General features: G+C 43.8%; 2 protein-coding genes and 1 pseudogene across 2 annotated transcripts; 1 reads left to right on the top strand and 2 right to left on the bottom strand.

Moving 5' to 3' along the window:
• Window positions 1-2,708: 2,708 nt before the first annotated feature.
• Window positions 2,709-27,223, top strand: SLC36A3 (solute carrier family 36 member 3). Its single transcript, XM_055324846.1, has 10 exons — window positions 2,709-2,848; window positions 5,960-6,050; window positions 8,461-8,549; window positions 11,608-11,703; window positions 17,553-17,637; window positions 18,735-18,953; window positions 21,112-21,210; window positions 21,587-21,753; window positions 23,937-24,106; window positions 26,955-27,223. The coding sequence occupies exons 1-10, from the start codon at window positions 2,709-2,711 to the stop codon at window positions 27,221-27,223; spliced, it is 1,425 nt and encodes a 474-aa protein (XP_055180821.1).
• LOC129509674 (rab9 effector protein with kelch motifs-like) lies at window positions 12,100-14,874 on the bottom strand (annotated as a pseudogene).
• A 9,937-nt stretch (window positions 27,224-37,160) lies between the features above and the next one.
• GM2A (ganglioside GM2 activator) lies at window positions 37,161-49,764 on the bottom strand. The gene is made up of 4 exons (XM_055325242.1): window positions 49,415-49,764; window positions 45,015-45,176; window positions 39,204-39,386; window positions 37,161-38,837 (listed from the first exon to the last, which is right to left on the bottom strand). The coding sequence occupies exons 1-4, from the start codon at window positions 49,502-49,504 to the stop codon at window positions 38,682-38,684; spliced, it is 591 nt and encodes a 196-aa protein (XP_055181217.1). The 5' UTR covers window positions 49,505-49,764; the 3' UTR covers window positions 37,161-38,681.
• Between the last annotated feature and the right edge of the window lie 12,525 nt (window positions 49,765-62,289).

Here is a 62,289-nt window from a genome sequence, read left to right as displayed (position 1 = left end):
GCAAAAAAGAGGAAAAACGTGTCCAGTGAAATAAGTCAGTCACGAAAAGACAAATAATGTTATTATCCCAGTTTTATGAGGTACCTGGAGGAGTCAGACTCTTAAAAATATAGAATGATGGGGGCAGGCTGGTGAGGGGAACACACAGCTGCTTAATGGGGACAGAGGTTCAGTTTTGCGAGAAGAAAAGAGGGCTGAAGACTGGTTACACAACGTTGGGGATTATTTTTTTTAAAGATTTTATTTATTCATGAGAGACATAGAGAGATAGGCAGAGACACAGGCAGAGGGAGAAGCAGGGGTCTCCAGGCTCACGCCCTGGGCAGAAGGTGGCGCTAAACTGCTGTGCCACCCAGGCTGCTCTGTTGGGATTATTTAACGTTACTGAACTGCACATTTAAAAATGGTTAAGATGCTAGATTTGATGTTATGTGGAACACAATTATTTTCCTTACACAGGAAGTTGGTAGTGGGATGTGTACAAGTGATGAAGCACATCCAAATGTTCACAGTCGTTTTCCCTAGATGGTGGTGACTCTCACCCTCTTGAGTTTTGTGTTGCTTTGCTTTAGAATGAGCGTGGCCTTGACTATAATCTCTCACTATCTAGTTTATTTGTTTTGTGTCATCTTCCTGCTTCCCACTAAAGTGTGGACTCCTTGAAAGTGTTCACTGCGAAGCCTGCAGTGCCTGATGTGGAGAGACAATCACTAGACAGTACTAAAGTGGTAAATAAATGCAGTGGTGGTGGGGGCAGGGGGATTCTTTTCAACTTGAGAAAAAAACCTTTGGGGCATCAGAGGAAGGAGAGGTCTCATTTGATGACATTCAGAGGAAGGAAGAGGCGCTTGGAGCAGATTTGACAGCAGTACTGAGTTGACGTGGGCAGCCTGTGGCTCCCATAATCTTCTTAAGTAGCCTATCTAAGACCATCCCAACTGAACGTGCAAGCCAAGATTGGTGTGCCCAGGCTTGCTCTGCAAAGGCATCTCCAAGACAAGGCTTGTGCACACTAACTCCATCCTTCCCATTATGTCAAAATTCTTGACGTTATCTTGATCCCTCCCCTTCCTCTATACCCCACACCACGTCCGTCCTTCAGCACATCCTCTTGGCTTTACTTTTTAAAAGTACCCAGACTTTGTGTGCTTCTCACCATCTCTTTAGCTACTGTGCTGGTCTAAACCACTGTTGACTGGCACCCAACTCATCACAGTGATGAGTTGCCTAATTATCTCCCCGCTTTGACCCTTGCCCTCCTTGAATTCGCTCCCAACCAAATGGCCCTGAGAGATCCTGTTAAAATTCAAGTCATGTCACTTCTCTTCTCAAACCCTTCACAATTTCCCATCCCAGAGTAAAAATTAAAGGCATTACAGTGGCCTATAAGATCCTGCCTATCCCGTTCCATCCCTCTTCCATTACTTCCACTTTCATTAACTGCACCACTAGGGTCACCATGTAATTTATCATTGAAACAAGGACACTTTTTGATAAGGAAAAGAGGCACTATTGGTGATTATGCCAGAGCAATAAAAACACACCAGCACAGTCCTGGGCAAACCAGACATGTGTCAACTCTGCTCATCTCCCCTCTCCTTTGTGCATGCTGAGCCAGCCACATGGCCTTATTGCCATTCCCAAAATACCCAGGCCCTCTTCTGCCTCAGGACCTTTGCACATACTGTTCCTTTGCTTTAAGTTTCTTACTCAAAACATACACGAGGCATGCTCCCTCATCCCAGTCAGCCCTTTACTCGGATGACAATTTCTCAGCGAGGCTCTCTCTGACCACCTCATCCAGGATTGCAACCCTTCCCCCACCAGCCAACACTTCCCATTCCCCTTTATTCCTTTATTTTTCTCTATAGTACTTATTACCAACTAACATAACTTGACATATCTGTTTATTATCTGTCTCCTCACCAGACTGTAATTCCATGAGTATAGAGATTACAGTAAGTTTCTACCCTAACGTATTCCCAGCAGGGAGAACTGTGCCTAGTATACTCAGGTACTCAAGAGATATTTCTTGAATAAATGATTTTTTAAAAAAGTTTACTTGCACTCACTTCCAAATAGGTACAGAACACATACCCTTCCTGTACCGGAATCCTGAGCAGATAACATTTGAACTGGGCCTTAAAAGGGCCTCTCTTCACTCCCACCCAGTGAGGGTGGTGGCTGGATCCACTATCGATTGGGCCACCCTGCATCCTGGGATTCTGCAGCACCTTATTGGCTGGGAAGCCTCCATTGTGAGGTAGCTGTGGCTTCCTCCTCGCGGAGGTAGGTGAGCACTGAGCCTGGTCCCACATCCAGGCACCAGGACCTGCAATCCCAGGGTGACTTCCTCCTCCCAGTCACACTGTTCACTTTGCCCTGTAGCACTTAGGGCTGAACTGGGAGGGACTGGAAGCCCAGGTAAGTCCTGGCTTATGGCCAACCAAATATAAGGGGCCCTGAGTGTCATGCTGAGACTCTCCTAAGTCCCCCAAAGCCAGGTGAGGCATAGCCAACATCAGCTTCCCCTGCCTCCAGCGCTTCACTGATTCGCACATCCGGGCTTCATTCTGGGTCAGGCATCGTTGGGAAACAGGAACCAGCATCTTGTGCCTGCAGCCCTGGTTTCTCTGGAGAAAAACCCATGGGAGGCTGGTTCAAGGTGGTTACAGGCCTTCACCCTGAGCTGCCACCAGCTACCCACCATGTTGAAGACGTCACTGCTTGGAAGAGACTTCAACAGTGAGCCCAGCCCCTTGGACAACAGGTCCAAGTCACTCTCGGAGAGTAGAGGCAGTGTTGCTTCAGAGAATGTCCATCCTACTGAAGAAGCCAACAGATTATCGTAAGTGGCCTCACTGCCCTTCCAGATCTGAGGTCAAGCGATGCTGCCCTCACAGCTCAGGCCACATCTGCCTACTTCTCTCTCCCTAACACTCTTAGGCCAACTGAACACATGTGTGGAGGAAAGATGAAAGCAGAATCTAAGAAGGTTGATCCGTGTGGCTCTGGGTATGACCCTTGTCTCCCAGTTTTTGCAGAGAATCCAAGCAGAGTAAGCCACCCAATGTTAGCTTGATTCTAGGATCAGTTTATTTTTTTTTTTTTTTTATAAATTAATTTTTATTGGTGTTTCGATTTACCAACTCAGAATAACACCCAGTGCTCATCCTGCTCAAGTGTACCTCAGTTGCCCTGTCACCATTCACCCCCCCCCCCAGCCTCCTCCCCCTCCACACCCTAGTTCATTTCCAGAAGTTTGAAGGATTTATGTTCTGTCTCCCTTTCTGTTATTTCTCACACGTTCTTCTCACTTCCCTTATATTCCCTTTCGCTATTATTCATATTCCCAAATGATGAGAATCATACACTGGTTTGTCCTTCTCCGGTTACTGTGGCCAAGTTCAAAAAGGGTGTTGCGAGTTCTTCTTGGGTTTTGATGGTATATTGTCTCACATTTAGATTCTTTCATCTGTTATGAGTTTATCTTGTGTATGGTGCAATGAGAGTGGTCAGTTTCATGCTTTCTGATGTGGATGTCCAATTTTCCAGCACCATTTATTGAAGAGACTGTCTTTCTTCTAGTGGATCGGTCTTTCCTCCTTTATCGGTATATTAGTTGAGATAAAGTTCAGGGTCCACTTCTGGGTTCTATGTCTGTTCATTTGATCTATTGTTCTGTTTTTGTGCCAGTACCACACTGTCTTGATGGAACACAGCTTTGTTGTACAACCTGAAATCTGCATTGTGATGCCCCCAGATATGTTTTCTTTTTTTAAAATTTCTGGCTGTTTGGGGTCTTTTCTGATTCCACACAAATCTTAAAAATAATTGTTCTAAGTCTTCTGAAGAAAGTGTGGTATTTTGATAGGATTGGCATTATCGTGTAAATTGCCTGGGTAACATTGACATTTTCACAATATTAATTCTGCCAATCATGAGCATGGAATATTTTTCCATTCTCTTTGTGTCTTCCTCAATTTCTTTCCAGAAGTTGTTCTGTAGTTTTTAGGGTATATTTGAGACCATTTGAATGGGAATGTTCATCCAACTTTTGATTTTCAGGTTGTAGGTGTCCTTGTTGTCTAAATTGAGTCTCTTGTAGGGGACAGCAAATAGATGGGTCTAGGAACAGTTTCTGATATTTATGTTGTTCTTCCATGGTTTCAGGCTCTTTCCACATCTGCTATTATTCATTCTCTCTCCCTCTCTCCCTCCTACAAACCCACCCAGGACACAGAAGGTCACCTCCTAGCCCCTTGACCCTACTTTAAACTCAGACACACAGAACTTTTTCTTAGAGCTTTACTGGCAATTTAACTATTATTTAGTAATCAGACCAAATAACATCCTTGGTCATAATGAGATTGTAAATGACAATACCCAGTGTGGATAAGGGTGTCAGGAAATGCTCTTGCTCGTCCTTCTAGGAAGAATTAAACTGGTACCTTTCCAGATGGCAATGTTGTATGTCAAATCCTAACACCTACTTATATAAAACATACAAATACTTACTTGGCATATGCTTCCTTTGAAAGTACACACACACACACACACACACACGCACTCATACACACACACACACACAGCTGGCAGCAGTGGCTGCTTTGGGGTAAGAGGATTGGGAGACAGAGAGGCAGGGAGGTTTATATTCACTACATAAGGGGTTTTGGTTCTTGTTTTTGTTTTACCTTTTGAATTTCATACTGTGTGTTACTTAGGTACTTTTTAAGTACAGATAAAAATAAATATATCCTTTGATCAATAAATACCACTTCTAGGAATTCTTCCTAATGAGCTATTAACACACATATTTGTGATAATTTTATTGAAGCACCAGTTATAATATGGATCATTTGGAAATAAGAAGATACTATCTGAATAAAGTATGGTACACACATACAGTAGAATATAATACAGCCATTACAAGTGGTGAAGGAAATCTGTTTGTGGAAAATGTGTGGGACACACCATTCATGAAGAAAATTAATTTAGGAAACAGTATAATAATGGTTCTGCATATGTGAAAGTGTGCACCTTTAAAAACAAACAGAAATGCCCAGAGGAATGCTAGTTCAAATGCTAACTATGGTTATTTCCAATTAGTAGAATTTTGGTATTTCATCTTACAATGGCAATGTATCATTTCTCAAGGAAAAATAATTTTAAAAAAAATCCCAACGTGTGTTTTACTATCCAAGGCCCTGATGTATAATGCTGTTATCTAGGGCACCTAGTTTCTCCAAAAGTTGGTCTCACCTTTTCAGATCAGAAAAGAGATCTGATTCAGCTTGGATAAGATGATGCTATAGGAAAGAACTAAGGAATGGAAGGACAGAGGGCAGGAAGGGGGGAGAAAGAGCATTATCTGTTGGAGAAATTACTAAGAAATTTGACAAAACATAAAACATAGTGTTTTGTTTTGTTTTGCTTTGACGTGTTTTCCAATAATTGCAATTATCAAGAAATGAAAGTTATAAAAATGGCCTCCTGTAAGTGAAGGGACAACAGGTACCCTCCTCCATCCTCAAATTAATGAAGATGTGAAGAGTCAGGGGGATGCCAAGGGCCTACCCTGTTGTCTCAGCAATTGTCTCAGTAATTTTTTTTCATTGTCCCTAAAATGCCAGGCAGTTAGTAGTCTCAATAAATATTATTTGAGTGAATTGGCTGTGAAAAAAAATCACTGGATGTGTTAATGCATAAACTGTTGGCAGGGAGTTATCCAGAATGGGAGGAATTGTTAATCTTTTCTTTAGAGCCTGTTGTGTGTTAAATATTTGTTGAGTCACCTAAACTAGCACCAGCCCTGGATCAGATGTTCCAGAGTCCACTTCACCTGGTTTTGTCCCTCTTCCCAAAAGACAGTGCTGGAGATGCTGGAAGGAACCTGAATTTTGGGTCACATTTCCCATCCACTAAGATACCCTCTTGTCTCCCTACTCTCCCCCTACAGGATCATGCAAACATTGGTCCATTTACTGAAATGCAACATTGGCACAGGACTCCTGGGACTTCCCTTGGCCATGAAAAATGCTGGCTTATTGGTAAGAGGGACCTGTGCAATGGAAACTAGGTATACCAATTTGGGGGAAAGCGGTAGTGGGCCCCTAAAGACTCTGCACTTTTATCAATGGACAACTGGGGTTACCCTCTGCGATAGGAAATGTGCCTCTTGGCATCAATCCCCTGGAGTCAGCCTGGAGTCCAATGGAGTGTTCCCAGAGGGGATAGGCCATTATTCTTTTCTCCCCCCAGTTTTATTGAGATATAAATGACATACAGTACCATATAAGTTTAAGGTGTACCACATAATGACTTGGTATTCATATATTGCAAAAGGATTACCACAGTAAGTTTGGTTAACATCCATCTCTTCGTGTACACATATAGATGTTATATATCATATAATTTGCAACGTCTAGGCGCATTATACAGCAGTATTAACTATGGTTCATCATGTTGTGTATTACCTCCCCAGTACCTGTTTATCTCATAACTGGAAGTTGGTACCTTTTGAACCCCTTCATCGAATGCCCCCCCACACTATACTTAAAGACCCACCATCCTCACACACTGGTACGTACCATCATCCTCCACACACCCAGACCATTTCATTCATGTACCTTCGCAGCCTACTCCCTGCAGACATATGCACACTGGCTCTTGTTTCAAACCAGGAGGTTGGCCGTGAGAAAGCAGCTGGAAAGAGGAAGATAGCAAACGCCTTGCCAGTCCACTGACACCTTGCATCATCCCACCTCTATCTCTTCGCATCTGCCATTTCTTCTCCCTTATTTCTTGTCTTTTGAAATCTGCCTCCTCCGTGAAACTTTACTGTTTCCTGCTAAAATCAATGCCATCTTCCCCTTGTGTTTTTCTAGAACTTATATCTACCTCACCTGGAATTCTTACAAAGAGAAGACATAATTTTTTAGTATACCTACTTTCCTCACTTACCTGAAAGCCCTGAGGGCAGGAACTCACTGATGTAGTCTTACATCTCCTCACAATAACTGCTATAGAGACTGACACACAGGAAGTTCCAATTCATGGCTATTGAATTGGTTGGATGCCAAATATATTATTTCCATTTAGGTGATGCTAATTTCTCCCTTTCTCCAGGCCTGGTAAGTGGGTTGCATGTCAAAGGAAGGCATATAAAGACTCTGGCTTCTTTTGACATGACTTCCAGCCTGTAACAGTTCCAACCTACAGATGAGACTCTCCCCCTTGAAATCATCAGAGTTCTAGAACTTCTGAAGAGTATTATTACCACATGGCCCTTAGCCAAACTGTCTATACCAGTGTGGTATATGCTATTGAAGATAAGCTCTGTTATCTTCTTATTTTTGCTTCTGAAGAGTCATTAGTGATTCCTCTGCCTTCCATCTCCCAGAGCTTCTGACCATGATTCATTTGAGAAATACATACCAGCACCTACTATGTGGATTCTTAGGTACTGGGAATATAGAAGTAAAGAAGATCAAAAGAAGTCTCTGTTAGATGGAGGCTATGTTCTAGTGAAATCTACAGGTGCTCTTCATCTCTCATTTGTTACATCAGGGCACATCTATAAAGGCACAAGTGTCCAGCACAGGAGAGGTGAGAGAGTCTCTCTTTATTCTATTCCCCCATGATCATATCTGAGATATTAGGATTACTAATGACCTCAGTTTTTTAATCTCATCACACAAATTAAAAAATGGAAACTATGTGAGGATAAGGTAGTTCTATTAACTTGACTGCAGTAGTCATTTCACTATGTATATGTGTGTCAAATTGTCATGTTTTACACCTTAAATATATGCAATCCTTAAATAGAAGGGTTAATGATGAATTAGATATACTAGAGCAATGATTTTCAACTGGGGACAATGTTGCACACATACCTCCCAGACATGAACAGTGTCTAGAGACGTGTCTAGAGATGAGCTGTCAGACTCATAGAGGGAGTGCCACTCACCTTGAGCAGAGATCAAGGAACATGCTAAACATCCTACAAGGCACAGGAAGGCCTCCACAATAAAGAAGCATCTGGTCCAAAATATCACTGATGCCCCCATTGGCAATTCTATGCTAGAGGAAGAGAAGTCCTAAAAGAAACCTTGGTCTTCGAGTATCTTGGAGGAGGTAAGGGCTAGGGTATGAGAAAAGGAACAAGGGATCTAGACGGCAGAACTCCAGGCAGATAAGGAAAAGCATGGATTATCTGTGGAGGTGGTGGGGTAGTCACAGGAAGTGTGCCAGCAGAGATTAGACAGCTGATTTGCAGTGATGCTAACTCCAAAGGCATTCAAACTAGAGTGTCTACGGCCACAAGGACATTCAGGCAAGGACCTCTATCCCAAAGGCAGCTTTATGATGAAAGGGACCATTGCACCCAGACGGGAAGAGGGCCAGTTATGGGAATGATCAGTGTATGGCTCACTGTCCCCACCTCTCTTTCCCCTCCAGGTGGGTCCTATCAGCCTGCTAGCCATTGGGATCCTCACTGTGCACTGCATGGTCATCCTGTTGAACTGTGCCCACCACCTCAGTCAGAGGTGAGAATCCTGCTTTCCTCTCTCCTCAGGGCCAGACCCCATCTGTGTTGAGTTTCCTTTGACCACTGACCCAATTAACCAGCCACTTCAACCCCCCCACACCTACTGCTCTAGATTCTACAGAGGTGGTAGAGAGGGTTAGACAATCCCAACTGGAAACTCCTATGTCTGGGCCTAACTCTGCTAACCTGCTGGATGACTTTGCCAAGTTCCTGCACCCTCTGCCTTAAATATCTGTACCTGGAAAGGTTAAAAGTGATAAAAGGGGGCAGCTCCAGTGGCCCGGCGGTTTAGCGCCGCCTTCAGCCCAGGGAGTGATCCTGGAGACCCGGGATCAAGTCCCATGTCAGGTTCCCTGCATGGAGCCTGCTTCTACCTCTGCCTGTGTCTCTGCCTCTCTCTGTGTGTCTCATGAATAAATAAATAAAATCTTTAAAAAAAAAAAAGGTGATAAAAGACGCAAGCATGCTTTATAAACTACCGAGAACATACAAGATATTTAGGATGTCCTTCCTTCCCTCTCATCTCCCCACACCCTCCCTCCCCCAACTCCAAAACACACACACCTTGTAGGGGTAATTTGTCCCAGGCAAATTCTTTCTGGGGCAAATTTAGTAAAAGCAAAAAAACATAGTTGAAATGAATAGTTCACAATGGCTCTAGTCATTAATAAAGCATCCATACAATACTTGGTGTTTACATATTTGAAACTGCCATGCAAAAAAAAAAAAATCCTGAAAGAGAAGACAAATGCAGTGAAGACAAACTTGTTGCGAGTTTCGTATTTATAAACCAACCAATTCGTGGGTGATTAGTAATTCCTTCTAGCCAACTGCCTGGTGGCTCTCTATCTGTAACACTTAGCTGCTCCAGAGGCATGCAAATCCAAAGGGGTCTTACAGATATGCATAAACTCCCCATTGGTCAAAGTAGAGACAGTAGCTGAAACTTCTCATAAAGCCAAATTATCAAACAGGTGGATCTGGAGTATCTCAGTCACACCCAACTTGCAGCACACTTTCCAGCTCGCAAAACTCTTTTAAGAGCATTTACTTATCCAACTATTAAATTTATCACACAATTACATGTGCCAGATACCTGGCCAGAGCTTTACAAGTGTTTAAGTAACAAGAGTTTACTCCTTACAGTAAACTTTTATGGCAGGTACTATTATTATCCCCAGCTTACACATGAGTAAACGGGGACCTGGGTGAATTAAATGCCTTGCTCAGGGTCACACTCTAGGAAGTGGCAGAGCCAGTATTCAAAGGCCTGTGGCACCCACTCCAACCATTCTGCAAATCCTGTTTCCCCTTAAGCCTACTGGGACAATTATATCACTTGTAGGTTTCTGATACCTAAGCCATTCATGATAAGTCTTTTCCTGATTTTTTAAAAGACTTTATTTACCTGAGAGAGAGAGAGAGAGCATGAGCAAGGGGGCAGGGGGACAGAGGGAGAAGCAGACTCCCCACAGAGCACAGAGCCTGATGCAAAGCTTGAACCCAGGACCTCAAGATCACAACCTGAGCCAAAGGCACTTAACCGACTGAGCCACTCGGGCACCCTTGATTTTTTTTTTTTTTGATGACTTGTTTTTCATTTTTTTCTAATATAGATGTTACAGACTGATGGTCTAAGAGCTTCACAGTTTTGTTTTGTTTTAAAGTTTTTTATTTATTTATCCACGAGAGACACAGAGAGAGAGAGAGAGAGAGGCAGAGGCCGAGGGAGAAGCAGGCTCCATGCAGGGAGCCCCACGTGGGACTCGATCCCCGGTCTTCAGGATCACGCCCTGGGCCGAAGGTGGCACTAAACCGCTGAGCCACCCGGGCTGCCCCAGTGTTTTTGTTTTGTTTTGTTTTATTCCATGTTTAAAAACCTAGAGATGTCACATTGGGAAAATAAACAACCAAACACCACCTTCTCCTTGCCAATTAGACTACCTGGCACCTCTATAGTGTCATTCCTTCATGGCTCTGGGAGAACCAAGTCCCAGTTGATCCCTTTTAGAATAGGATGTGCTCCAGGGGCCTGGCGCAGTCTTCACTCTCCTGCTTCTGTGGTATACCAGCCCTTCTCCCCAGGTTACTGATACCCGCCTGGCCCCACAGCTTTTGAATTTATAACCTTCAGACTAATAAATATGCCCCTCCTATGCAATGTGACCTCATTTATTTGGGAATACCAAGCACAATGAACCATAATAAAAATAGAAGGATTACGCCATGTTTCCAGCGCGTCTCTACATTCATTGGTCACTGTCTCCTCCCCTAAACCCAGACTGTAAAAAATAAATAAATAAGTAAAATAAATAACCCCAGACGTGTGTGAAAAACACTGGGACTCAGAAACCTAAAGAGACTTGTTCATGGCCTCTCAGCCATCTAAGGGGGAGGGGTGTTGGTTTTAAACCCAAGACCCAAGTCTGAATCTCCTTCTCTCTCCCAGCTACTCCCCTTAGTGGGGATCCATCCCCCGACTACCTGCTGCTGCTCCACTGCTCACAAGTGGTTCCTCTTCAGGCCCTTCCTGGTCCTTAGGAAGGGCCATCTAGGGCAGAGGCTGTGACTGGGATGTCACATCCTACACGGGTGCTGGGCAGAAACCTCAGTACCACATTTGCATGGGATCTGGTCTGAAGCAGGGATCTCAAATGTTCCAACACCCTCAGCAGTTGATCACTGGCTTGGCCATACCCACACCCCCTCTTCTCCTACTTCCTCCTCCCCCTGACTAGGTTTACACATCTCACACCTTTCATGACCCCGTTTTCCTGGTCTGCATGACCTAAGTCAATGCAAAGCTACTGTTTCCTTAAAAAACTTTTTTCACTTAAATAATAATGTTTAAGAAGACCACCACAAAAAAAGGGGGGAAAGGCAGTCTCCTCAAACTTTTAAAAGTGTATTTTAAGATAGCTTGCCAATACCATTGCTAGAAAATTTCTAGAATGCTTCATGTTAACACACAAATATATAATAATTACTCACTTTGGGAGTAAATTGTGCCTTTAACAAAAATGTTTTAAGTTACATGTTGCTTGTCCTTTCCCTAGATTGCAAAAGACTTTTGTGAACTATGGAGAGGCCATGATGTACAGCCTGGAAACCTGCCCAAATGCCTGGCTGAGGACCCACTCGGTGTGGGGCAGGTAGTATTTACTCATAGATGTCATAGTAGTAGTGGCAGGAGTAGTAAGATCAATAATAATCCTCACCTGATCCTCCTTTGTTCCGAGTTATGCAGGGTTAAGTGAATATGTTGTCATTACAAACTGTAGAGCAGTACAGAGAACCTCCTCTGATAGCTCCATCCCCACTTCATCCAATAAGTAACCAGTGATACCTAGTTAGTAAATATTCTTCTAGACTTTGTCTCTGCATATTCATGATAATGTGTGTGAGTGGAAATTTAGATTTCATTTTGCATTTTCCTGAACACTGGTTAGAATTTTTTCTGGAAATTTGCTCTTTCATCTAACAATGTGTCTAGTTTCCTTCCACACTTTCCAAAATTCCATGCCTGATTTTTTTTTCATTTGACAAAAATGTGCAATTTATTAGTTAGCTAGAGTCAAAATGCAATCACTAGATTTCCCCTTCTCTATTCATCTTACCAAGCACAATACAGAACAGCATGTTAGCCTGACTTTCTTCATGTGAGTCACTGTTTTGGCTTGGGTCAAAAAAAAAAAAACAGCTTGGGTCACTGTTTTGCCCGTAGAAGCCCCTTTCTTCATATCACAGTTCAGAGTGACAGAATTGGAATCTTTTTTCTCAGAATTACACATCACTGGCCATGGAATGACACATAGAATGATCCAACTGGTCCAGGTGGTAGAAAAGTTTCAAATTTATGCAAGGTCCCCCCCCCCATGCTGCTTTTCTATGTGAGATTGGTACATTGTATCCAGTGCTCCTGTGGGAGTCACCCCTCCAAAGATGATACATGTGTTTCCCCAAAGCCACAGGACAGTGCAGCCTGTGGGAGGTGCCCCAGTGAGACTTAGTTTCTGCTACTTCCGGTCACTTATGTCAGTGCAATCACATCGTCATAGAATCTGTCCCCTGCCAAGCCTCCATGGATGAAGAGCTTTGTCCCTGCTGCCACCACCACATGACCATGCCCGGGAGATTGGAAGTTTTCCTTTTTTTTAAAAAAAAAGTGTTTGTTTTTTTTTATGATAGTCACAGAGAGAGAGAGAGAGAGGCAGAGACACAGGCAGAGGGAGAAGCAGGCTCCATGCACCGGGAGCCTGATGTGGGATTCGATCCTGGGTCTCTAGGATCACGCCCTGGGCCAAAGGCAGGCACCAAACCACTGCGCCACCCAGGGATCCCTGATTGGAAGTTTTCCAAGTGTGTCTGTCTGTGACCAGGTCAGAGTGTTTGCATCAAACACATGCAGCTTCACATCCTGCATGGGCTGGGTGCCTCTCTTTCCACCCACAAAGATATACAACTGGTTTCCAATGGCTTCAGATGATGTGTGAATGGTCTTGGGAACAGTGGGGGATTGTTCACCTCTGGCATGGTCCCAAAGTCCTAGTTTCAGCATTCAGAATTTGTAGGCAATTTCAATTTCCTGACTAGTCATCACCTCCAAACACCCAGACGCTGTGAGGTGCATAAGAAAGAACAAAGCCGGCATGCTTGGAATGGGGCAAGAGGCCCTCCAAGGTGGCTAAATCCCGGATCTGGGGTGTGCACATCTGAGAAGCTCTTGTTTGGATCTGCTCCCCCAACAATGAAGACCTTGCCTCTCAGCACCACCTGCTGGGGGTTGATATGAACAGCTGTGACCAACCGGAGCACAGGATCTGTCTCCAGGGTGCAGGGTGTGTGCATGTGTAAAGGTGTTCCATATTGCTTTCCTAACTTGTCTCCAGGCAACTGGCAGCAGCTTCGTGGTGTCCTGTGGCAGCTTAGGATGGTCCTGGGCTTATCTGATTATTTGTGAAGGTTCAGGATGTTCCTCCGTGGGGACATGTGCCATGGTTTCATTCAAGCCTTCCCCTAATGAACATTCAGGCTGCTTCCTTTCGTGATAAAAAGTGCCTGGTATACAAGATGCCTTTCTTTGTCTTAGTGCCTCTGATCATATCTTCGACTTTGTAGATGGGCAGGGAGAGTCTTTATTGTCCTGGAAATATGAGATGACCAAAGCTCATAAGGAAAAAAATAACATGTCCACAAACAGATATAGGTAGCAGTTGCACAGAAATTCAACCCAAACCTAACATTTCAGCCTTTCTCAGCAGAGCCCTTCAGGAGGTAGTGAGTCAGTATTGTGACTGCCAAGATCCCTTCTGCAGCTCCTCTCTTGGGACTCTCAGTAGGTCATCGCTCTCTTGATCAGAAGTCACTCTGATTATCAGACAGGTGAGGTCATGAGGCAATAATAACGAATGACTCACAATTGTTCATCCTTTCCCACCAAAGTTTTTGTTTCTGATGACCCCTGAATAAAACTTTTGGGTAAGAAGGGTCTTTAGAGACCACCATATCCATGCTTATTCAATGGAGAAATGTAAAGCCCAGATAGGGCAATAAAGCTGCCCAGGGTTACACAGGAATTTAGTGACAGAGCAAGAGCTTGAATCTTGAACATCTAGCTCCCACTCATTATACTGTACCATTTTTCAAGAAGCTCAGTAACTGAAAAAGAGTTGGGAACATATTTTAAACAATGATTTGTAATTTTTAGTGTGCTAAGGGATACCTGGGAGCTTGATAAAGACAACAATCATCAATGGATGCTCAAGCCATTAGGCAAAAAGTCATTGGGAAACTTTATGAAGGAAGACAACACTGATGTCATCTGACCCCAGGTATTAATCTTAGTATCTCATGTCTAGACATGCGATAACCAGACGCAATGTGTCTTATGATGGGATACAGCAGGACAGCAGGGAGTATTGTTATCACTCAGGAAATATCCTTGCCAGAGAGATAAATAAAGAACCTCAATCTAGTCAAGCTTCTAGAACTAATATCAGTTTACAGGAAACACAGGGCATAGAGAAATGCATTAACTGACATTATGAGGAAGTCATCAACCAAATCTAGAAAGTGAGACACACTACAGGATAAATTATCTGGTATCTTCAACACCCTCCAAAAAGTTAAAAGTTGTAAGGGAAAAAAAAGAGAGCAAAGGGAATATAGCAGTTTTAAAAACTTAAGAGACATAACAACAAAACACAGAGTATAGACTTTAGAAACCAGCAGTAAAATATTTTTGGCATAAACCTCAGGTAATTCTGATGCAACTGGTCCAGCAACCCAACTTTGAAAACCACTGAACTAAAGTCTACGGCCATGTCACCCTGAACGCACCCAATCTCATCTCAACTGATCTAAGTAGAGGAACATATTTTGGTCCTTAAACAATAAATGCATCTTCAAATTTGAGATAATTGAAGAATCCAAAAGAATAATGACAATAATGGAGTATAATATACTAAATTTTCAAAGTTAATGTGAGTTTTTTTTGTGCGTGTGATACCAAAAAAGAGGAAGAATACATATTTTTTAAATGCCAAACAATAAATCTAGAAACAATTACAGGATTAGAAAACCATCACCCTGCAACCACAGATGAAATAACTGATTCAGACAAGGATCATCAATGAATGTTAAAATCCTTAGTTTGAGAGGACAGGATATTCATACTGTCTCAAAGCTTTACTTCCAGATTATAACAAGGGAAATGTGCATTGGCAATGGAGACAACTGACTGTCATCATCACAGTGGAGCCACAGGACCCCAGGGCCTCCCAATAAGATGGAAAAAGTACAAAATATCGCCTATGTGGTATGCTTGCCAAATATGCTTACCTGAATCTAAACATGAGGAAGCAGTCATCAAAGTCCACAATGTGGGACATTCTTTTTTTTTTCCTTAAGATTTTATTTATTTATTTATTTATTTATTTATTTATTTATTTATTTATTTATGAGACATACACACAAAGAGAGGCAGAGACATAGAGGAAGAAGCAGGGTCCCCTCAGGGAACCTGCGATGTGACTCAATCCTTGGACCCCAGGATCACGACCTGAGCCAAAGGCAGATGCATAACCATCCTGCCACTCAGGTGCCTCCAGTGTGGGACATTTCTATAGGACAGTTGGCCTAGATCCTTCCCCAAAAGCCAATGTCATGAAAAACCAAAAAATGTGGATATTCACAAGGCTGCTCTACATGGATAAAGACTAGAGACATAGTCACATGCAATATGTAAACCTTGATTAGATCCTAAATCCAAAAAATAAATAATAGCTATAAACGATGTTTTGGAGACAATTAGGTTATTTAAAATATGGACTACATATTTGAGGACATTGAAGTTGATATTCTGAATCTCATAGTCTTTTTTTTAATAAATTTATTTTTATTGGTGTTCAATTTGTCAACATACAGAATAACACCCAGTGCTCATCCCATCAAGTGCCCACCTCAGTGCCTGCCACCGAGTCACCCCACCCCCCACCCACCTCCCCTTCCACCACCCCTAGTTCGTTTCCCAGAGTTAGGAGTCTCTCATGTTCTGTCTCCCTTTCTTATATTTCCCACTTATTTTTTCTACTTTCCCCTTTATTCCCTTTCATTATTTTTTATATTCCCCAAATGAATGAGACCATATAATGTTTGTCCTTGTCCGATTGACTTACTTCACTCAGCATAATACCCTCCAGTTCCATCCATGTCAAAGCAAATGGTGGGTATTTGTCGTTTCTAATGGCTGAGTAATATTCCATTGTATACATAGACCACATCTTCTTTATCCATTCATCTTTCGATGGATACCGAGGCTCCTTCCACAGTTTGGCTATTGTGGACATTGCTGCTAGAAACATCGGGGTGCAGGTGTCCCGGCATTTCATTGCATCTGAATCTTTGGGGTAAATCCCCAGCAGTGCAATTGCTGGGTCGTAGGGCAGGTCTATTTTTAACTCTTTGAGGAACCTCCACACAGTTTTCCAGAGTGGCTGCACCAGTTCACATTCCCACCAACAGTGCAAGAGGGTTCCCTTTTCTCCGCATCCTCTCCAACATTTGTGGTTTCCTGCCTTGTTAATTTTCCCCATTCTCACTGGTGTGAGGTGGGATCTCATTGTGGTTTTGATTTGTATTTCCCTGATGGCAAGTGATGCAGAGCATTTTCTCATGTGCTTGTTGGCCATGTCTATGTCTTCCTCTGTGAGATTTCTCTTCATGTCTTTTGCCCATTTCATGATTGGATTGTTTATTTCTTTGCTGTTGAGTTTAATAAGTTCTGTATAGATCTTGGAAACTAGCCCTTTATCTGATAGGTCATTTGCAAATATCTTCTCCCATTCTGTAGGTTGTCTTTGAGTTTTGTTGACTGTATCCTTTGCTGTGCAAAAGCTTCTTATCTTGATGAAGTCCCAATAGTTCATTTTTGCTTTTGTTTCTCTTGCCTTCATGGATGTATCTTGCAAGAAGTTACTGTGGCCTAGTTCAAAAAGGGTGTTGCCTGTGTTCTCCTCTAGGATTTTGATGGAATCTTGTCTCACATTTAGATCTTTCATCCATTTTCAGCAAGAGAAAAAACAAGAACCATATGATCCTTTCAATAGATGCAGAGAAAGCATTTGACAAAATACTGAATCTCATAGTCTTAAAAGGGATATGCTGAGGGAGTTAAGGTTGAAGTATTATGATATCTGCAATTGACTTTCAAGTGGTTCTGAAAAAGAATGCATGTGTGTGTATGGATGAATACATACATTCACACACATACATATTTATATAATGCAGGTAGGGCCAAAAGTTAACAATTGGCATATTTAGTTAAAAGATATATGGATGTTAATTATACCGATTTTTTGGTTGTTTCTGTGGGCTTCAAAATTTTCAAACTAAAAAAAGCAAAGTATTAAAAAAATAACAGAAATAACCATTTCAAAATAAAAATAAATACATTTTTTAAAGTAATTTGTTTTCTCCCTCTGTCTCCTCTTTTCCTACTCAGGTATACTGTCAGCTTCTTATTAATTACCACCCAACTGGGATTCTGCAGCGTTTATTTTATGTTTATGGCAGACAACTTACAACAGGTAAAGAGGATTCTTCTGGGTAGAGTGGGAGAAAAGCAGACATCCCACTGCTAGGACTGCATTAGCAAAAGTGTAGTGTTCAGATCTTGGGAGGAGATGGTTTCATTTCTCATGCCTGATCAGACTACTTGGGAGTTCTCTCAGTCCTATAAATCACTTTTTAAAAATGTGTTTATTTATTTGAGAGAGAGTGAGAAACCAAGCATAAGCAGGGGGAGGAGCAGAAAGACAGGGAGAAGCAGACTCCCCGCTGAGCAGAGAGCCTCAAGTCAGGGATCCATCCCAGGACTCTGGGATCATGACCTGAGCCAAACAAAGGTGCCCCAAAAATAACTTTTTAAGAGGATTATTGAGAAGCCAAAGCAACATCTGAGGAATATAGCCAAGATGGAGAGAGAGGTTTGTAATCATGTCCAATCAGAAACAATTGGGAATTTTTAGCCTGAAAAGTGTTGGGTGAGATTCACTTCAGGTATCTCAGGGTTGTCACAGTGAAGATGACTAATTAAATGTAAGACAAACAAGCTGCAATCTTGCCCTCGTTGCGTTTCCGTGAGGCATAACGAATCAATCACAGTGTTCTTTCTTGGCTTCATGGAATAGAGGGAGCATAATTGGTTTTGTGCATTCAAACAACCAGAACTGTGGCAACTGTTGTAGATGAAATATTCAAGCAGATAGATTTTGCTCAGTATTTGAGCTTTCTAACTTTTAGGGCTATCTAAAGTTAAAGAAGATATTCTTGTGTAATCAACTTCCATTCTCCGAGTATATGAGAGGAAACCATTTGACGAGGAGGAAGAGGTTGGGTTAAATGACAAAAAGAGATCTTAAGATTCTAAGGGTTTCCTTTTGTCAAAGTCATGAGCACTACAGTTGGGGTTACCAGATTTGGCAAATAAAAATATATGCACTCGGGTAAGTTGGAATTTCAGATACACAAGAATTTTTTTTTCTATGAGTATGTCCTATGGAATATTTGGGACATACTTTACTAAAAAGTTACTTGTTAATTATCTGAACTAGAAACTCATGTGGGTATTTTGTATTTAATCTGACAACTCTGACTATGCTGCCCCTCGTTATGTCTATGTCAGATGGTGGAAGAAGCCCACATGACCTCCAACAACTGCCAGCCCAGGAAGATCCTGGCGCTGACCCCCATCCTGGACATCCGCTTCTACATGCTGACAATCCTGCCCTTCGTGGTCCTGTTGGTGTTTATCCAGAACCTCAGGATGCTGTCCATCTTCTCGACGCTGGCCAACATCACCACCCTGGGGAGCATGGCTCTGATCTTTGAGTATATCATACAGGTCTGTGCCTGAAATTGACTGCAGAAGGGGTTCTAGATACTAACCAGGGGAAAGATAGGATAGTATCATTACGGGCGGGTGAAGGTGAGAAAGGTGCCCTCCTCTGAGCAGCCTCTGCTAAGTGACATCTGTGAACACTTCTGCCCACAAGCCACAAAAGCTAGTCAACATCATCACCATCATCCTCATTGTCACACTGGATAGCAGTGAGTCAGCTGACAGTGAATACCTTCTGTGACGCAGGCATGGTGCAAAGCACTGGGATTCAGTGGTAGGTGAAACTGGTGGTGTATCTGCTCTCATGAAAGTCACATCCATTTGGGAGGATATACCTCACTAAAAACCAACAAAAATTACAATGGTGGTAGGTTGACAAGGGATCCACGTATGATAAAGACATTTTATTTACTTGGTGTCAAGTTCTTAACATATATTAACTCACTGAATCTTTACAGTGATACTATTTTATATATTTTATGTTTTGTAAGTACTACCCTTATCCTCAGTCTAAAGACAAGGAAACTGATGAACAGAAAAATTTGCCTCCCAGGCCCATGCTTTGCCATTATCACCACCCTGAAATTCTACCATTATAGCTTCATTTCTTTGAATCTGAAAATCTTTGGGGCTATATTAGTTTCCTATTGCTGATGTAGAAAATTATCACAAATCTAGCCATTTAAAATAACACAAATTTATCTTACATTTCTGGGTGTCTCACTGGGATAAAGTCGAGGTGCCAGCAGGGCTGGGTGTCTTTCTGGAAGCTTATGGGGAGAATCTGTTTTCTTGCCTACTCCAACTTCTAGATGCCACCTGCATGCCTTGGCTTATGGTCCCCTTCCATCTCCAAAGTCAGCAATATAAGGCTCAGCCTTCCATTGAGATGCCACCCTCTCTCTAGTTCTGTCTTCCAATTCCCTCTTCCACTTTTAAAGACCCTTGTTATTACATTGGATCCACCCAGGTAACCCAGGATAGTCTCCTTATTTTAAGGTATGCTGCTTAGCAACCTTAATTCAGGCTGAAAACTTAATTCTCCCTTGTGATATAACATAACATATTCACGGATTCCAGGGACTAGGACATGGATATCTTGGGAAAAGAGCCATTATTCTGCCCACCACAGGAAGTCTCTTAAATTAATTATCCTCTCTGCATCCACACCAGCTACTAGACTGTAGGACTCTGGGGGAAGTGATGAGAAAGAGGCTTTGGAGAATGAGAAGACAGGAGACCTGAATTCTCACTCAGGCTGTGCCACTAACTTGCAGAGAAGCCTTGGGCAACTCCCTTCTCCTCCCTGGGTCCCACTTCCCCCACATGTAAAAATGTGGGAAATCACAATGTGGTAAATACATGCAATGCATTCCTTAAGAAGGAATGAACTCCTGATCCACACTACAATATGGTTGAAGCTTAAAAACATTATGCTCAGAGAAATAAGCCAGTCACAAAAGGACAGGTATTATATGATTTCACTTATATGAGATAATGTGGGGTAGTCAAATTCATGGAAATGTAGAATAGGGGTGACCAGGAGCTGGGTAATGAGTTATTCTTTCACAAATACAAAGCTTCGATTTGGGAGGATGAAAAAGCTCTGGAGGTGGGTGGTGGTGAGGGTTGTACATCAGTGAAAATGCTCTCAACACCATTGAGCTGTACACTTAAAAATGTTTAAAATGGTAAACTTTAGGCTATGTATAATTTATATGTATATGTAATTAGACTATGTATAATTTACCACAATAAATAAATAACTTTAAAAATTTTTTAAGATTTATTTATTTATTTGAGAGAGAGAGAGAGAGAGAGAGAGCATGAGTGGGGGAAGGGCAGAGGGAGACAAATTCTCAAGCAGACTCCCCACTGAGTGCTGAGCCCAATGATGGGATGGTGACAGGGCTCCATTACAGGACCCTGAGATCATGACCTAAGCCAAAATCAAGAGTCAGATACTTAACTGATGGAGGCACCCAGGTGCCTCAAGAACTTTTTTAAAGATAAGAAGGCTGATTTGGCTCTAGCTATCTCACAGGTGCTCCTGATAGTGTCTCTGTTGATGGCAGATGTGGCCCAGCTTTCTACCAGGCAAAGTTGGAGGATGACTCCTATGCCATGGCAAAACCAATGCCCTTCTTCTACTCCCTTTCAGGAGATTCCGGATCCCAGTAGCCTCCCCTTGATGGCGAGCTGGAAGACATTCTTACTGTTCTTTGGTACAGCCATTTTCACATTTGAAGGCGTCGGTATGGTAAGATGGACATGAGGTTTGCGAGAATGGTCCCGGGTGCCCTCTGGGGAAGCCAGCCATTCCAGAAGTCTTAAAGTATTTATGAAAAGTGCTCCTATGATCTGCTCCTGCTGGAAGGGAAAATTAGGACCCATCCACTGGGTCACCAACCTCTCCATGCACCACACTAAGCCTTGAAGCCTGAGTGCAAATATACTCATTAGCCCAGGCCGAGTAGGGCACTACTGGCAATAGAGTGGAAGCAAATAGAAAGAAGTGTGGCCCTTCCTGACCCTGGGCCACCCAAAGAAAAAAGTTTGTACCCGTAGGGGAAACCTGATCCTTCATGAGGAGCCATGCTTCTGACTCTTCTTTCTCAATCTCCTTTCACTTTTAGGTTCTGCCTCTCAAAAATCAGATGAAGCATCCACAACACTTTTCTTTTGTGCTGTACTTGGGGATGTCCCTTGTCATCATCCTCTACATCTGCCTGGGGACACTGGGCTATATGAAGTTTGGGTCCAGTACCCAGGCCAGCATCACCCTCAACTTACCCAATTGCTGGTATGTCCTTGCCTGCCTGGGGTGATGCGAGGGGAGCAGAGTCCTAGGATCTCAGCCTTAGCAACAGAATGTGGCATTCCTTCGGGTTGTCACTAACACCATATATTAACTGCCAGTGTTCGTATGATGATAACAGGTAGGTTTGACAATCCAGGCATTGTGCATTATCTGGTTAAGCCCTCATAATAGCCCTATGAGTTAGCATGATTATTATGAAATCCATTCCCTAGATGAGGAAGTTGCTGTTTGGAGTGACCACATGGAACCTTCCCAGCTCACTGTTTGTGATATTTGACACTGAATCTGTCTGACTCTATGGTTTAAAGACCCTAACACAGAATGATCTGGGAGTGTTTAGGAAGCACAAATAGCAACAATAAAAAGTATAATTCCAGAATAATGCTTGAGGGTCCCACAGATGGACCATTAGTCAGGCCTCCAGTTCCAGAAATGGACTATATATATATATAGCTTAGAAAAGTGTCTGACACAGGGGTGCCTGGGTGACTCAGTTGGTTAAACATCTACCTCTTGATCTCAACTCAGGTCTTGATCTCAAGGTCATGCATGACTTCAAGTCCCACGTTGGGCTCCATGTTGGGTGTAGAGACTACTTAGAAAAGAAAAGTGCCTGGCACATAGTAAATACTAGTCAAGTATTAGCTATTGCCATTGTTATATCTCCCCACAGCCTGTTCCTTCAGAGGTGAGTAGAATGGTAGGGCATTCATTTCCCACAAGGCCACAGCTAATAAAATGAGAAAAATACCACCAGCCCCACCTACCTCATTGTGTTGTGATAATGACTAGGTGGGGTAATAATGTGATTTCTTTAAAGTCAAGATAATCATTCTAATATGCTATTTCTATTCCGGGCCATTCAGGCTGCCACTGGCTACCCTGGACAAGGCACTTTCCTTGTGTGGGCCTCAGCTAGAAAACAGGCATCAGGTGCCATGAGAACTTCACATCTGCTCTGAACCGGGCTGGCCATCAAATTTCCCAGAGGAGTCTTAGACAAATACCTCTTCCCATTAAGAAAAGGACCAACAACCCAAGAAAAAAAATGGGCATGTGCACACAGTTCACAGGCGAATTTTTAAAATGGCATTTTATATGTTTGAAAAGATAGAAATGCCAGAAAAAAACAGAATGGCAAAGACTAGCATACATTCACACATTGTGTTTTGACAAGGATATGGGGAAGCAAGCATTCCAATACACCAGGACAACAAAGGGGCAATATGTTAATAGCTATCCAAAATTAAAATCACATATACTTTTAGCCAGCACTTTCACCTCTCATGATGTATGCTAAATGTGCATAGATAAGTATGTAGCAGGATATATTTTGCAGCATTGTTTATTAGTGAAAGACTAGTAAATATCCATTAGCTGGGCCAAAAACATTATAGTGATCTATGTTATTAGAATACCAAGCATCTATTAAATAGAAGAGCCAAGTCTATGTGTACTTACAGGAAACATTCTCCAATATATATTTAATGAACAAAAACGGAGCTCAGTGGTGTGTAGAGGATGCTACCGTGTGTGTGTGCGTGCGTGTAGGTATACCTACATCAGGTATAAGCTTTTATGTGCACTGATTATTTCTGAAAGGGCTACAAGAAAACTGTTCGAGGAACTGCCTATGGAAAGAAGAACTGGAGGCTGGAGATTGAGTGTGGAAGGGAAGCTTTTTACTATATGACTTTTGAACTAGCAATTTTACTCTAAACAAATATACCTTTTTTTAATTTTTTTATTTATGATAGTCACACACAGAGAGAGAGAGAAAGAGAGAGAGGCAGAGACACAGGCAGAGGGATAAGCAGGCTCCATGCACCGGGAGCCCGACGTGGGATTCGATCCTGGGTCTCCAGGATCATGCCCTGGGCCAAAGGCAGGCGCCAAACCACTGTGCCACCCAGGGATCCCCCAAATATACCTTTTTAAGAAAGTAAAAGAATTAAAGGTACAGACACCTGAGCCACAGGCTATTGAATCAGAATTTTCAGGAATGTGCACTTTTAATGAGCTTCCCAGATGGCTCTGATGGCAGGTCAGGCCTGAGCCAGTTCTGTAACTGGGTGACAAGTACCAGCTTCTGAGCAATGAGTGAGTCCTGAATGGCCCTGCCCAGAAGTTACATCAAATGTCATATCCTATCCATCTGTCTGCAGGCTGTACCAGTCGGTCAAGCTGATGTACTCCATTGGCATCTTCTTCACCTACGCCCTCCAGTTCCACGTCCCAGCTGAGATCATCATCCCCTTCGTCATCTCCCAGGTGTCAGAGAGCTGGACACTGTTAATAGACCTGTCTGTCCGCACAGCCTTGGTCTGTCTGACCTGTGAGTAGAATATAAGGGCACTCTTTGCCCAAAGCTGTGGTTGTGAGTCACATTGGCGTCTACCCCAGTATCCTTGACTCTGCCACTTACCTTCTTTGTGACCTTGAGCAAGATAGTTCACCTCCCTGCACCTCAACTTTCCACCTTTCAGGTGTTAAGGGGGCTTAACAGAATGATCACATGTTGCAATCGTCTCTACTGTCTACACGTGGAAAGTATCCATTGGCTGATTTATGGGAGAAAGAAGTAGCATTCATTCACTCACACTCCTATGTTCCTGCTAGAGGCCAGGCACCATACTGACATTGCCTTATACTCGTGACAGCCTAGCAACATAATGTTACCAACTGGAGGAACTATGGCCTAGAGAATTTAAGTAACACACTCAAATCATACAGCTGCTAAGTGACAGAGCTGGGATTTGAACACAGGTTCTATAGCACCTAAGCCTGTCTTCTTCTATCATGTGCCATATTCCTTCCTATTATAAATTAAGATCATGTCCCTTATCATAAAGTGGCATTGAACTATAGGAGCAAACAAGGGGCTGATTGTTAGTCTTGGAGATCATTTTTTGGGTGCAATATTTACTCTTCTCCTCCTTCCATCTTCCTTTCTTAATGTTTCCTTCCAGTCATTGCTTCACTCATTCATTCTACTTTAGGCACTGTTGTAGATGTTTGGGAAACATCATGAGCGGGGCTGGGGAATTTTTTTCTCTGAAGCAAATCAGAAATGGTGCCCCATGAGGAAAGGGGGAAAATCTAGGGATGTTTTTCTTGGAGAAATGAAGGCTTGGGAACTTCTATATCTGTCTTTAAACACCTGTGAGATAACACACGAGAGAGAGAGAATTTGGTTTTAGAGACTCTTAGTTTAAAGTTGAGGAAATGCAGTTTCAGTTCAGAGTCAGAAGAAACTGTAATTCTTGGAGGCTTCCAGAAGAAGAACATGCTTTCAGATGTTCACATAGATGGAGTTCTAGAAGCAGAAGCAGCACATTTGATGGTTTAAGGTATCACAGAATTTCCAGTCTGTACCAAGACATTAGGGACCTGTGGCTATATTGTTTTGAGATCATTCCTAATAGGAAGGGTCTAAGTTGAGAAAAACTGAGTAGTTCAGGCCACTTAAGATCAGGGAAGGCAGTGTTAGACAGAGCTGACCATCTAACGACATGCCCTGCTTCTATTATATGTGGTATGACCACTTCCTCCTCCTTCCTCTGTCAATTCCATTATCCTTCATTCATTCAACAGTCATTTGTTGAGCACCTACTGTGTGCCTGACATTGTGCTAGACACTACGGATACAATAATGAATAATAAAGAAGACATGCTGAGTAAGAAATATATGCAAGAAATAACTATAGCACATTGTGATGAATGTTACGATGGTACATAATGATGTACCACCATATGATGGTTAAGATAAGAAGAGGGTTCTCTAAGAGTACATAAGAAGGTCCTATATTTTAGCCTAGGTCAGGTCAGGGAGTCCTCTCCAGTGGAGTGATATTTCAGTTGAGATCTAAGAGATAAGTAGGAAGTAGATGGAGGATCAAAGAAGGTACCATGTGTAGGCAGTAGGCTGTGCACAGATCTGAGACAAGAACTTATGTACCGGCCTCTTTGGAAAACTAAAAGTGGGGAGTGATAAGATCTGAAGCCAGAGGACCTGGCAGGGAGTCATCAGAGACCTTGTGCTAAAGGAGACCGGCAATGGGGGGCTATGGAAGGTCTATGAGCATGATCTTTCTAGAGAGTTCCTCCAGCCAACCTTGCATTATAGCTTTCCTCTACATTATTTTCTCTGTCCTGTCAGTATGGGCTTTCTTGGAGAACAGACACTGATTCCTCTCTGTGCCCTCCTCTAAGTAAACAATTTATTAAATATCTGAGAAGGGAAAGCTGTGGACATGACCATCCCATCAGAGGGATGATGAATTCTCAACTGTGAGAGTCGATGAGTCTCATTATCTGACTGGATGTTGCAGCAATTTCAGAAAGAAGTGAGGTTTTCTTCAAATCCAGCAGGCTAGTATGAGTGCTTTCCAAGACCGTTTTTCCCCTAATTTGTTCATAGGAAAATCATACGTTGTGCAAAGTGAAATTACATAAGTGCTATATTTATTCATTCATACATTATTGAAATTGGACCCCCATGGAAAATTCATGTTTATGTTCATCATAGATATAAACGATGGAGATTTAAGAAGACCCTGTTTTAGAAAAGGTGGGGAGAGAGCAGCCTATTGCTGTGTTTGTGTTTTATGCTTTTAATTACCAGGATCATGCTAGGAGTAGGAAAACAAGTAGTCGAGATTCTGACAATGACAAAGCCATCTCATTTTTAATCCATTCTTGCTTCTCGACAGTAGCTATATTTTGTAGAGTAGTAAAAATTCACAGTAGATTCAGTGTCTTATTAAGAGCCAGACATTTATTGAGCACCTAGAAGAAAGAGCCTTAGACAGGCATTTTGATGGATTCTCAAGAGAATATGTGACCTCGGCCATATCCCATTCCCTCTAGGGCTCTAAATACCCCCATCTCTTTAATAATAAGATGATGATAATAGATGACAGAGGAGCCTTTAAATAACTATTATATTTAAAAAACCCAATAGATAGAAGGAAAGCATCTATATTGGCCATTAAAATAGAGCTGGGAGTCCAGAACCACAGTGCCTGACCTCCTGCTCACATCTGCAATGAAACTCTTTCCCACCTTTCCAAAATAGTCTGTAAGGCATCTGTGGGATTATAAGGCTCCAAAGAAATAGTTTGTTTCTGAGCTTCCTTCTTGCAGGAACCATCAATGATTCTAAATTTCTTCTCTTTCTGCAGGTGTCTCAGCCATCCTCATCCCCCGCCTGGACCTGGTCATCTCCTTTGTGGGCTCAGTGAGCAGCAGTGCCCTGGCCCTCATCATCCCGCCCCTCCTGGAGCTCATCACCTTTTATCCTGAAGACATGAGCTGTGTCACCATTGCAAAAGACATCATGATCAGCATCCTGGGCCTTTTAGGTTGTGTATTTGGAACATACCAAGCCCTCTATGAGTTGATCCAACCCATCAACCATTCCATAGCCAACTCCACAGGTGTCTATGCATAATTATCTATTTTTATTCTAGTAGCTCTTCCTCCCATCCCCAACTTGACTTCCATTGTGGATGTTATATACATTCATCAAACCCCAACATTTCTATATTAATTAGCGACTTCTTTATCTTTCCAAGAAAAATGTACATGACACAAGTCAGTACTCATATCTCTCAGGCTATGCCTTTTTTGGTTTTGGATGTCTTCAGAGGTCTTTTGTACCTATGAACCAAAACCACATTCAATTATTTGTATCATCTCCCTCATTTACTGGGAAGAGGACTGCCATTCGCCCATGGTATCCCTGGAAACAGACCAAGCACAAATGTAAATGCAAAAGCGATTGTTTTCGCTATTCTGCAGTTGCTTCCCTTAAAGCATAAGATTTAGGGAAGTGTGTGTTGGGGAAAGGGCAGTGTTCTATTTGGATATTCTTCTAAGTAGGAGAATCACAGATGGAACAAAGAACTTGGCAATAATTTTATCCGACCATTTGGCTCTGCCACTAATGTCCTATGGGATCTTGGGCAAGTTCTTCCTTCTCTCTGTCCCATCTATGAAATGCAGGACTAGACGAATCAGTTGTTAAGGGTTCATCTAGATCTAACATTCTGTAAGTGAAAAAATAGATTAATTTGTCCTTCAACCACATGTGTGAAAATCAAAGTGATTGCCATCTAGCAAGCCATACTATTGCCCTGGAGATATGGACCTACTGGAAGTAGAGTAAGAGATACAAACATATTTCTTAGCAATCTGTCATTATGGTGATTTCCTACCTAGAAAGACATTACCTCTTTCTCTCCTTCTCTTTTTTCCCTCTGAAATTTTAAGGCCACTTAGAGCTATTTAGGCCGAAAAGTCTATGCAATTCATGTGAGAGAGAAGGATTTCATCATGTGCAAGGACTACTGACCTACTTTTAAAAAAAATTATACCTAGTTTTGGGAAGGGTTTTGAAAAACAGACAATCTTGTATTTTGCAGATGGGAATATACATTATTATAGCTTTTCTGAGGGACAATTTTATAATAAGTTTTAAAATATGTGGCCCTCTGACCCACTAATCCTGGGAATTTACCCTAAGAATACTTTGTGTTTGCAAAAGTTTATGTAAAAGGAGAGCTTATATTTTTATAATATTAAAAAGTTGGAAACACCTAACTTTTAACCTAATAGACACATTAGGTTAAATTATGACTCTTCCAAAATAAAATGGCATATGCCCCCACCTATGGTAAAAATGCACCCATTGATATGCAAATATATTTGTGATTGATCAGTAGGTAAAGCTGGTTTATTAAGAACATTATGTGAACCTAAAGTAGACAAAGACGTTATGAGAAAATAAAGCTACAGATCAAAATCTTTCATGGACATACATGCAAAAATTGTAAAAAAAAAATTCAGCAAATCAAATTCAACAGTATATTAAAAGGGTAATGTATTATGGCAGAATGGGATTTATTCTAGGAATATAGGGTTGGTTTAATTTTTGAAATCAGTGTAGTTCACCATTATTGATAAACTAAAATAGAAAAAATAATAATCTCAATAGACACAGAAAAGCATTTGGCAAAATCCAACATCTATTCCTAACATAAAACTCCTAGCGACTGGGCAGCCTGGGTGGCTCAGTGGTTTAGTGCTGCCTTCAGTCCAGGGCATGATCCTGGAGACCCAAGATCAAGTCCCAGGTTGGGCTCCTTGCATGGAGCCTGCTTCTCCTTCTGCCTGTGTCTCTGCCTCTCTCTCTCTCTCTCTCTCTCTCTCTCTCTCTCTCTCTCTGTGTGTGTGTGTCTCATGAATAAATAAATCTTAAAAAAAAAAAACCTCCCACTCCCAGCAACTAGGAATAGAAGGAAACTTTCACAACCAGTAAAAAGTGTCAATGAAAAGCTACAACTAATGTCATGCTGGATGGAAAAAAACTCTGTGCTTTCCCTGTAATAAAGATCAGAAGCAAATCAGAGACGTCTACTCTCACCACTTCTATCTGATATTGTGCCGGATATCTAAACAATGACATAGGTCAAGAAAAAGAAATATATGGCATCCAGATCAGAAAGGAAGAAAGAACTGTCTTTATGAAGATGTCATTATACGAATATAGAAAAATCCAACAGAATCTAAGGAAAAGCTACCACAAATTGGTTTACAAAGCTTGAGCACACAAAGTCAATATACAAAATCCAACTGTATTTCTCTGTACTAGCTGAGAACAGTCAGAAATTCCACTTATAATTGCATCAAAAAAGATGAAATAATGGGGGAATAAATCTGATGAAAGACATGAAACACCTGTTAAAGACTATAATATATAATATTAATGAAGACTATAATATTTTTAAGATTTTATTTATTTATTCATGAGAGATGCACAGAGAGAGAGAGAGAGAGAGAGAGAGAGGAAGAGCCATAGGCAGAGGGAGAAGCAGGCTCCATGCAGGCAGCCTGAAGTGGGACTCGATCCCAGAACTTTGGGATCATTCCCTGGACTGAAGGCAGGCACTAATATTATTTTGCAGGCACTATCATATTTTGGTAAAAGAAATTAATACCTAAATAAATGGAGACATAAACCTTCTTTATGACTCAGAAGACTCTTTGTGGTTAAGATATCAATTTTTACCACATTCAGCAGGCTTTTGTTTTGTTTTTTGTATAAGTTGACCAACTGGTTCTAAAATTCATATGAAAATGTAAAGGACCTAGAAGAGCCAAAATATCTATGAAAAAGCAGAACAAAGGTGGAGGGCTAACACTGTCTGATTTCAAGATTTATAACAAAGCGATAGTAACCAAAACTGCATGGTGTTGGTGCCAAGACAGACAAGTAGATGAATAGACCAGAATAGCACCCAGAATAAACTCTCTCCGTATGTGGGCAACTGATTTTTGACAAAGGTTCAGAGGCAAAGTAGTTGGAAAAGGATTGCCTTTTCAAGAAATGGAACTACACAAATTGGATATCAATATGCCAAAAAAAGGGACCTAGGTTCCATACTTTACATTGCATATATTAATCAACTCAAAATAGACCTATAAATCTTAGGCCTCAGTATAAAACCTGAAACTAAAATTTTTAGGAGAAATCATAGGGGAAAAAATTTTGTGACCTTGGGTTAAGCAAAGATTTTCTTAGATACAATACCAAAAGCACAATCCATAAAAGAACAATTCAGTGCAGTGAGCTTCATCAAAATTAAAACTCTTACTCTTCAAAAGACACTGTTGAGAGGTTGGAAGGAAAAGCCACAGTCTGAGAGAAAAATCTTTGCAAAGTTATGTCTATTGAAACTCTCATACCCAGAATACATGAAGAACTCTTAAAACCCAGTGATAAGAAAACACCCTTTTTTTTTAAATAGGCAAAGGTTTGAATAACCCATTACCAAAGAAGATATATGGATGGTGAATAAGCATATGAGAATATGTTCAACACCATTATTAATTAGAGAAACCCAAATAAAAGCCATAATGAGATCCCACCATATAGCTAACATTTAAAAGATTGACATCACTAATGTTGGCAAATATGTAGAGGAACTCCAGCTCCCATAAAAGAAAAGGAAACATAAACCTACAAAAGACTTATACATAAATGTTCATGGTAGCTTTACCATAGTAGAAAATGCAACACGTTCTGTAGGGACAGAAAGATTGTTGAAAGGTGAAGGAGTGGGTGAGTGAGTGGGAGGCATTACAAAGGGGCATGAGGAAACTTTTGGGCTTGATGGAGAATGTGTTCATAATTTTGATTGTGAGGGTGGCTTCCCAGGCGTGTATATATATTTTAAAACTTACCAATTATGTACTTTAGGTATACACCATTTAATATTAACTATGCCTCAATACAGTTGTTAAAAAACAAAATGTGAAGCATGATTCCATTTAGGTTCTTTTTTAAAAAGAAGTCATTTGCATATACTCAAGCAATTTTGAAGGGTATACAGAACATAAAATGTTATAGGAATTTTCACAAGTTGGTTGAGTTAGAAATGAAATTTTATGCTTTTTTTTTTTGCTGCCTGTGTTATTGTGTTTTTAGCAGTAACGTTGATTTTATAACTAAAGAAACTGCATGGGAGGGGAAATTTTGTGTGTGTGTGTGAGGGGGAAATTTAATGATTTGTTTCACTATAACAGAAACACAATTTTAAAAATAAAAATTTTATCTTTAACCCATATGAGAAAGTACATAAAGCATAAATGTACAGTGTAATGAATACTTACAGGTAATGTCACTTTTCAACCTCCCCTTCTATGACAGGACTGATGCTATGGAATCCCAGGAATCCCAACTGGAGTTAGCAGAGTTCTCATCCTCAGCACATCATCATCCATTTACCAATAGTCAGATGTCCAGCAACTAACTAGCTCTTGGAGAAGATGTGAAATAACTATGAAAGAGAGGGGAGGCAGAGGGGAGCATCCCATCCCTAGATAAGAAAGCTACAAGCATGGAGAAAGTGAGGCTTTGAGGGATATATGGAAGCTTTCCTATAGAATATAAAGCAAGTTAAGACTGTGGTTTATAACTTTGGTAGGGGGAGTCATACACCTTGTTGAGATTCTAAGGGAAGCTATAGATCCCCCTTCATAAAATTCACGTAAATGCATGCATGCTAAATTTTATGTGCAATTTCAGGAACAATCACAAAATCCATGAAGTTAATAGACCCTGGGTTGCAAAAGAACCTTTGGAAAGAGGAATGCAAGAATGTCTGCTTGTCATAGCATTGAACAATCTACAGATAGTGGATAGCCAACCCTGGCACTAAGGTTTGCATGCAAAATAAAGCAATGCAAAATCAGATTAGAGAGGTAAGCTACCAGACATTAAACAGTCAGGCACCATGTGACTGGTGCAACACACACTATCTGATCGCAGCCTGGCCTTTGAAGATCACTGATAGGACCCAGACTGCTCATTCCTGATGCAACAATGTAAGCTGAATTCTCTACTGCTACGTGCTTCTTTGGCAAAAACTGGGACCTGGTAGCTGGAATAGAGATATTTTAGGGGATATCGAGGATGGAGAGGGATTCCTTCCCCTACCTCAGGACCTTCAGAAATATCTCCTGTTGCAGTTCTCTGCTGGACAAATGTGATCAGTCTTAAAATGATAGAGCTGGACCACATTTGGGGCATAAAGTGGAATGATCTGCAGAATCATCTTAGGGAGAGCCTTAATTTGGATCTTCAGCAAGCAAGCCCATCAAAATGAGGAACGATGAGAGAACTGGGATTGCTACAGAACTCACTGCTAAAGCAACACAAGCCTTGCATGGGCAGGTGGGCAGCAGAAGTCACCCAAGTGAAATGGAGGCATTCAGAGTTGGCCCCAAGTGGACATTAGTGACACAGTGCAATGGTTTATAAGTCACAGTGCCCCTGGCAATGAAACTGAAAGGCAAATTCCTAAGGATAGACAAGATTTGCTATTGGCAAACAATGTCCAGGCTGACTCAAACCTACACAGGCGCCTCTCAAACGAGTACCTGAGTTCAAAGATCAAAAATGGGTGACGGGCCAGAACTGTCTGGTATGGCAACTACCACTTGAAAGTGAAATTGAGGCGATACGACTCTTGAAAGGGAAGTTCATCAGGAGGACTCCAATTTCAGAAGCTGGACTTACAAGTCATGGAGGTAAGTTCCCAGACAAGGAACATCCAGCACCGTGTGACCGAACACGCACACTATCTGATTACATTCAGCACTCTGAAGATCACTAATAGGACCCGAACTGATCCTCTAGGATAAATTCTCTGATGTCTGTGCTGCTTTGGTAAAAACTGGGACCCAGTCGAAAGGCCCTGGGTGATCTGATCCCGCCCGACCTCTCCAGCTGCTTCGTGCACCAGCAGCACCTTTCCTTCCAGTTTTAACGGTCCTTGTCCAGTTCCCTGAAAGCACCATGTTCCTCTTTGCTTCAGAGTTTCCACATACACTATTCCTCTCTTCCCCTACTCAAGTCCTCATTTCTCAGATGTCAGCCATCGCTTCCTCAAGAAAACCTTCTCTGACTTCGTGCACTGACCCAGACACTGCAGTCCCCAGTAACTTCTACTTCGTAACACATCACAATTGTGGTGTTTATTTGCATGTTTGTCTCCCTTCCTGCACTGAAGTTACATGAGAGATAGCTCAAACTCTTTTTGTCCCTCAAAATGGAGACGTCAGCAACATATTTTTTAAACTTTATTTTTGAAAAATCTTTAAGGTGGCAAAAATAATACAGAGTTTCCAATATACCTTTCACCTAGCTTTCACACCAATGTTAACATCTTACCCTAATACAACAATCAAAGCCAAAGTAATTAACTGGTGAAATCCTGTTTTGGGGCCTTTTTCTAATCCAGCATCCAGTTCAAGAGCTCACAGTATCTTTATTCTCTCTAATCTGTGAATGTTCCTAGTCTTTCCTATTTATTTATTTTATTTTAATTTATTTTATTTACTTACTTACTTACTTAATTTATTTATTTAGAGAGTGATCCAGAGAAAGCACAGGCAGGGGGAGGGAGAAGGGCAGAAAGAGAAGCTGTCTACCTGCTGAGCAGGGAGCCCCACATGGGACTCGATCCCAGGACCCTGGGATCACAACCCCAGCTGAAGACAGATGCCCAACCGATTGAGCCACCCAGGCACCCTTCAGGCTTGGCCATGGCCAGTCTTGTTCATGGCCCCATACTTTTGAAGAATACTGGCCATTTATTTTGCAGTGTCTTTCAATTTGGGTTTTTCTAATCTTTCCTCATCTTGGAAGTTAATCCATTTTTGACAATGCCGCAGAGGTCTCATTGTGTTTTATCGATGCATCATATTGGGAGATACACGATGTCAATGTCTTATTACTAGTGATGTTAACTTAATGATATGCATGGTTAAGGTGGTGCCTGCCAGTTTTCCTCACTAAAAAGTGACTACTTTCCTTTTGCAGTTGGTATCTTGTAAGGGGAATACCTTGAAAGCTTGCAAAATCTTGTTTTGTTCTTTAGACGGAGAGAGTGAGTGCTGGCACAAGTGGGGAGGGAAGGGGCAGAGGGAGAGGGAGAAAGAGAATCCTAAGCAGGCTCCACGTCCAGCATGGAGCCCAACACTAGGCTCCATCTCACAACCCTGAGATCATGACCTGAGTCGAAATCAAGAGTCAGTCACTTAACTGAACCCACTCAGGCGCCCTACAAAATCCTGTTTTTCATTATACTTTGACCTAACAATTTTAGCATCCATAGGTGTCTCCTGTTTGCAGCAATTATTACAATATTTGCCTAATGGTGATTTTTTTTTCTCTTTCCAACATTCCTTCTACATTTAACTGGGATTCTGTTGTGTATGGACTAATGGATTTTTTTTTTATTCAATGGATTGGAACACATTACTGTCATTATTTATAGTATTGCTCAAAATGTCCAAGATTTGGCCATTGAGAGCTCCTTCAAGTTGGTTCCTGTGTCCTTACAGTATGCCTCCATGCTCTCATTATCCAAATATATTTATTTTTTCAATCCTAATACACATATTTTCAATTGCTAACCCCTACTCCTGTGAAAAACAAATTGACTGAGTAGAATCCAATATTTCTGTGCAGGTCCTTTGTACTTTAGCTTTATTGTATCCCATCGAAATACTGTAACTTCAGTTATCTTTCTTACCTCCTTCAATGCAGTTGCATTCTTCATTTGAAATATAATTCGTTTGTTATCATTTGTATTCCATGTTGTTTCTCCTCATCACCTGACTGATTTTAATCATGTTTTAGGTATGATGACCATTATTATAGTTCTAAGAGTGCCAATTACATGAAAAGATACACTCAGAAGTCTCCTGCTTCCTTCATCCTTTATACCCTGTTATGATTTTCCCTTCTTTCCTCAATATCCCTACCTAACATAAAGGAGATGTGGTTTATGTATACAATGGAATATTACTCAGCCATTAGAAACGACAAATACCCACCATTTGCTTCGACGTGGATGGAACTGGAGGGTATTATGCTGAGTGAAATAAGTCAATCAGAGAAGGACAAACATTATATGGTCTCATTCATTTGGGGAATATAAAAAGTAGTGAAAGGGAATAAAGGGGAAAGGAGAAAAAATGAGCAGGAAATATCAGAAAGGGAGACAGGACATGAGAGACTCCTAACTCTGGGAAATGAACTAGGGGTGGTAGAAGGGGAGGTGGGCGGGGGGTGGGAGTGACTGGGTGATGGGCACTGAGGGGGTCGCTTGATGGGATGAGCAGTGGGTGTTATTCTATATGTTGGCAAATTGAACACCAATAAAAAATAAATTTATAAAAAAATATCCCTACCTACCCTCTGCAAACAACTAATCTCATTAATGCTGGCTCATCTTTACAAATGAGCACATGAATGTATATTTATTTATACCCACATCTTCCTTCTTACATGAAAAGTAGCACATTGCACTTTGCCTTTGCACTGAATAGCATATCCTGGAAATCAATATCGATTCAAAGATCTCCCTCATTCTTTTTTATGGCCAAATAGGATTCAGTGTGAACATATTGTGGCTTATTCAGTCACTTTCTTAGAGACGTTTACATTTTTAGTATTTGCAATCACAATGCTGCCATGAAAAGTCACATGCAGATGTATTTTTGTATGGTGGGAGGTGTATCTTCAGAGGAGATTCCCAGCGGTGGAATGTAGGATCAAAGAATAAGCACTTTTGAAGTCTGGTTAGGTGCTAACAAATTCCTGTCAAGGATTGTACCACTTTGCATCCCCACCAGCTGTGTAGGCATGCCTGTTCCCTACAGCCTAGACTAGCAGTGTGGTTCTATCTCCATTGTGCACCAGTCTGAGAGGTGATGTTCTATTGTTTTGACAGACATTTCTCTAATCATAGGTAAGTCCGCAGGTTTCATGTTTAAGGCCTATTTTTACAACTTAGTGTGTATGTGTGAGAGGAGAATTGTCTATTCATGTCTCTTCTCAATTTTTCTATCAGGTTTTTAGTCCCTTGGATGTTTCATTCTTTATATAGTAGAAATATTAACACTTGGTCTATGATATGTGCTGAAAATGTTTTCTTCGAGTCTTCTTGGTTTTTTTTTTAATCAAAGATTTTATTTATTCATTTTATTTATTCATTTTATTTATTCATGAGACAGAGAGAAGCAGAGACATAGGCAAAGGGTGAAGCAGATTCCCTGAGGGGAACCCGAGGCAGGACTTGATCCCAGGACTCCGGGATCACATCCTGAGTTGAAAGCAGACGCTCAACCATTGAGCCACCCAGGCATCCCTCTTACAGTCTTTCGACTTCATGGTATTTCGTAAAAAGCGACTTTTTTTTTTTAATGTAGTCAAATGTACCAATCTTTTATTTCTTGTGGATTTTGCATCTATGTTTTCCTTTAGTAGTTGTATGGTTTCATTGATATTTAGACCCTGGATCTATTTGGAGTTTATTCTGCATTTGGTGTGAAGTATGAATCTATTTTCAACTTTTTCCAGTTGGCTCAGTACCATTGCTTAAAAAAGTCTATTTTGCCTGTGATTTGAGATTTTTCACACCCTCCCCACTGAGACCCAGGGCAGCATTTGACCCAGGAGCTTGGCAGGACATAGAAAGATTAACCGAGCTAATGAGATTCCATTCTAGGATATGAACTGAGAACAACTGTGAGAACAAGGCCTAAAAAACCAAAAGGGGAATAGGCTGGAGTGGTCACAGAGCAATAGGAAAGCAAAAAAAATAAAAACAAGCCAAGGATCTTGGATGGTGACGAGACAGATTGAAGCAGGGAGAACAAGCAGCTCACAAGGCAGAAACAGAAGAGACAGTCCCTGGAATCACTTCAGCTCGTGTGTGCCTCCAGAGCAAACTCTACCAGCAGGAACAGCCCACCCCAAACAAGCTCCTAAAAACTCGACGATGGATAAATGTGCAGTCAAGACAAAGGAGGAATTCTCAGCAAATTAAAAAGGTTTATTGCCATTCCAAGCTTCAAATGATCCCAGGAGCTGGGGGTAATCCAGGGGTCAGTAGGTTGTCATGGAGGACGGGACGATGGGCGAACCCAGGAACCCGAGGTGAGTCCACCTCTCTTCGTTGGATCTTTGCTCCACAGAGCAGCTGCTGGTGGGTTCCAACTCTTCCGCATTTGCCCCATTCAGCATGACAATGCTGCAAGGCTGGGGCAGGCAGCCTCATGATCCCTGCCACCGACAGCAATGAGAGGTTGCCTCCCCCGTCCCTAGCCCTGCAAGAGCCTGCTCTGTGGGTCAGACCCTATGGATCCGGCCCTGCAGAGGGACAAACAACCCTGGAGGAGTCATCTCAAGACTGAAAGGACAAGGAATGCATGTTCTTACATCAGAGGATGCAAACTGGCCACAGTGGGCCAGATTTCCCCCACTGACACATCGGTTTTGCCCTTTTGGCCTGCACAGTGTTTTTAAAAAAATCATCTGTTGCCAATATTTAAAAACTATAAGATTTCATATAAAAGTCTGGACTTCTGGCTTCTCCAAGGGAAAAAAAATTTGAGACTATTTGGCAATACTGGGCCTACGGCATTGTCATGTGGCACCAACTGGCCACGGCTCTACCGCAGCTGCCCCTCTGGGCTGAATGCACCCTTTCTAACTCAGCCCAGGCCCCATCATCCCTGACAATATTCCCAAGCTCAAGCCTGGACATCAGCTGCCTGTAACAATGCATATCTGCTGCTATAAAAGGCGGGGGTGGGTAGGAAGACATGCCTGGAAACAGTATGCTCCTTGTCATCATCCTCACTCATTTAGGTCTCGTGTTTGGCCCTGCAGGCACCTGAGTCTGTAAACTTTCTTAAATACATGGGCATTCTTAAATACCTCTCCCAGTGAAGCTCCACCACGTGCCCTGCCTTCCCCGGATACACTATGCCCCACTGTTTGCTGGGTAAAACTAGAAAAGAATACTGAATTAATCACAGAAGTTAATGGAGGAATAGACTGAGGTGAACTACTTCAGCCCCTTCATCATAAGGGGGACAAAAGTAAAGCAAAAAGTGTTATTAATACTTCCATTCTGCTTTTAAGTCAGTGACCCAAAAAAATTTTTTTAAAGAAAATCACAAAGGTAACTTCTGAAAACTACAACTGGGTTGGTCTGAACTCAAGATCACAAAATACATTGGTCCCATTCCTTGATTATTTAGAAAATGAATTAAGCTCTTAAAGAGAAAGTCATAGAGTCAAGGAGGGAAATGAAGCGGCCAGCCTGGCAGCTGCTGTGGGCTATCAGAGCCGCCAAGCCGCACCCCTAGGTCAGGGCTGCCCACCCATGCCATGCAGGTGGCACAAAATGATTCTCAGTGAGGGAAGTGGCATCATTGCAGAAAGGGCTTGAAGGGGTACAGAGAGTCAGGATTTGACCTCGGCAAATACAAGACAGAAGAGGGATACCTTTCTCAGGCCCCTTCTTTCTGCTATTGCTGGTGCCACATTATTTGCCCATCAGAGAGGCAGAGATCCTGACACAGCCCAGACGCTTCCCACCGCTGCTGAGGATGCCCTGGATGCGGTAGTGCCCAAAACTGAGCCAGGAGGGCAGCTCCATGTTGGGCAGGATGAAATCAGTCCGAGGCAGCGAGTAGATGCCCTGCAGGAAAACCGGTGGATCACAGGTCAGTGGAAGCCTACTGAGGGGACTCTCATGGAACTCTCCCAAAAGGGCAGCCATGAACTGCCCTTCCTGCCACTCCCCGGAGAGCCACATGACACTGGGGATAGCCATAGCACTACAGAGCATGGAATGTTAGAGCTAACCGGCACTGGAGGTCATACTGCGGTTTAAGTCTCCCAACCCACAGATGGATAAACCAAAGCCCCCGAAATATAAGCAATCCAAGATAGATCACCCATAGACATCCAGATCTGTGAGAGGAGAATGCAAGAACCCTTCCTTCCAAGTCCCATGTATTTACTCCAGCCACAGAAAGAATGCTCTCCTTTCCTATGTACTTACTGCCTTGATGGGACAGTGGCAGGGAAGCCCATAGGTGTGCAGAGGCTCCGGGCAGGGCTGTCCAGGGGGAATAAAAGTGTCAAGTACTTGGCAGATGTCTTCATAGGTGCAGCTACCAAGTTCATCCACACATGGGACTTTGACCCAGAAGCCAGCCAATTCCTTCTCCACAATTATTTCCACCTAGGGAGAAAGAGTTTGAAACAGTATAAGCTCCAAGGCAAACATACCAACTCCTCTACATTTTTAAAAGATCAGCATTTTATTTTGATCACGGAATTTTTGATCGATGGGGTCTTGGAGATATTCTGATCCAGAAGTGACCATGTGGCACATGTCCCAGTGTTATCCTTCCCGGTGCCTGTGGCAGATAATTAATGATCGTTGTGATATTCCACCCCCCTCCCCCCGAACCATAGTCTTAAAATTCTTTAGGTAATCACTACCATAGGTTGAAGCTAACACTGGAGCTGAAATGCACTTGTCATGTAACTGCTAACTGGCACCACTTGCTAGACTTTCCTTCTCAGCCCCATCTGGGCTTCAAGAGCCCTTTCCTGTGTAGGACCTCAGGCAACAATTGCCAGCCGATTGGAGTAGAAACCTCTTTTCTATCCTTGGGTAAATTTTCTCTGTAGAGCTGTAAAAGAATTTAAAACAGTAGGAATTTATAGGGAGCTCACTTTGGGATTGATATAAAGGAAGATCTTCGTCACAATCATAGCTAGGATATAAAAGAAATACCCCCCAAGAAGTGGCAGGCTCTCCAGACTGAGTTGGGGAAGCCACCGAAGGACCCCACACTCAAAAGAAGCTAGATGAGAAGATCGATGATGTGCTTCACACCTCCATGCTGACATGATTCTACTCCTGTTCTAGAGGTTGCAGCTGAGCCGGAAGAGGCCAGGACTTCAAAGCAGACAGTCCCAGCTGTGCCTGCTGTGTGCCAGGCATTCACTAAGTGAGCTCCCTCTCTTGACCATGTTCGTGCCCCACCAGCAACCCCCTGCCCCCTGCCAAATGTATTAAGGGAAAACAGTAAGGAAAGGGAAGGGGGAAGTTAGCTCACTCGAACATCTGATTTCTTGTGGGTGTTATGGCAGGAAACCACAATTTTAGGGTCCCTTTCAGTTCTGAAATCCTACCAATGTCATGTTTCCCAGCCTCCAGGCTCACTTGATTTAGGACTTTTGTCTTTAAGAGACAAATCCTGGATGGGCACTTATTCCCCTAGAGTCTGCTGGGCTTGGGCTGGCTCCCCAGCTTGTGGACTCAGTCTTCCAACAGCCCTAGATGTCAGGATCCAGGCTCAAGAGGAAGGGAGGCATCAGTGTACTCTGGATCCTGAGCAGACAGATTCAAATTGCTTTCTTGGCTCACCTCATGGCGCTCTGCTGACACACGCAGTATCCCGCACCCCCACTCACACATGGTCCCCTGCCAGTCTGCCTCTGTGCTCTCCTGCCAAGCCTGCTCCAGCCCCTTTGCCTGGGAGAGCCAGAAGGCCTGGACTGGAAAGCTATCCCTGCCACTTCCTAGTATTGTGCCATTGCGTCAAGCTACTTTGCTCAGTTTCCATTCCCTTGTCTCCAAAAGCAGGATATTTTAGAGTGCCAACCTCTCTCATAAGATCCCATCGAGTGAGACAATGCCTGTAAAATGCTTAGCACAGTGCCTGAAATCCAAACATTAACTCCTGCAGGACTACCTATCCTACCTTCTCCTTCAGCCAGTACCCCTTGTTTCTCCAGTATCCCAATGAAAATGGTTAAGTCAGTTATGCCCTGAACAGAAATGCCCAGATGGGGGGACCAGTGAGGGCCAAGTCCTGGCTGGGGTCCTCCCATCAGGCTAGAAGCCTATGGGGCTGTATCCACCAGAAGGAGCCATGCCTTGCCTACCCAGGTCAAAGACAGCACTGGAGGTGCTCAGTAGTAGTGCATGGAACGTAAGGCAATAGGTACTTTTGAGGCAGTGCCATGCCTTCCACTTGGGGATTGCATGGCTCAGTTCCCAGCCCCTGTTATCAATCTGCCTCCTCCTATGGCTCAGGAAAGCAAGCAAGGCTGAATAATAAGATACCATCAATCTCTCTAGTCCAAGACTTCCTTGCAAATTAGGTAGCTTGATTTAAATAAACTTCTGTCATGGGACCTGTCTCGACAACCAGACAGACAGAAGCTCTGACCAATAATCAGGGCTGGATCCCTGCACCTGCCAGGGCCCATGAGCAAGTCCTCAGGTCTCCACCCCTCCATCCTGACAATGGAATATTTGGATCTCATGATCTCAAAGAGGCCTACCAGTCCTGACATCCTAAGAGTGAAAATTTCTTATGGGTTGAAAAGAAATTATTTATCTTGGCCTCTCCCACACAGATAGGCACACAAAAGCTCTAAATAAAGATACATGGGGAGCAGCTGAAGGGGAGCCACCTGATGCAACGGAAGGAGGCAGTTATAAACTGAGTACTGTAGGTACATGATTCTCAGGGGGAAAATAGGTCAAACTATCAGGCCTGAAAGCCACATCTAAAAGCCCAAAATTAGTGTATATGCCAAATAAAGAAGCAATTTATGATTCCTGAGGATGAGAAAACAAGGGTCTCAGAGACTGGAACTTGAGAGAGGGCCCACAGGAGGGAGTTATAAATTAAGCTGAATCCTATAAAGCAAGTCAAAAGAGGAAAGGGGAGCTCCTGGGTGGCCCCAGTCTTGCCCATGGCTCATGGAATCTGGGGCATCCAGCTTCTAAACATTGCAGCAGGGGTTAAATTCATCCAGGTCTGAGATGAGACTCTGGATTAAAAAAATTCCACTTCAGCATGGTCAGCGGAAGAGAGGATGAGTTGGCTCTCCTGCTTGCAAGCTGGGTGGGCCTGGATCCCTCACTCTCCTCTCTGGGCCTCAGGAACAAGAGATGGAAGACATTGAGGCCTCCAGGCTCATAAGGGGCTGTCTCCAGGGGATCTCTGCTGAGCAAGGGAAAGTTCTGGAGCACTCTCCTACAGACACACCAAGCACTAAGTCCACCTCCATGCCTGAAAAAGTTCAAGAACAGGTAACACAACATAAGGACACCCAGTCTTGAATGTGCTAGTAACTACGCGACCTGGGCAAGCTGCACCCTTCTATGAGCCTCAGCACCCCTGATCTGTAAAACGAGGCTCATCACCTTTTCTCCTACACAAGTGTTCAGGGGCTTTCATTTGATAGCTAATATGCATATTACCTGAAAAGTGAAAAGAACTAAACTGAAAATATACAAGAGAAATGTTAAGAGCAAGGGAAGGAGCAGAGGCAATCCAAGCACAGTTTTTATAAAGTGCAATGGCCCAAACTTATGTACAACAGGTCATAAAGTATCAGGAAAGGGGCGGGCCTTTGAAGAAGCCAAGAAAAGCAGGCTGGGGGCAGAAAGAGCACCATTTTTTTTCCATCAAATGCGAAGCATCACATAAATGCCAGCATTCTGCACAACAGTGAAAGCAGAACAAGCATGATGGCACCTGCCAAAGAGCCCAACACTCCAGACTCAGCAGAAAGAGCACGGAAATGGCATTTGTGTGACCCTGGTAGATTATCGCTTGAAGTATAGCTAAAGGAAATGTAATGATCTAGCCTGGGGAAGACTTGGAGGGAGGTACAGAGGAAGGCAGGGCCCAAGAGCTGTCCACACATCCCGGGCTTCTGTCCAAGTCAGAGGGGCCACAGGAACAGACTGACATTAATTGAACTATTAACAAGAGTTAACATGTAGCGAGCAGGTCTTGTGCGCCAGGTTATGTAAAAAAGCACACTGCATGTTATCAACCCAGTAATGTCCACAAGCAACCTAGAAGGTAGAGGCTGTGATTCAGCCAGGGGGAAGGGTAGTTACCAGGACACATTCCACATCAGAAGGCTTTTAAAGAATCAGAACAAAACTGGTGCCAGAACAGATCTGCACCTGGGCAAGCTGAAGGGCATATAAGAATATGTTGTGGGGCATCTGGGTGGCTCAGTGGTTGAGCATCTGCCTTCAGCTCATGTCGTGATCCTGGGGTCCTGGGATCAAGTCCTGCATCAGGCTCCCTGCAGGAAGCCTGCTTCTCCCTCTGCCTATGTTTCTGTCTCTCTCTCTCTGTGTCTCCCATAGATAAATAAATAAAATCTTTTAAAAAATGTTTTAAAGGAAGCAGTTGAAAGTAGTGAGAGGGACTACAATGTATGGTGTTACAAGAGATATATGAAAAGCCTCTATTGTTCTGTAGAAAAGCATGTAAACAGCCACCCCCATAAGAGGCAACAGACATGATCAAACTGGCTAATCCCAAAGTAAATACAAAAGGCAACAAAATTGGGATGACTGGGTGGCTCAGTGGCTAAGCATCTGCCTTCATTTCAGGGCCTGATCCCAGAATCTCAGGATGGAACCCCACAACAGGGTCCCCACAAGGAGCCTGCTTCTTTCCCTGCCTATGTCTCTGCCTCTCTCTGTGTGTCTCTCATGAATAAATAAAGCCTTTAAAAAAAAAAAAAAGGCAACCAAATTAATGAAAAGACATCGAACCTCACTAGGGATGACATAAAATAGTGGAAAACATTATTAGAAAATGCTCAGAATCAAATCTGTGAAAAAAGGCAAATCTGTTGCTGGCAATCTGTTGGGAGAGGATATATGGGGTTCAAATATCTGGAGGCACTTTGGCAATATGTACCTAAAGACCTAAAAAAATCTGTGCCTAAAAATAAATAAATAAGTAATTAAATAATAAATAAATAAAATAAAGTCTCTGTCTAGATAATCAGAAAAGTACAAAAAAATACATGACTAGGATAATGTTGGCAAAGGTGTTTATAACAGCCAAAAAATAAACGAAGCCAAACAAACAAACCAAAAACTGCCCTAGAAACAAATTAAATGTCTGACAATAGATTTGTTAAGTATACCAGGACAGATCTACAACCGAATATTTCTGCCATTAAGAAGAGTTAGGTAAACTGATGCCAAATGCCATAGAAAGAGGTATAGAACCTACAGTATGATGCTAAAAAAAAAAAAAAAAAGCAAGTTTATTTTTTTTAAGATTTTATTTATTTGAGAGAGAGTGAACAAGAGCAGTGGGGAGGGGCAGAGGGAGAAGCAGACTGCCCACTGAGTGGAGAGCCCAACGCAGGGCCCGATCCCAGGACCCAGGATCACAACCCGAGCCAAAGGCAGATGCCCAACCAACTGAGCCATCCATGCACCCGCAAAAAAGCAAGTTTAATAGCACATGCCATAAAAATCCACTATTGTAAATGTACATATATTTACAATGCAAATGTACATATATTTACAAATGTAGAAAATATTCTGACGATTATGTAAATAGCAGTGACTACATCATGAGGAGGCACATTGCAGGACACGTTTACAAGGTACACTGCTTCTTATTTTCATACATATCCACTCAAAATTAATATGCATGTTATATGTGATTGTATGGGGGACAGTTCCAAATCCTAGCCTACCAAATGTTTAAAGTGCCTACCCCCTATCACTGGGTAGTTGAGATTTCAGGGGATGTATCTCCCCCACTTTTTGAGAATTTGTAATTTCTAAAGTGACTACATATTACTAAGTGACATCCCTGTTTTATAATTCACAACAGCACCAAAACAAAATTGCCCAACTGGAGTAGAATTCACGCATCCTTTGCTGCTCTGTGATTCCAGGATTGCAGAATTACTCACGGTCACCTGAGCATACATCCCTAAGGGGCCCCGCCAGCTGGCCCATGCCACTTCCCTCCAGCACCTCCGCAACCCTGCCCACTTTCAGGCTCACCTTCTGAGGACTGTTGAGGGGGACACTGGTCCGGACCTCGAAGCTGACAGTCATGTTCCCAGGAAAGAGAACAGGGTCAGGTAGCAGAGACAGGCTTCTGAACAACACAGGATCCTTCCCCCTATCGCAGTTGTTCCAGAAAAAGCTCCCGGACTTGGGTGGCTGAAGAAAATCAGGCAGAAAGAAAAGAAATGTTGACAAAAGGAACGCTCACAGGGCAGAAGCATCAACAGAACAGGCTATGGATGGTGTGACAGTGGGCGAGGCACTTCCCCTCCCTGAGCTTTCATCTGCACCTCTGTATCTGTAAGCTCAGGATAACACCTTAGTACCCATCTCCAAGGTAGTACTACACCAGAAAACTCAAAAAATATAATCTCCCCAAAGTGTGCTATAAACTAGAAAGCACAAGACAAGAACTAAGGGCTCTGCTGGTCTCTGGAAGAGAGAACAGAAGTGTCCCCTCCCCAACCCCACCCCTGTCCAAATAGGCAGTATGGGGTTAGCAGTGAAAGGCAGGAGTCTGGAGTGAGATATAGGGTAAATCAGAGCTTGAGTGAACAGGCCTGGCTCAGCCACAGCATCACATGATTCTATAGGCCAGTTTCCCCTTTGGCACTCCAATTTCCACATCTTTTAAGTGGAGGCTTTATACTTTCCTCTTAGGGATGTGAAGATGAGAGCGTGCATGTAAGCTCTTAACAATGCCAGGCCCAAAGCATGAGCTGGCTCACTGAATGAAAGCCATTTATATGGCCCAGCCTCCACTTCCTGCCATTAGTTCCAAGAGATTCCTTATATACCTGGAGTAAACTTCCCTTTAGTTGAGCTTCTTGGAATGAGTTTCTGTCCCTTGGAATGAAATGTCATGACATGAGTAAGAAGAACAGGACAGGGTCTGATTCATGCCTGCGTGCCCCACAGCCCCTTACGCAGGGTAGGTGCCGATAAATGTTTCCTTCAGTATTCATCCCACAAATATTTATGGAGCAATGATCACGGGCTCTGGACTAAGTTTGTGTTCATAGTGGCAAACAATTAGAAATGTTCTTGCCCTGCCTTGAGAAGCTTAGAGTCTAAAGCCAATAAATGTTACCCACCGTGATTTCAGAGCGCCGGAAAAGAAATGATCAGAGGTAATGTTGAGAGGAACAAAGGACTTACTTAAACAGGGTAGTAAGGGAATGATACTTAAGCTGGGCCCCTGCAGGATGAGAAGTCGGCCATGTAAGTAGAGAGATTGTTCTATCCAGGCAGAGACTACATGGGCAAAGGCCCTGTGGTAGGAAGTTTCGCTGGCCTGGGCACTATAAGAAGGCTATTGGGCTACATGTAGCAGATGACTGACCCAGATGAGGCTGGAGGGGAGGCAAGGTCATTTAATGTACGACCTCATAGGTCATAACTGGGACCCTGGATTTACTATAAGTGCAACAGAACCCCACTGCAAGAGAGTGCCACACTCTGGTTCATGGTTGAGAATGGACTGGAGAGGAACAAGTCTGGAAGGGGGAGACCAGTTAGGAGGCCGTTGTCAAATGAAAGAATGCCTGGACTTAAGAGTTGGGCTGGAAGGCAGGTAGGAGGACTAGCCATTTTCTGGGGCTGTTTTCACAGATTCTGAGGCACCCTGTTTCACATCGAGGGCTGATTCCAGGCTGGGGCAGGTGTCCCAAGCGTCCTGTTGGAGATGAAGAATTCCCTCCCTTCTTCTAAGCTCCCTTTTCCTTCAGCCCCTGAGGGAGGCAGAACAACAGAGTTTCCCCCGTGCCTGACTAGAAGCCGCTCTGGCAAAGATTTCTGCAGTTGGGTCCAGCCTCGTCTGGAAGAGGAGGCACAGAGGATTAGCAATGCCCACTAAGAGCCAGACCTGGCACAGGAGCTCCTCTGACCTGTGCATGATACGTTCCCAGACCCCCAGTGGATGCCTGAAACCACACATAGTACTGAACCCTGTATATTCTATGGATTTTCTTCTATGCATGCTTTTATATATATATACCTATGATGAAGTTTAATTTATAAATTTGGCACAGTAAGAGATTAACAACCATAACTAATAGAAAACAGAACGATCATTAACACCACACTGTAACAAAAGTTATGTAAGTGTGGTCTCTCTCCCTCTCAAAATATCTTACTGTATCACACTCACCCTTCTTCTTGTGATGATGTGAGATGAGAAAGTGCCTGTGTGATGAGATGAGGGGAGGTGGGTGATGCAGGCATTGTGACATAGCATTAGGGCTACTATTAAACATCTGATGAAGTCAGAAGTCAGAAGTTCATCATCTGCTTCCAGCCTGCGACTCACTGGGCTTACAGAGCACACAAGGCAAAACCACAGATAAGGGAGAGACTATTCCCAGGATAGGCCAACACGTGGGAAGAGGCAACAGAGGGCAGAGGGAAAATGCACAGTGCTGGAGGCAAAAATACAGGTATATATCATATGACAGACCCGGGTTCCAATCATACCTCAGCCACTCACACGAGCTGAGGCCCTGGACAAAGTTACCCTCTTGAGGTTGTTTCCTCATCTATTAGATGGACATAATTATATCTTCTCACAGGGCTGCTGGGGAAATGAGAAGTATGCACAGAAAGTACAGTAGCCACCCCTCAAGCCTGGCAAACCATGAAAACACAAGACTGAGAACCTGTCACAGACCAGAGGAGACTGGGGTGGCCTGATGACAGATGCACCGTGCTACCTTGGACTGGATCCTGGAACACAAAGAGGACATTCATGGGAAAACTGGTGAAATCCAATAAAGTCTAGAGTTTTAGGTAATGGTGATGAACCAATGCTAGTTTCTCAGTTTGGGCAAATGCACAATGGTAATACGAGCTGTTAACATCGGGGAAACTGGGTGGGGAGTTTATGAGAGAACTCTGTGTTATCTCTGCAACTTGTCTGTAAATCTAAAATTATTCCCCCAAAAAAGCTTATTAGAAAAAAAAAAAGCACACAGCTCAACACATAGCACAGAGTATGTGCACACTAAATGACAGTCATTATACAGTGTCACAGAGTCTATTAAGCACCTTCCGTATGCCTGCACGGGATTAGACATTCTCCCCATTGTCTGATGCCGGTCATAGCCCAGCAACACAAGAGTGGTTAACACGAGAAGAGGAAATAAAACAAGTTTCCAGATGCATCACCCCACTGTCCTTATCTGGCTCCTGGTCTCAGGCACCAGACTCTGAATCACATGAGCCCAGAGAAAACTGAAAGTGCCTTTTGCTGTACATCACAGGTGGCACCTCCTCTCTACCGGCCTGAGCAAGGTAGGTGAACTCTATGATGTCTCAGGGCCTCTCCAAAAGTGCTGATCTAAAGCCCTCTGGTCTGGGATGGCATCCATGGTCAAGACATAGGAGAGACTGGGGATGCAGGGCAAGTCCGAGGTCTAGCTCGACTCCACCTCATAGCGGTCAGCCCTGGAGCCAAGAGAAACATTCTCAACCTATACTCAGGGACACACTGGGAGTCCTCTAGGCAAATAAGGCCAAGAGGTCCTTATGCTTTCATTCAATAGGAAAAATAAAATAGACCCCTTGGCCCCCGGGGGCAGGGTGAGGCCGAGTCTACTGGCTTGTATCACTTTACCTGTTACTTTAGCCCTTTCCAACCATGAAAGCATTTCCCTTCGCCCACACCCATCTGAGAAAGGCAGGCTGGTATCATCATGTCCATTTTACAGATGAGGAGACCATCTGTGTCTTGCCCACAGCTATGCAGCAAAGAGACAAATGCAACTAGGCTTCTCCAGGTCTCAGAAAGACAGAACTTCCCCTTCCCAAGGGTCTGGAGCATGGGGTGAGTGAAAAGTGAAGACTCTTCCGTGGCCTGTAATCAGAAGCAGTGGGTCACAGGGCTGGATCTCTGTCACCAGAAGAACAGGTCTGGGCCTACCTGCCTCTCAAACCCACGCTTGTCATGACAAGCTGAGCCACAGAGCAGACAGAAGGGGAAGGGATGAGTGCCAGGCCTTTTTATGGGAGGTGGAAGGCGGGGGCAGGTAAACAAGGCTGAGTCTCTGGGCCTGAGAGCAGTTCCTTAGCCTTGCAGTTCTGCCAAATCTCACTCGGATGTTCGATATTCCGAAAGAGAGCAAGAGAGTAGAGACCTAAGGGAGATGAACCCTTCCCTAAAAGTGGAGCAGAACAAGGCCTAATAGCCCACGTTCACTATACAGATGGGTTAACCGAGACTCAAGAGAGAAAAGGACCCACTCGGAGTCCCACAGTTAGTGACTGTGGGAGGCTCTGCAGAGGAGAAGGAATTCTAGAAAGCAGAGTAGCCACCCCCATAATCCCACCCCAACCGGACCGGCGAGCTGGAAGCAGCCCCGAAAGGAGCGAGGGCGGGCGGGAGTGGGGGGCACACTCACCCTTCTCTGGTGGACGCGTGAAGGGTCCGCAGGGCCGGCGAGAAGCAAGCCCAAGACGATCAGGAGCACAGCATCCATCTGGGAGGCCATTGCAAAGAGCGGGTCCGGGCAGGGTTACTAGGTCTGTGGCGGCGGCGGCGCCCTTAAATGCTAGCCTTCGTTGGTTATGCAAAGCTGGGCATTGCTACGCAGAACCGAGCGCCGCCGCTTCCAGGTTTGCCCCGCCCAGTGGGGGGTCAGAGATTGCGGGGCCTGCAGTTGGACAAACCCCCAGCAGAGGTTCCTCCTTTAGCTCCTGCCTCCAGGCACCGCCGTGCAGCCCCTCCTTCGGGCCCGAGACTGCGGAGCCGGGGGACGACGGGGGCGGGGCCGGGGGCCGGGGGCGGGGCCGGAGCCCGGGCGGGGGCGGGGCCGGGGGCGGGGCCGAGCGCGGGGCGGGGCAGGGGCGGAGCCAGAACTGCAGTTGCTAAAGCGTCGGAGTGACCTTAGCTGCGGAAAAGCCTTTTGTTTTGAAACCCGCGTGCATTCTTTGACCCAATGTCACGCTCCTTGTTCATATGACGTTTTCCTGTATCCGTGTTCCGAATCACTGTGTTTTTTCAATAATTATAATCACAATTGTAATAACCGAGAGAAAGTGCTTTAATGCATGCTAAGCACGTTAAACGCCTATGAGAAATCTTTTTGCCCCATCTTAGCACCGAGGAAGACAAACAAACAGACAAACAAACACCGTGGGGTTAGCTTTGCCAAGGTCACAGAGCTGGGAAGTGATAGAGCAAGGATATATAGCCCATCTGCTTATGTAGCCCATCAGCCAAGATTTTGTTAAGCTATAATGCTTTTAAGTTTTGCTTTTTAAAAAAGCAATAGGGATATTATTCTTGCCAAATCACCACTAGATTGTAAACCCTGCAAAGGGTGGGTCAACTATGAGTGTTGGTCACTAACACGGACCTGACCCATCATGAGCAGTCAATCTTTGTTGAATAAATGAATACATAAGTAGAATTTAAAACTTACCTAATCAGCTTTTTTAAAATTTTTTTTATTTTAGAATTAATTTTAGATTTACAGAAAAGTCACCTGGATGGTGTATGCAACTGATGAATCACTAAACTCTACCTCTGAAACTAATAATACACTACATGTTAACTAATTGATTTTAAGTTTTAAAAAAGATCAGGGTATTCTTATAAAAACGAGGAAACTGGCATTGGTACGTTGCCAGACTTTATCCAATCTTTTAATATGCTTTGTTTAAGTTTTTACTTAAATTTCAGTTTAATATTAATAAAATACAGTGTAATATTACTTTCAGGTGTACAATATAGTGATTCAACACTTGCATACATCACCCAGTGCTCAGCACAGCAAGCGCGCTCCTTAATCCCCATCACCTATTTCACCCCATGTACCCTCTCTGCTAACCCCCAGTTTGTTCTCTAAAGTTAAGAGTCTTTTTCTTGGTTTGCCTCTCTTTCTCATTTTCCTCCCTATGTTAGTTTGTTTTGTTTCTTAAATTCCACATATGAGTGAAATCATATGGTATTTGTCTTTCTCTGACTCATTTTGCTCAGCATAATGTACTCTAGCTCTGTCTATATCATTGCAAATGGCAAAAATTCATTCTTTTTCATGGCTAAGTAATATTCTATTGTGTATATATACCACATCTTCATTCATCAGTCAATGGACACTTGAGCTGTTTCCATAATTCAGCTATTGTAGAAAATGATGCTATAAATATTGAGGTGCATGTATCCCTTTGAATTAGTATTTTTGTAGTCTTTGGGTAAATACCTAGTAGTGTAATTGCAGGATCATAGCATAGTTCTATTTTTAACTTTTTGAGGAACCTCCATACCATCTTCCAGAGTGGCCACACCAGTTTGCATCCCTAATAGTGTAAGGGGGGTTCCCCTTTCTCCATATCCTTGCCAACACCTGTTGGCTAGCATTTTTCACAGAGCTATACCAAACAATCCTAACATTTCTATGGAATCACAAACACCCTGAATAGCCAAGACACTCTTGAGAAGAAAAAGCAAAGCTGGAGGCATGATTCCAGATTTCAACCTCTATTATGAAGGTAGTATGGTACTGGCAAAAAAAAAAAAAATAGACACACAAATCAAAAGAACAGAATAAAAAAACCAGAAATGAGCCCACAACTATATGGTTAATTAAAATCTTCAACAAAACAGAAAAGAATACCCAATGGGAAGAAGACAGTATCTTCAACAAATGGTGTTGAGAAAATTGGACCACAGCATGCAGAAGAATGAAACTGGACCACTTTCTTACACCATACACAAAAAGAAATTCAAAATGGATTAAAGGCCTAAATGTGAGAGAGGAAACGATCAAAATCCTAGAGGGGAACACAGCAGCAACCCCTTTGACACCAACCATCACAACTTTTCTAAATATGTCTCCTGAGGCAAGGAAAACAAAAGCAAAAAATAAACTATTGGGACTTCATCAAAATAAAAAGCTTCTGCACAGCAAAGGAAATGATCAGCAAAACTAAAAGGCAACCTACGGAATGTGAGAAGGTTTGCAAAAAACATATCCAATAAAGGTTAATATCCAAAATATATAAAGAACTTAATCAAACTTAACACCCTGAAAACAAATAATCCAATTAAAAATGGGCAGAAGACATGAAGAGACATTTTTCCAAAGAAGACATACAGATGGCCAACAGACACATGAAAAGATGCTGGATATCAATCATCAGGGAAATGCAAATCAGAACTCCAATAAGATACCATCTCACACCAGTCGGAACGGCTAAAATTAATATGCTTCGTAAATTGCACACCTTCCTCCCATTCTGACAAGGTCTTCTTTCTCTCATCTAGAATAGACTCTTCATTATATGCAAGTGCACTTTCAGGCCCCTTGAGATAGAGGACTTGCCCAATGACACACAGCAATAGCAAAATGAGAACTCACTTCTCCTGAAGCTGATCCCACAGTGGTATGAGAGATGTTCATGTGGCTGCACTCCTTGGTGGCTGTGCAGGTGCTGGATAGGGGAACTGGAAGCCAATGCTGGTCAGCCCTGGAGCCTCATTGGCTACAGAAAGGGGGGTGTACTGACTCCCTTCCAGCATCATTTCTTCTTCATCTTTGCACCTGCCAAGGCCCCTAAACCCCATTACCCACTTCCTCCCTGCTCCTAAATGCTCCAGTCCCTCAGCCTGGAAGCACACTCCTTCAAACAAGAACTTATTGATCTTGGGTATCAAAGGTTAATGCTCTCAGCCACCTTGGAGGATCTCTCAGTGAGTTGGCACATTCCTTGTGGATGAGAGTATTTGACACCTCCATCTGAAGGGCTTTGGAGGAGATGCTGGAACGCCACAGACACAGTGACTGGAAACTAAGACCATAACCAAGGTGGGAGGTGAAACCACAAGGATAGTGTCTCGTTCAGAGCACTCACTCTGTGTTGGGCAGACCCAGGGCTTTGTCCAGTGAGAGCCTAGGCAAGGGCTTTATTCTCTCCGGTCTCGGTTTCCTCATTTGTAAGACAAAACAAAGATTAAAATAATAATAATAATAATAATAATAATAATAATAATAATGACGACAAACAACTAGTTGTTGGTACTAAACTATTCTCTCATTCAACAAATACAGATTTAAAGTTGAACTATATAAAAGTCCTGCCCCCACGTCATAACCCCATCCCTACGCCAACAAAGTCCATTCCAGAAAGGCAGTCAGCAAGTAAAGGCATTAACAAGATACTATCCAAGAGTAATTATCCTGGAAGACAAAAAAATACAAAGTGTGGTGGGCCTGCCCTCTTGAGTCTGGTAGGAATTCTCTGCGGAGGCAGAGAATCATTCTTGGGAGAAGTGAAAGACATTTGGGCTGAGAGCCAGTATAAAACTTAAACATGGTCAAGACCATCAGGCCATGGTTATTGGCTGGGATCACCTTAGGGAGCTTTTAAAAACCCCCATCCCCAGGCCCACACTCCAAACCAACACCACCTAAATCTCTGGCATTGGTACATTTTTAAATTCCAGACAATTCAAGTGTGTAGCTGAGAGCGACATCTAGTGGTGTGAAGCACCTGCCTGACAATAAGTGCTCGCATACATAAAAGTGACAATTATTAAAACGAGGCTCTTGTCCTTGAAGAAATCACATTCTAGGAGTGATGGATTGGAAGCCTGGAAATTGTTAGTACTCTAATGTTTATGGTCATGGGCTTCCTAGAGGATTACCTAGGTCTGAGCCCTTCCTAGAGGATTACCTAGGTATGGCCCAGGATGACCTAGCACCTGTGTCCCCTGGGGTGTGAGTCAATGTTCCTAGGACCCAGCATGCGTGGAAAGGCTGGTCTAGTGAGTGCCCCAGAGTAGAGTGAGGAGTGCTTACTGCTTTAAACGCATATGAAGCAGGCACTGAGTCAGATCAGAAGTCACAGGCAATACCAGCCTGAAACACAATTTGTGTGTATGGTATTTCTTAGAGATGTCCTTACTTGCCAGTGTATAATAAAAACAAGTAATTCCTCACTAAATTGTGGATTTCCAACATTTTCTGGAAAAAGAGAGAGAGAGAGAGAGAGAATCTGGACACATCAGCCTGCAATCCTGCAGACAACATTCCATTGAAGCTGAATGGTCATTGACCCCTTACATGGGACCTGAGCTCAGCAGTCTCCAGAGCCCCTGCATTTGCATCTCTCATTTCTGTTGTAGCCAGGTCTCTGTGTGGTTTCAACCCAAATGTAGTCTTGGCATCTGGTTTTATGTATTTTTTTTAAAGATTTTTATTTATTCATGAGAGACACAGAGAGAGAGGCAGAGACATAGGCAGAGGCAGAAGCAGGCTCCATGCAGGGAGCTCAGTGTGGGACTCAATCCCCAGACCTGGGATCAGGCCCTGAGCTGAAGGCAGACGCTCAACCACTGAGCCACCCAGGTGTCCCTGGACATCTGGTTTTAAATCATGGCTGTGCTTGTGATTAAAGGGTCATTTTCAAAAAGAAGGTAAAATCATAGCTCTCATACAGACAGAAAACGAGCACACGGGAGAGATTTTATTTAGTTTTTTCAGTGAGGGATACAGATGCTACAACCAGTGCAAAGGGAAGTCTAAAGAACAAACGCATTTGTAGATCAGGAATACTGAGATAAATGCACAAATGGAGGCAAAACTGCCTCTTCCATGGTAGGTGAGAGAAGTTAATTTAACCTCCACAGAACTAGCATTTACAAGTCCAGAAGATGATTTTCCACTGGCATGAGTTATTTTCAGAGGCAATGACAGGGACAGAGCACCCCCCCCCCCCGCCCCCATAGAATCACAAGCCGATATTGGAAGGGGACGCTCTAGACAATAAATAGTTTTCCATTGAAGCCAAAAATTTTTATCTAAATGGTAAACAGTATTTCCGGCCTTAAGCAATGCCTTCTAGTCCCCTGGCTCAGGGCTACACCCCTGGGCAGGATTGCTGAGCACAGAGGAGCACCACCTGCTTCTCACCCCACCTGTTTGAAATCTGAGCACCTGGTGGCCTGACAATGTGCTGGGGGACAGGGGTTGGCCTGGTCTGACAGGTGAGACTGCACTGAGGAAGGTGCCTCTGGAGCACCAGCCACACCTATCTGATTCCCCCACCAGCTTAAGTCTGAAGGCCCAGGGTGGGAGGCTCCTATACCAATTTGCATGGTTCTGATTCCCCAAAATTTTCATCTCATTAGAGGCTTTACCTAGAGCTGTGATCTCAGTGCTGGCACACACTGAAACCACCTGAGGAGCTTTAAACAAATGACCTGAGAACCCATGCTCCAGCTGCCCCTGAGGGTCTTCCCTGAAGGTCTGCCCCAGACACCAGCATTTTTTGAAAAAGATTTATGGGGCACCTGGGTGGCTCAGTCTGTTGAGCCTCTGCCTTTAGCTTAGGTCATGATCCCAGAGTCCTAGGATTGTGCCCTGTGTTGAGCTCCCCACAAAGTGGGGAGCCAGCTTCTCCCTCTTCCCCTGTTTGTACTCTGCTTCCCCCTGCTTGTACTCTCTTGCAGTCTCTCAAATGAAAAAAATAAAATAAAATGATTTGTCTATTTATTTTAGAGGTGGCAGAGGGAGAGAGAGAGAGAATCACAAGCAGACTCCCTGCTGAGGGTGGAGCCCGATGTAAGGTTCAGTCTCACAACCCTGAGATCATGACCTGAGCTGAAATCAAGAGCTGGATGCCTAATCAACTGAGCCACCCAGGCACCTCAGACATCAGCATTCTTAAAAGCCCCCCAGGGGATTCCAAGGTGAAGCCAATATTGAGAACCACTGGTCTAAAGCCACTTTTATCTAAGAGTAGAATGCCTGCAGAACACCTGGGATCTCATTAAAATGCGGATTATGATACCCTAGGTCTGAGGTAGAGCCCAAGAATGTACATTTCTAACAGGCTCTTCTGGAAGCCAACGCTGACTGATCTGAGGATACAAGGAGAGTAGCAAGGGTCCAGACTGATTGACTTTTCTCTACCACTAAGTGGCAGAGGTAGGATACAGACAGGGTCACTGTTTCCTTCCAAGGAAGGCTATAGGTGACCTTCCTTCTCCTCCGTTTACTGAGACAGAGCAGAAGGGACAAAGCCTGGCATTCCCAGGCTTTCATCTCTGCACATCACCCTACTGCGTGTTGACATGGGATGGGTTTCAGGATGTCTGAGGGCCAGTCCAGAGGCAGCATCTAGCTCCAGGGAATTGGGTGAATCCCAGCAGGCTGACGGGAAGCTATTCTTTGAAAAGCTCTGTTCTACGTTTCCTCCCCTTCCCCCCTCCCGCTTCTGTCTCTGCTAATTGTCAACCAAGGACAATCCCACTGACTTCTCAGGAGGTCTGGGTAATGCCTTCAAAGAACCTTAATAGTCTAGTAACTCCTAGTGGGTTTAGGGGTTCGGGAGGGTAGTATGAGAATCGCCCCTTAGTGATGTCACTTTGGAATATAGGTGAGGGTGGTGGGGTGCGGGGCCAAAAACCAAGAAAAGAATTCTTGAGACGTCTTTGGTGCAGAAAGGCAGTTTTATTAAAGCATGGGGACAGGACTCGTGGGCAGCAAGAGGTGCTGCAGCCCCAGGATTGTGAGGAGCTACTGATTATATACTTTGGGGTTTGGGGAAGTAAAGGTAAGGGAAATCCCAACAGAATTTTCTTTTTTTTTTTTAAGATTTTTATTTATTTATTTATTTATTTATTTATTTATTTATTTATTTATCTATTTATTTATTTATTTATTTATTTATTTGAGAGAGAGTGCATGAGCTGAGGGAGAGGCAGAACCAGACTCTCCCACTGAGCACCACCCCCTTGACAAGGTGGGACTCCATCCCAGGACCCTGGGATCATGACCTGAGCCAAAGGCAAACACTCAACCATCTGAGCCGCCCAACAAGATTTTCTTACCTTTAAAAAAAAAAAAAAAGATTTTATTTATTTATTCATGAGAGACACAGAGAGAGACTCCATGAAGGGAGCATGTGGGACTCAATGTCGATGTGGGACTACATGTGGGACTGCATGTGGGCCTCGATCCCGGGTGTCCAGGATCACACCCTGAGCCGAAGGCGGGGCTCAACCACTGAGCCACCCGGGCTGCCCCATTTTCATGGGCTAAAAGAAACCTAAGGACTTGCTATTGTCAAACCAAGGTTATTTCTCCCTCTAGCAAGGCACTAACATGGAGACATCTGGGAGCTTCCTGGAGGAACGTCATACTCCTCCTGCCTCAAGCATTTGTCAACGGGCTGCCTGATAAGGACATTTGATTCTGTCTACTTTTCTTTTTTTTTAATAAATCAATTTTTATTGGTGTTCAATTTACCGGCATACAGAATAACACCCAGTGCTCATCCGGTCAAGTGCCCCCTCAGTGCCCATCACCCATTCACCCCCACCCCCCGCCCTCCTCCCCCTCCACCACCCCTAGTTCGTTTCCCAGAGTTAGGAGTCTCTCATGTCCTGTCTGCCTTTCTGATATTTCCCGCTCATTTCTTCTCCCTTCCCTTCTATTCCCTTTCTACTTTTCTCTCTGCCTTCCTTTCTCACATCCTTAGGACCTGGGACCTGGACTCGGGACAGGGGCAGGCAATGCACTGGCCCCGGAGTTCCGCTAGGCGGCACCATCGTCACAACCTGCACGCGAGTCCTTTACAGTTTCCAAAGGCTTCCATTAGCGGTCCCGACCGTTCCTTCGACGGGCATCTACTGGGCCGAGCCATGCCGGGGGCTCAGGCCCTGGGAGGCAAAACTGCGCGGGCCTGCGCCCTACGTCGTCAGCGCCGTGGCTCGCGGCACCTCGCACGCCCTTGCCTGCGGGGCTGGGCGGAAGCCCGGGCCAGGGTGTCGGCCGCCCCTGTAGTACACGCATCCCGCCGGCAGGGGGAGGCCGACACCCAATTCGAGCTTCGGTGGGCGAAATCCGCGGCCCGGGGTGCGCAGATCCGAGTTTTCAAGAGAAGCTGGAAATGCAGAATTTTATGTGAATCCTTCAGATCGTTCAGTGTGGGCAGCGAACCCAGATCGTCATAAAAGGCGGCGTGAGCTAAAAACCAGTCTGCACGACACGTGCACCCCAGGGAACCTCTGCGCACGAACTGAAGCCCGACCCCCGAGTGCGGCATCCGGACTTCATTCGAGAATGCCAGAGCTTTGTTGTCATTATTCCAACGCCCGCGTTTCGTCTGTGGGGAGGCTGAGTTCAGAGCGAAGACGGGCTTGTCCGGGTTTGTGAGGGCGGAGCCCGGAGCGGGGACTGGGGAATCCTGACGTCGGCGCAGGCCTCTCCTGCGGGGGGGACGCCCGTCAGCACCCTGGGGTCCCCGGCCGAGCGCGAGGCTGTAAGGGGGCGGGCCCCGGAGAGCGGGTCCTGCCCAGGGGAACCGGGACGGGGCTGGGGAGGTCGCCAGAGCCCAAGGGCAGGAGGGGGAGAGGAGTTTATTTTTAGCTGCCCAGAATGTGCCTGTAAGCCTTATTTAGACATCAGGCGACAGAGTGAGCTGGAGGCAGCAGGGGCGGGGGAGGAGATAGCCCCCTCCCCCTCCTGGGGCTCCTTTTACAACCGCTCTCCCCTGCCTGCCCCCTTATCCTTTCTGGGGGCTCTGGGGCTGCTCTAAATAGCAGCCTTTGCCGCGTGGGCGCTGCCCTGCTGGGGCTGCCTGGCCCTCTCCTCCACCTCGGCCCTTTGTCCGCTATTCCCCACAGTCCCGCAGAGAAATAAAGCCCCGGGTCCTGGGATGTTTTCTCTTCGCCTTCTGGGGTCACAGATCTCTCTGAGAAACTGGTGTTACGCATCATGGTGGTTTAGAGCCCAGGTCGTGAAGTCTGGATGACGTCTAACGGGACCCTAAGCAAGTCCTCAGCACTCCCCAAACCTGAATTTCCGATTTAGTGCAGTGGACGGTTCCTGATGATAAAGGATGTAGACTTTAGCGTATCATAAATAAATCACCCATGATTGACGACAATGGTGATTAAAGCTATGGACCCTATCCAGAAGAAAAAGGGAATCGCTCATACGAACACGATTGTGAATGAAATTTCAAGAGGTTCGTGTAAGGTCGGAAGCCCGTGGATCCCAATCTAACTCCGAACCCAATCCTATCAATTAATCCTTCCATCATTTGTTCAACACATCTTTGCTTGAGTTTACTCCACGCCAGGCACTGGGTAAAAACATGGAGCGGAGGCTTGAGGCCGGAGAAGTGAATGCGTGTGAATTATCCAGGTCAAAATGCAAATCAATAGCAAGCCCAGAAACAGAATGAAAGTCTCTTTTTACAAAAACAGCTTTCTTAAAGGTATCATCCGTTTAGGGAAACACTGCACATACTTAATGTATATGATTCCATGAGTTTGGACATATGCATATAGCCTTGAAACCACCCCAATCAAGGTAAAAAACATATCCATCACTTTCAAAAGTTTCCTTGGGCTCCTTTATTTTTTTCTTTTGTTTTTGTGGTAAGAACACTTCACATAAGAGCCACCCTATTAACAAGTGTGGAAGTGCACAACTGAGTGTTGTTAACTCTAGGCACTATGTTGTAGCACAGATCCCCAGAACCACCTTGCCAGTCTCTGCTCCTGTGAGTTTGACACAGGAGAATTTGAGAGACCACATAGAAGTAGCCTCTGTGGCTGGTTTACTTCACTTAGCGTGATGTCCTTCGGGTTCATCCATGTGTCACATGTAGAGGAATTTCCTTCTTTTTAAAGGTTAATATTCCATTGTATGCACACACCACATTTTTTTTTTACCTATTCATCTGTTAGTGGACATTTGGGTTATTTCCGTATCTTAGCTATTGCCAATAATGTTGCAGTAGACATGGGTGTGCAGACAATTCTTCAAGATCCTGATTTAAGTTCTTTTGGATATATATCCAGAAGTGGGATTATGGGATCATATTACTATATTTTTAGTTTTTAAAGGAACCCCCATGCTGTTTTCCATAGTGGCTGCACCATTTTACATTCCCACTAACAATATACCAGAATGAAAGTGTCTTGTATCCCAATCTTGACTCATTTGAGGAATCACTTCTATCCCTGAAAAAGGGACCATAAAAAAAGGTCTCTTCAGTGGCAACGAAAATGGATCTGAGCTTCCTTTGTTTCAGGACCCCTGCCCCAGCAGATCCTCGCATGCTTTCTCCAACATGTCCTACCCAATGTTAGCTTCTGTTTGCATACCTCCTGCAATGGGACACTCACTCCCTGTCAAACCAGACCCCTGAATCTTGGACCAGTCAGAAGGTCCTTCCTCCCAAGGAGATGGACTTTATATTCTTGGATGCCTCCATCCGCTGCCTCTGGTTTTCCAAGACAGCTTGGGAGGCCGATCATCTTCAAGTCCTCTGGATGCAAAAGCACCTTGAGGAAGGAAGAGGGGGAATGGGGTGAGCTGTAGATACAATCTGCTGCCAGCCTTGCCTGAACTCACACTCTTCCAGCAATCCAGGTTCCTGAGGCTGCCACCCTCTGCAGCTGCTTCTTTAAGAAGTGCCAAGGGGCTGGTCCTTGCTACTGTCCTTGGATCCTGTCCAGGGCCCTGATTTAAAAGGTATTGCAACGTTTTTTAAAAAACAAACATGTGTTGTAACCCAAGGCCCTGGTAACCACAACACTGCCGGCTGCTAGCTGCTACCTCCCAGGCTAAGAGGGGAGGAAACTGCTCTCCGCCTACCGCCTACCGCCTGCCTACCGTGGCACCCCATACTCTGCAGCGCCCGCCGTAGTTACCATATTATATCAGGCTGGGAGCTCAGTGAGGGCAGGGCCTGAGCTGGACCTGGGGGCTGCAGTCCTTCCAGACTGAAGTACCTTTTGGACCTGCACCAGTTCTATCTGGAACTGTTCCAGTAGATATTTGATGGCTCTAAGCTGGTGCTCTCTCTCGGGCCTCCACTGGAGCCCCAGCGTGACCATTTATAACACTGATCTGATGGATCTGATCGTGCACTCCCACTGCCCACAGGACAAAAAGAAAGCTGGGCTGTTAGGGCCTCTCCTGCCTGTCTGCACCTTCTTGCATTTGCCAGCCTTCCAGCCACACTGAGCCCCCACCCCCCGAAAACCTATGCAGCACCAGGCCTGAAAGATCTTCCCCTCTCTCTTTTTAAAAATTTTAATATATACTTAAAAAATACTGCAAAATTATCACCACAATAAGGTTAGTTACAGCCATCACTTTCTTGACAAGAACTCCTACTTCACCTGCACAGCCCAGCTCAAACATCACATCCTCAGCGAACCCTGCCCTGTGCTGCTTTCTCTCAGATGGAATTTGTCATTCTTCCTGCTTCATAGTGTTTTTCTATACCCCTTGTCACATTACTTGTCTACCTGGAGCAGAGGTGATATTTACAGAAACCTTTTTGTAAATTTTTGTTTAACTTGTATGATGGTTTGGGGAGGGGGGCTTGTATTACCTGGAGGACTTGTAAAACGCAGTTTTTACATTAAAAAAATAAAATAGGGATCCCTGGGTGGCGCCGCGGTTTAGCGCCTGCCTTTGGCCCAGGTCGTGATCCTGGAGACCCAGGATCGAGTCCCACGTCGGGCTCCCGGTGCATGGAGCCTGCTTCTCCCTCTGCCTGTGTCTCTGCATATCTCTCTCTCTCTCTCTCTCTCTCTCTCTCTCTCTCTGTGTGTGTGTGTGTGTGTGTGACTATCATAAATAAATAAAAATTTAATAAAATAAAATAAAATAAAAACAGATTTCTTAGTTTCTCTTGAACAATTGGAAAGCCAGGCCTGCCTGGGCCTTTATAGTCTTCCTACATCTATCAACTGCAATACACTCACTGGTGCTCCTTTTAGGTGGCTATGTGGTCCCCAGTTTGCTCCCCACCCCGTCTCCTGCTGGGCCCCCTCCTCATTAATGTACCTACCCGGCCCTGTAGACATTTGTTGTAAGTCTTGGACCTATATCATTTCTCACATATGTTCTGGGCTACCCCATTTGCCAACATTTGACTTCTTTGTCCCCATTAACTATTTAGGCATTCCAGAATTTCCAATATGTTGGCAAAACATAAACAAATGAATAGAATCAGGTCAATAAAAACATAAATGTCACAAATTCCTTTGTCATATCATCTATTCCAATTTTTGACTTGGAAAGCACAGTACCCATCCTCACCATCCTCTGACTCTCATTCTGGTTACTTTCCTACAGGTAAGATGCTCGCATTGGAATGGAGCAAGGAGGGTGGCATCGGGACCAAGAGGACCAGGAGGCGGGGGATGGGGCAGTTATCTGTTGGGCAAGGGTGGCTTAGATTGAGAATCTATAGCAGTTGACATAGGTGGACAAGTACTCATTTTTCAAACCGAAGAATG

The sequence above is a fragment of the Nyctereutes procyonoides genome, unplaced genomic scaffold, assembly GCF_905146905.1.
Source record: "Nyctereutes procyonoides isolate TBG_1078 unplaced genomic scaffold, NYPRO_anot_genome, whole genome shotgun sequence".
Classification (NCBI taxonomy): Eukaryota; Metazoa; Chordata; class Mammalia; order Carnivora; family Canidae; genus Nyctereutes; species Nyctereutes procyonoides.
Note: the sequence above shows the minus strand (reverse complement) of the source record. Positions and strands in the feature narration are given on the sequence as shown.

Coding starts and splice junctions, on each gene's coding strand:
- SLC36A3 (XM_055324846.1), top strand. CDS start 2,709: ATGTTGAAGACGTCACTGCTTGGAAGAGACTTCAACAGTGAGCCCAGC. Junction 2,849..5,959: donor GAAGAAGCCAACAGATTATC/GTAAGTGGCCTC, acceptor CTCCCCCTACAG/GATCATGCAAACATTGGTCC. Junction 6,051..8,460: donor TGAAAAATGCTGGCTTATTG/GTAAGAGGGACC, acceptor TTTCCCCTCCAG/GTGGGTCCTATCAGCCTGCT.
- GM2A (XM_055325242.1), bottom strand. CDS start 49,504: ATGGCCTCCCAGATGGATGCTGTGCTCCTGATCGTCTTGGGCTTGCTT. Junction 45,177..49,414: donor CACGCGTCCACCAGAGAAGG/GTGAGTGTGCCC, acceptor GATTTTCTTCAG/CCACCCAAGTCCGGGAGCTT. Junction 38,838..39,203: donor GCCACTGTCCCATCAAGGCA/GTAAGTACATAG, acceptor GTTTTCCTGCAG/GGCATCTACTCGCTGCCTCG.